This window comes from Equus quagga, chromosome 2 (assembly GCF_021613505.1).
Source record: "Equus quagga isolate Etosha38 chromosome 2, UCLA_HA_Equagga_1.0, whole genome shotgun sequence".
NCBI classification, from domain to species: domain Eukaryota; kingdom Metazoa; phylum Chordata; class Mammalia; order Perissodactyla; family Equidae; genus Equus; species Equus quagga.
This window is the reverse complement of record NC_060268.1, coordinates 138747262-138819350: the sequence shown is the minus strand read 5'-3', so window position 1 is coordinate 138819350 and position 72089 is coordinate 138747262. Positions and strand designations below refer to the sequence as shown.

Sequence of the window (72089 nt, the reverse complement as noted above, 5' to 3'; positions counted from 1 at the left end):
ATTGAGAGTCTTCCATTCTTGGATAATGACTTAATCAGCAGTAGTGAATTTTCTATATAAGTGAAAGTAAAATCTTTGTATATTACTTATAAAAATTTAAAATTTTCAATGTAAAGTACATTATAATAGATCCTTGATGTTCTTGGGGAATAAACTTAATACTGTTTCACAGACTGAAAATTGTCAAATGGACCATTTGCGGAAAAGGAGTGCCAAGGAGTCTAAGGATTTATTTATTTTAAATAAATCCCTAAAGATACAACACGCTTAAAAGAAATTCAGTGTAAGATAATCTGATAGGTATGTGTCATATTTAAATTATGATGATCTAAAACAGTATTTTCAGTCTTCCACAGGAGCCAAAAGTAAGTCTAAAAAATACTTGGTAATGTGTCAACTAACAATTACCATATATTTATTAAGTATAGTGATTAAAGATTCATAACATAGTGGTTAATACAATGGCTTTTAGAGTAAATGGACATAGGTTCAAATTCTGATTTCAGTACTCCCTGGCTTATAACACAATATGTTAATTAACTTCTCTAACTCTCAGTTTCCTTATGTAAAAATGGGAATATAATTGTACTTCCAAAATAAGGTAGATTGGAAAGTGTTTAGAAGAGTGTTTGTGCATTATCAACACCCTCAACACTCCAATATCTGCTTACAAAATTTTCTCTGTGTACCAAATTATGATAATTTCAGAGGGAATTATTAAATAGTAGTAGGGAATGATTCTAACCTTGAAAATCTTGCAGTCTGATCAAGGAGATAAAATTATATATGACACAATTTACTAAATACTTAGAAAATGTATGTAAATAAATTAATAAAAACCCAGCTTCTGTCAATTTGTATGACTGCCATATTCTCCTTCTTTTTTGGACTAGTAATTTGTTATTTGCAACTTGGTAAGACCCTTAGTTCTCAGACCAAAGACATAATAAGAGGGATGTGAACGAATGAAAACGAGCAGGGATGCATTATTTCCCTACCATCTCTTCTGTAGACAGTGCTTTCATTCTAGCTGTTACTTACCATGGCAGCTAGTGATGCTAATCAGTGTTGCAAAGCGAGCCTTAATCCAAAATATCCCTGTCACATTAAACCTGATCAATAGTTGACTTTCCATTCATCCTTACTTGCCAACAACTGGAAGTACAATATCATCATGTATATGAATGATCAAAAACAAGGGATTGGTATTATTTTTAGTATTAGCCTTTGCGTCCTTTCAACAAGTTTATGATGTAGGCATTGATAACTATTGTCATTTAAATGATAAAATAACTATGTCTCAGAGAGTTTGAGTCTTGTCCAACCTAACTAGTCAAATCTAAAAATGAACTCAGGATTCTAATTAAGGTCTGTTCTTTCCACACACTAAAATCTATCATTAGGATGCTGGTTGAAAGAAGAGTTTTAGTCTGGCTGTGAGAGACAAAAAGGGTTGAGAAATAAAACTGTAACATATCCATATAACCTTATAAACTCTGGATTTAACAATTTACAATTGAAAAGACTATCTGACTATATCAGAATTTATTTGTTTGTTTACTTACTGACTGAGTGGTCACTTCTCTATTTAAATTGTTTACTTCAACAGACCACTTTCCCCTCAACTCCTGAGATACCGAGTAGCCCTAATCTTCCATTAGATAAGCCACATCACCAGCTGAAACCACTGTCAACCAGTACCTAAGTATCTGAACATTTGGGGCTATGGTTATCCTTATGCCTCACTGCTATTTTGTTCCTTACAAGTAAATCAATAACGTATAAGGAAATTAAGTATTCTTGGAAGTTAGGTAGACCTGGGTCTGAATCCAGGTTGAGATAGTCAGTAATGTGTTTGACTTAGAATAAGTAATTTGTCAAGATTAGACAGTGTGAATACAAAGTATATAACATAGTTCTGCTCATTTAGTACATTTACATTATACAGTTAGCATTACTACTATATAGACTCAGTTTTTGTGTTTAACACTCTAACTCCCAGTAAGACAGAACTCCTGCTTATAACCTTACCACAATTAGTTGGAGTCCTCATGTTCTTCAAATCTTTTTTCAGACTAATTCTATGGGTAGCTGGATTCTGGGTCCCATATGCCCTGCAATCTTATGGGCTCATGCTGTATATGGACTTCACCAAGAACCATGGATGACTTTGATGGTTCTCTGCTGCTTGAACAATTTTCTACCATAATGTTAAATAGAAGCTTATCAGCTATGGAAAGTTATTTGACATATGAAAGTCTTATTTTCCTCATCTCTACATTGACAACAATACTATTAATTCAATAGGCTGTTTTAAACTAAAGATTTGTCACTCAAAGATTTATCACAATATCTGACACATTTGGTTATTTAAAATTGGTAGTTATAGTATAAATTTCTGTCATTCTAAACCACCCAGTTTGTGGCATTTTGTTACTGCAGCCATAAGAAAATAATACACCTTCCTTCCTTCACTTCTTTATATTATTGTTCAACACTTTTGACAATATGTCTATTCCTTTATAAAGAGAATCAAGGATGAGTTACAGAATAATATCACTTTCTAAGTATAAGGTTATATTCTGATTTACACATATTAACTCATTTAATTCTTACAACAATCCTATGAAGTAACCACTATGACTTTGCCTGTTACAGACGAGGATGCAGAAGCACACAAAGGTTAAACGATGTGCCCAAAGAAACACAAAACTTTCTTAGGTAAGTTACCTTTGTTTGTCTGTCTTTCACATTGACGTTGATTTCACTTGGCCTTATATGTTATAAACCACCTAAGAATAAATGTGATTTACTTGGGAGCTGGGTTGTTTAAACAAAGTAGTTAGAACTTCTCAGACATGGATACGTAAACACGCTGAGTTCTGCCGTCTCGTTATAGTTCACATTGCTCACTTACTCAGAAAAAGGGACTACTGGAGAGAACTGAAGAAGAAAAGAAACAGTCTCTTCTCCATCCAAGAGGCTGTTTCTTCCCGCCCCTTCCTATGTTTTGACATGTACTGGACAGATTGGTAAAGCAAGCAGAAAAAACTTCCTCAGGATTTTCTTAGTGGTTAAGTGCATTTCTTTCTATACATTGATGTTAAATTTTACTATACAGTCAGGATAGTGTGCCAAAATGTTCCATTCATCCCATTTACTCATTTTCAAGAAACGCTAGAATAATATGTCATATTACATCAATGTGACTTAAAACATCCTTTTTACATAGCTGTCACACATTAATAATGATGTAAAGCCTATAGAAATTTATCCCAATTAATAATTTCATTAAACCTAAGCTCACAAATTATTTCCAATGATTGTCAAAAGTGTAGAGAGACAGAGATTCTGTCCTGCTTTGAAACAAGAATTTAGTCTGCGACAGTGTCGTGAATGTTGGCAGCAGACATAAGACTCCTTGGTCAGAGACAAAGGACTTTAATACTCCTAGAAATAGATGTAGTCAGAGTAATGTTTTCTTGTGCTGGTTCTCTAGGCTCGAATTCCCATAGGGCAACATGGTAAGAACCAGATGACAGGTACATACAGAGTGGGTTTCACTGCCATAGTGGAACACTGAAGTTAGAAAATCTGTATGTTTTATAATTGGCAGTAAAATGCTTACCCTTTGCTCTGGACACTATCTCTATCTCCCAAGACTACAAGAAAATATATCCTCTGCTCTAAAACACAATATCATCTCTGTCTTTCAAACATAAGTCTCTATGCAAACATCCTTAAAAAGATAAGAAATAAGTTAGTTCTTCTGCTCACAAGACATACAGAAACACAACGAACCCATGGAGAATTGTCCCCCAACAAAGTATGGGATTCATGCATTCTGAATGATCATTAGAAATAAGCTATGTAGGGGTTGCCCCATGGCTGAGTGGTTAAGTTTCCATGCTCCACTTTTGCAGCCTGGGGCTCGCCAGTTTGGATCCTGGGCGTGGACTTACACACCACTCACATCGCACACAGCATCCCACATAGAAGAACTAGAATGACCTACAATTAGGATACACAACTATGTACTGGGGCCTTAGGGAGGGAAAAAAAAAAAAAAGAGGAAGTTTGGCAACAGATGTTAGCTCAGGGCCAATCTTCCCCACCAAAGAAAAAAAAGAGGGCATACCTAAAAAAAACCCACCAAGTGCCCTACAAAAAAATATACTAAAAAAAAAAGAAGTAAACTATTTAGCTGATTTATGGAGATTTAGTAATATATTCAATCAATTCTATTAATAATTGTATAATCAATATTAATGATGCCAATGAATAAACCTACATAACAGGAGTAAGAATGAGAAAGCAAAAAGACTATATAATAGACAACAGATGATGAAAGGAGAGGAAATTAAATGAACATCAGATTGATACCATTGGGTCTTTCACTTATGGCCAAGGTAGAGAAACAGGGATAGGAATTTCCCTTTCACCTGAAACAAATTAAAAAACTAGACAAATATATGAAACAATTGTTATTAGACATTGTGCATCAGACAATGTAAGGCAGAGATCCCTGAGGAGGGAAAAAATAATGAAGTGAGCCTTATGAATGCCTTAACCTACTGTCTTGAGATAGTTTCTAGGCTGGGGCTCAGGGACAAGGAACACTCAGCCCAAGAATCCTCCTGAAATGAGGGGATGGAACTAGAAGTCCAGGGAGGCTAAGGTACACAGTGTAGAACCCAGGAGAGGAGAGAACTGTACAGGGAGAGATACCAGCTCTAGAGATGGGAAAAATAGTTCCTCTCATGTCTTTGGACGAGTACCGAACAATATGTGTGAAGAGACTACTGGACTCCAAAGAACCACCAGAAAAGAGTAGAGGGAATATCAACAGAGTCACACAGGGCTAAAATTAGTTCCTTTTCCACCAGTCAGATTAGAGAGAATATTTGTGACTTTGGGTTATGCGAAGATTTCTTATTTACAGCTCCAAATGCATGGGGCACAAAAAGAAACAACAGGGCAATTAGAATGCATCAAGGTCATGAATTTCTGCTCTTCAAAAGACACTTAAAAGAATTAAACAAAACAAGCAACAGAATGGAATAAATTATTTTCAGATCGTATATTTAATAAAGAACTTCTGTCCACAATATATAAAGACTCACAAAATGAAGGAGACAAACAACTAATTGTTTTTAGTGGGCAAATGATTTGAGCTGGCACTTTACCAAGTAAGATATATGAATGGCAAGATGCACATGAAAAGATATACAACATTATTAGCGGCAAATTAACTAAATACTAATTAAAACTACAATGACATACCATAAAACCCCTATAAGAATGTCTAAAATTCACAAGACTACCAAGTGTTAAGGAACAACTGGAATTCTCTTACACTCTTGTGGGACAAAAAATGGTAGAAGCATTTTGCAAAGCAATTTGTCAATTTCTTCAACAGTCCCCAGTACTTCCATAGGATCCAATATGTACACTTACGGAGATTTACCCTTGAGAAATGAAAGCACGTGTACACACAAGAATTTTACAAGAAAGGTCACAGCCTCTTTGTTCATAATAGCTAAAAACTAGAAACAACCCAGTGTCCACTAACAAGTGACAATAAAAAAAGTATGGTATGTCTACACAATGAATTAAAAATAAAATAATGAAATGAACAAAGACGACACACAACAATATGGTATATCTCAAACTGACTAACTTAAGTGAAAGAAGCCAAACAAAAACTATATATTATAAGATTCCAAATATATAAAATCCTAGAAAATGCAAACAAACCTATGGTGACAGAAATCACATCAGTAGTTGCCTGGGAATAGGGGAGAGAGAGAGATTACAAAGGAACATGAAATATTTTATACTAATGAATGTTCATCATCTTGATACTGACGATGGTTTCATGGGTATATACATATGTGAAAACTAATCCAATTATAGACTTTAAATATGTGTAGTTTGGGGCCGGCCCGGTGGCGCAGCTGTTAAGTTTGCACGTTCTGCTTTGGCAGCCCAGGGTTCACCAGTTCGGATCCCAGGTGTGGACATGGTACCGCTGGGCAAGCAATGCTGTGGCAGGCATCCCACGTATAAAGTGGAGGAAGATGGGCATGGATGTTAGCTCAGGGCCAGTCTTCCTCAGCAAAAAGAGGAGGATTGGCAGCAAATGTTCATTCATGGCTAATCTCCCTCAAAAAAAAAAGTGTGTAGTTAATTGTATTTCAACAAAGTTGTGAAAAATCTTAACAAAAGATTCATATAAATGATACTGATAAATTAGGAAACAGCAAATGTGAACAGTAGAAAGTATTTATTTTGTAAGGTTTAAAAATAAAATTTCCCCATTATACTTCCACTTTTAAATCATCTCAGTTTAGATGATACATATTTTTTTAAATCAAGTCCAGAGGGAAAAAAACAATGCTTGTTTTTCTGCCAAAAGTCTTTTAATGAGATTGCAATGGTGATTTTAGGAAAAAGATGTAATAATGTACATAGATATAATTGTGGAATTTTTCAGGCAAAGTACTTTGAAAATTTAAAGCAGGTAGTAAGAATGTACAATTTTTGTCCTATGTGAGGGTACATCAAAAAATTTTGTTTACCTGTATAGTAAATGAGTAAGTTAGAATTCTTCATAGTATACTGGGTCTGGAGCCAGAGAAAACATTGCCTCTATGATTCACCTGTTGAATTTTTGTTGTTGTTATATACCCTTAATAATATATAGTAGTTTTGCTGTGTTCTGTTTTAACAAATGACACCTGACATATCTAAGGATACAGATCATCGAGATCCAGGTCACTGGAGCCACCTGGAAAACTGGGTTATCTTGGAGCGGGGCAGGTGAGATGGCCTCAGGCTCAGCTGCATGTGGTGGTAAGAAGTCTAAGTCCAGCAAAATAATAAATGCTGATGGCTTCAGTTACCAAGAACAGGTAATAGAACTTACCCAAAGATGGGCAGAGCATGATGAAAAGGCATCTGCCAGTAAACAGGCCAAAATACACTTAATATATCATCATAACTGTGTGACTGAAAAGAGAAAAGCTCTGGTCTAGCCCGGTGAAAGAGGTGAGCCTATAAGAATTTTATAGTGGCTCAATTTCTGAAGTTTTTGAGGCAAGGAGACAGTGCCAAAGTTCACTTAGCAGAAGGCACACATCATGGCTGACTCAGTACTGTCTTGATGCCAATTCCTTTAAGTCAGAGCTTTTCACTTCCCTTAGGTTAGGTGAGAATACCTCCTAGAAGCAAGATAGGATGGAAGCTGAAAGAGGGACCAGACTACCCATTGTTGGGGTAGTTAAGGGGGGAGAGTTAGTGTAATCACTCTCAAATTTCAAGTACAGAATAATTACTTGGAGGACTTTGTAAAAATTTAGACTCCAGGCCCAAATTCATACTCACCCTCTGGAGTCTGATTCATTAGATCTGGACCAGGGCCCAGGAATCTGTATTTAAAGAAGATGCATGTCATGTGGTTTGACACTTTGGCAAAAGTGGTTAGTGGCTAGGAGGTGGACTTTGAAACCAGGCATACTTTGTGACTGAGTCCTAACTATGGCATACCTTACCTGTGAGAGCAAAAGCAGAGCATATTACTTATACTTTATGTTTCGGTAAAAATGGGTAATTAATCTATCTGAAAAACTTTTCCTGAAGATCAGATCAGATGTAAATTGTTAAGAATAGAGCATGGCACAGAGTAAACACCCAGAAATTCCTTATAATAAATGAGCTTTCTTTTTTGCATTACAGAGCTGAGGACCAGGCAAAACCTAACAATACTTGATAGCAAAATAATTACAAAATGTTCCACCCTCATTCTTATTGATAGGACAAATATCATCATTTTGTTTAAAAACCTTGACATACGTTAAAGAGCATATTATAAATAATGGATCAAGGCAGGTTAGGACTCTGGGGTAGAGGTGGAGCCAACAGAGAGCTCTTGAACATACAGCTTCCATTTTCCTGGAAATGGCACATTAAGACATTGGGCTAATAACCAAAGTTGTAACCAAAATTATTCTAGTAAAAAGTAATTGTACGGGAAAGTGAATTGGGAAGAAAGAGATCTGGATAGATTTAAAAATTTACCTCATGAAGGAAATAGGTAAGTCCTAGATATTTTATATAATCTGAATTAGTATTTTATAATTATGGCCTTCCTATTCATTTCTTAAAGAAAAGGATGAAGATCAAGCTTAAGCTAGCATGCATCTATTTATGCTAATATTAATAGCTAAAGGCAAAAGAAATAATTGTATGACTAAATAAGAGAAAATGATATTTCTAAAAGCAAAATGGAATTGCTTATACTAATTATATTTCTAAAAACTTTAATATCTCAAATAACTTTAACTGTTTTTTAATCAGAATCCATGATGAAAGTTTTTTATTATTTCAATCACGTGTCATGGTCATTGGTGAAGTCAAATGTACACAATTTTTTTTACAGAAGTAGCTTATACAGCCAGCAATTTCTTATTTTTATTCACAGTAAAAGGATAGTGGGTTTTTAGGGACATTCAAAAAATATCATTAAAGACAAGAGGTCCTTTATTCCCTCTATCCTTTGTAACATAATTGCCACTTTAATATTTACCCCAAATCATCTGCGTTAAAATATTGGAGATGCTAATGTGGTATGGATTGTCTTACTCCTTCATGTTCCTAAATTCTACAAAGTAGTAAGCAATGTCAGGAAACACAGAAAATTTTGCCAAATAATAACAATAGTAAAAAACAAGCATTATTGGTCATTATGTATAAAGGACAAAAGATTTGAAACATCACATAAAACATTGACCAGCTTAAACTAGTTTTGCATCCTTAAAACAGGTTGTTGATTAATCAAGACTTGCTCAATAACAGAGACAACGCTACACATGTGCCAGGTGGAGCCATAGCCCCAGGGGGACCCTGGCCTTAAGGAAAATCTGGTTTCCAGTAGCCCAAGTAGCATGATTACCATATATGGCCTGATTTGAGACTAGCCAATTAGCTTACATGGGCCCAGCTGCAGCTTAGCAGCCACTAACTCCTTAAATTTCACCCTGAACCTTGGTTAGGGGGGAGAGATTTGGGAGTTTTGCCTCCTGCCCCCTTGCATGTTGACCTCGCAATAAAGCTCTTTGTTTTCTCAAAAGCCAGTGCCATAGTATTACCTTCTATCTACATCAGGTGGCGAGCCCTTGCTCAGTAACAGATTCACTTCGTCAAATATATGACTTATGATTTTTGAGAGAAAAAATGTAATGAATATAAATCATGTTAATGGAATTAGGCAGACTGTATTTTTTTAAGTATATTTTATTTTTTAGAGTAGTTTTAACCTCACAGTAAAATTGAGTGAAAGGTACAGAGGTGGTATTTTTCTTTCCAAATAACAGAAGAAACCAACATATTTATAGCAAAGGTAAATATCTCAACTGTGAATTAATTAAAAAGAAAAACATTCAAGCTGCATTAGTGGAGGTCAAAGTTCGTAAATTGTGTGAACACATAATTTCAGTTCAAATAGTCTTTTATTTTTTGGAGATTCCAACATGGGAAACTGCTTACTTCAGAAGTATATTCTGATGTCTGAAATCCAAGACTGACCCATTTTAAAAGTTGCCATTTGGTGTGGACCTGATAAAGATTACATGTTTCAGCAGGTGTATCCATTTAGAAGAATCACAATTATTTAATGAGTACATCCTGTATATTTAATTTTGTTAAATGATTACCTCTTTTTGCTTTTTATAACTACTTCCAGAACTTCCCTCTTCCCTCTTTCCTAAATCCCCCCATTCTCCATGTTCTCAGGTTATCATTAAAATTATCCCTGCTTTTTGCAGTCATTTACATACCTTCAGTGCCTTTCCTTTCCCCTATTGTTTGATAATTTCATCTCCTGGCTCAATGTCACTTTCTCCATCACTTACTCCCTCATAATTCTTATTGTTTTAAATCTTCATAGATTATACTTCTACATCTTGGTCTTTCTGATGATGTCCTTCATCAGACCTTAGCCATTTATTCCCCTAATCATACCTTTTATCATGCAGGATACACTAGATTATGCTATGATAACAAGGTCACCAAAATCTCAGTGGTTTAACACAACAGGGTATTTCCTGTTCTCATAAATCCTCCATCAATCTAACTTCTCCAGGGAAGCTTTCTCCATGTAGTAGATCAATATTCTAGGCCACTTCATCTTGTAGAAAGTCCGTTTCAACATGACACTTCAGGTTTTGTGGCATCAAGGAAAAAGAGTATGGAGAACCATGTGAATTACTTTTCTAAGTGCTTCAGCCCAGAAGTCAGCATATGGCTCTCAATTCTTTGGCTACAGCAAATCATTTGGCCATGGCTACCCCTGAGGGCCCATTTTTAATCATATTCTTTTCTTGGTCAAAACCATAATTCTGGTTAAATTCAATTCTTACCCTACTATGGGCCTACACCAGTACAGCAGAACATAGCCAACAGGAGTAATATTAAATTCACTATCATGAACCTCAGTCAGGCCCTGAGCCCCGACTGGCATTCCTACTAGATCTCCATAACTCGATGATTCTTAACTCTCCTAGACAACATCTTCAGACCTTTCCCTCTCTTTCAAACCTCTAGTACATCTTTTCAATTCTCAGTCTCATTTGATAAAATGTCTATCCCCCTGCATAATATTTTATTTTTTGTAAAATAAAACATACATAAATGGTAAAAAGTTGATGAGACTGTTTTCACTGGACAAATAAAAGCCTTCAGAAGAGATGGTCCATTAGCACCCACCACAACATCTCCCCTACTATCTCCTTTATTAACCACAACATCACATTCTCGTCATTGAGTTTTTCTCATCTCGCCTATCTTTAAATGTTGGAGTCCTCTTAGGCTTTCTGCTTTTATTTCTATGATCACTCCTTTTCTATCATATCTGCTCTAATGGGCCACAAATAAGATCCACATCCAGAAGCATTCAAAATTTATATTTCCAGTCTAGACCTCATCCCTGATCTCTAGACTTATGAATGCCACTGCCTACTTATCCACTCCACCTGAATTTCTATTGACATCTCAAACCTAATACTTCCAAAATTGAACTCTTGATATAAGGCCCAGATCTCCAGTCCGCACCATTCTTCTACATCTCAGTATGAGGTAACTCTAATTTTACAGGACAACAAAAATTTTGGAGCCCCTATTTAAGTATTCAGCTGATCCACACCCCCTCCCATGCTAACCCCCTTCCTACACTTGCATTCCCTTTTCCCCTTCCCTGCTATATTTTTATTCACAGCACTTTTGCAGCTATATTTTATTTATTAGTTGTTTTCAAAATTTGCACTAGAATGTAAGAAGCAGAATACTTGAAGAGAAGGAGGTAAGAAATTCTGCACACAGAACTACCACTTAGGGAGTTTAGTTTAATGAAATTCTAGAATTAGGAAGTGATATGAAAAAGGATAGAAGGCTGAAGAACATGAAAAAGAAAAAAAATCACATTTCTGTAATAGTATTTTGGCTCAATATTTGTTGACTGGAGTTCATTTTTCAAAGTTATAAAACATAGAAAATATGTGAAAATAAAGGGGAGCCTAAAGACCAATACCACAGTATGCTAATACTTAGAGTTGATTTTATACAGTTACCTCCATTTTGCAGCATTTACTTAGGCACAGGAATTTTTAGGGAAAGCTTTCTGGCATTGTAAAAAGAATGTGAGTGTTGGGAAAAGAAAAGCCGACTTCTTCTGTATCTGACTTCATTAACAATTCTGAAAGTAGTCTCTCATCTGAATTATTTTTATAAATTGCTACTGGGAACAAGTATTTGCTATTGTGTGTGTGATTGGCAAGTAAGCATTTCCCTAGATACTATACAAATGGGCAGAGTTGAATATAAAACAGAGATGATGTGTATCCAACGTGCCAACAGTCATGCTCAGCTGAGGGGGCTCCCATTTGTGCAGCACAAGCTGGGCTATCATTTGGCGGGGAGAACACATACTCCTCCACACCTGGCTTTGCTTATGATAATAAGCCAGATTCTCCTCAGCAGGACAGCAGCTTGTCGAGCAGCTAGAAATGAAATTGTATAGTGGGTACATTTATCTTCAGGTTTCTCAAAGTACCTCAGTGTGCTTTATACATCTTCATCACTACTTGGCATCCAGCTCCTAGACTGTCAATATTTATGAGGTAGAAAAGGGCAAATTTTGCAAAAGTTCGTATTTTTCTTCTTAAAAGCTTTGAGGAAAAAACCTTTAATTTTGATAGTAAAATCTTAAGCATCAATGTAAAAATTGTAGATCACATGGAGTCAGAGGGAAAATAGTATCTGTTGTCCTTAAATATTGCACCTCATCGATTCTCAGGAATTTGGGGGCGATTCTACCAATGTAATGTATTTAGCACAGTGTTTGGTTCATCGAAGTAGGTGTCTAAGAAATAGCTATTAGCATGAATTAATGTTAGTAATGACATTCATGAGTAATTTTTACTGTTATTGCTTAAGACAAAACTAGTGACTATTGCATATTTGCATATTACTTTGCATATTACTTTAATAGATTATTATTTACAGAATAAATAAGACATAATTAAATGAAAAGGAATATGATAGTAAGTAGCCTAGGTGATCACCCAGTAAGCACACATTTTTGGGTACTTATTTGTATACTCCAGCCATGGTCTCAGTTGCTGATGTCCTCTAGCTTTTCTTTCTGTCAAGTCCAATTTCAGGTCTCTTTTTTAATGCTGGCTATTCATCTCTTTCATAAGAATGTGATTTTTGCAATTAATTTACCTAACCCTACCCTACAATTTCAAATACAAATCATATGTAAACACATAAAAGCAAGACAAAATACCATTATTGGTGGCTGCAAATATGAGTTAAAGAAACAAATACAAAAAATCATAAATGAAAGCCCCATTTGGGTTGTATGTGACGTTACATCATGAAGGTACACAATGGTTCTGACAAATCAGAGTGAACACGAATCATCAAAAGATACACAAGTCATGTTTTTCTACACAACATATTTGAAAAAAAAATCTTCTAGGAAATTTGTATTGGTAGATAGGAATCCTGGCCTAGAGGGTAAAGAGTTCTCATTCAGAGTTTGGACAAATCACACTGATGTAATTATTTATCTCATTTCTCACAGTTGACAGGCAAAAAATTGGGCTAGCAGAATTTCCTACGCAATGATCCCTAAATGCTTACGTTCCACTCTACTAGTAAATTTGAATTACACAACACAGTAATACTAACTAGAGTCATCATGTTATACATTAGGTCATCAGGCTTTATTCATCTTATAACTGAGTTTGTACCCTTTTACCAACCTCTCCCTAGTCCCCTCACTCTCCCAGCTATGGCAACCACCATTCTAATCTCTGTTTCTATGAGTTTGACCTTTTTTTAGATTCCACCTACACGTAATACCATGCAGTATTGGTCTTTCTCTGTCCGGCGTATTTCACTTAGCAAAATGCCCTCCAGGTTCATCTACATTGCTGCAAATGGCAGAAGTTCCTTCTTTTATAAGGCTGAATAATATTCCATTATATATATTTATATATACACACACACACGTATATATATGCATATACACACACACATATATATATCACATTTTCATTATTCATTCATCCTTTGACAGACAATTAGGTGTTTGCACACCTTGGCTATTGTGAATAATGCTGCAATGAACATGTGGTTACAGATAAGTCCTTCAGATAAAGATTTCATTTCCTTTGGAACTATATCTTGAAATGGGTTGCTTTATCAAATGGTTGTTCTATTTTTAATTTCTTGAGGAACCTCTACACTGTTTTTCATACTAGCTGTTTTAGATTACATTCCCACCAACAGTGTACAACGATTCCTTTTTCTCCACATCCTCATCAGCATTTATCTCTTGACTTTATGATAACAGACATCCTAAGAGGTGTGAGGTGATATTGCATTGTGGTTTTGATTTGCATTTATCTGATGATTAGTGGTGCTGAGCATCTTTTCATGTACCTGTTGGCCATCTCTAGGTCTTTTTTGGGAAAATGTCCATTTGTGTCCTTTACTCATTTTTTATTGGGTTATGTGTTTTTTTGCTATTGAGTTGTATGAATTCATTTTATATTTAAATATTGACTCATTATCAGATATGTGGTTTGTAAATATTTTCTTCCTTTCCACAGGTTGCTTTTTCATTTTGTTGATGGTTTTCTTTGCTGTGCAGAAGCTTTTTAGCTTGGTGTAGCGTTATTGTTTGCTTTTAGTTTTGTTGCCTGTGTTTTTTGGAGTCAAATCGGAAAGATTACTGCCAAGATCAATGTTAAGCAGCTTTTTCTTTATGTTTTCTTCTAGGAGTTTTATGGTTTTAGGTCTTATGTTCAAGTCTTTAATTCATTTTTAGTTGATTTCTGTGTGTGGTATAAAATAGGGGTCCAGTTTCATTCTTTTGCATGTGGCTGGCCAGTTTTCCCAACATCATTGATTGAAGAGACTATCCTTTCCCCATTGTATACTCTTGACTTCTTTCTTGAAACCTTATTGACTATATATGCATGGGTTTATTTCTGGGCTCTCTATTGTATTCCATTGATCTATGTGTTGTTTTTATGCCAGTACCATACTATTTTGATTATTTGTAATACAGTTTGAAATCAGGAAATGTGATGCCTCTAACTTTGTTCTTCTTTTTCAAGATTGCTTTGACGGTTTGTGGTCTTTCATGGTTTCATAAAAATTTTAGGATCATTTTTTCCATTTTGTGAAAATGCTATTGGAATTTTGATAGGGATTCCATTGAATCTATAGATTGATTGAGTAATATGAACATTTTACAATATTAATTCTTCCAATGCATGAACACAGAATATCTTTCCATCTATTAGTGTCTTCTTCAGTTTCTTTCATCAATGATTTACAGTTTTCAGTGTACAGATCTTTCTACTTTTTGGTCAAATTTACTTCTAAGTATTGTATTGCTTTTGATGCTATTGTAAATGACTTTTTTTAAGTTTCCCTTTCTAATAGTTCATTGTTGGTGTATAAAAATGCAACTAGATTGGTATATTTATTTTGTGTCCTACAAGTTTACTGAATTTGTTTATTCTAACAGATTTTTGGTGGAGTCTTTAGGGTTTTCTATGTATAATAATATGTTGTCTGCAAACAGAGAAAATTTTGCTTCTTCCTTTCAAATTTGGATGCCTTTTATTTCTTTTTCTTGCTTAATTACTCTGGAAAGAACTCTCAGTACCATATTGAATAAAAGTGGTAAGAGTGGGGATTCTTGTTTTGTTTCTGATCTTAGAGTAAAAGATTTCAGCTTTTCACAGTTGAGTAAGATTTTAGTTGAGGGTTTGTCATATATGGCCTATATTACATTGAGTTATATTCTTTCTATGTCCAATTTTTGATAGTTTTTAATCATGAAAGAATGTTAAATTTTGTCAAATGACTTTTCTGCATCTATTTTGATGACCATATAGGTTTTATCCTTCATTTTGTTAATGTATATTACATGGATTGATTTGCAGACGTTGAACCAACCTTGCATCCAAGGAATAAATCCCACTTGATCATGGTATATGATCCCTTTAAAGTAGTGTTGAATTCAGTTTGCAAATATTTTGTTGAGGATTTTTGCATCTGTATTCATTAAAGATATTGACCTGTAGTTTTATTTTCTAGTAGTATCTTTGTCTGCCTTTGGTATGAGGGTAATACTGCCTTGTAGAAGAGGATTGTTCTCTCCTCTTCCGTTTTTTGGAAGAGTTTGAGAAGGACTGGTGTTAATTGTTCTTTAAATGTTTGCAGATTCACCTGTGAAGTCATCTGTTTCTGGGGTTTCCTTTGTTTGGAGGTTTTGATTACACTCTAATCACCTTATTCTTTATCAATCTGTTCAAGTTTTTTATTTCTTCCTTGATTCAGCTTTGGTAGGTTGTATGTTTCTAGGTATTTACCCATTTCTTTTAGGTTATCTAACTTGTTGACATATACTTGTTCATAGTAGTTTTTATGATCCTTATTATTTCTGTAGCATTGGTTGTAATATCTTCTCTTTCATTCTGAATTTATTTGAGTATTCTCTCTTTTCTTGTTAATCTAGAAAAAGATTTGTCAATTTTATTAATCATTTTAAAAGCAAGCTTTTAGTTTCATTGATCTATTCTATTATCTTTCTAGTCTCTATTTTATTTATTTCCACTCTGATCTTTGTTATTTCCTTCTTTTTACTAACACTAGGGTTAGTTTGTCCTTCTTTTTCTATTTTCGTGAGATGTAAAGTTAGGTTGTTTATTTGAGATCTTTCCTTTTTCTTAATGTAGGTGTTTATTGCTATAGACTCTCTTAGAAATGCTTTTGCTGCATCCCATAAGTTTGGATATTTTGTGTTTCCATTTTCCTTTGTCTCAAGAGATTTTTTGATTTCCCTTTTGATTTCTTCTCTGAACCATTGGTTGTTCAGTAAGGTTGTTTAACCCCCAGATATTTGTGAAATTTCCAGTTTTTCTCTTGTAATTGATTTCTAGTTTCAAACAATTGTAGTTAGAAAAGATACTTAATATAATTTCAATCTTCTTAAAGTTATTAAGAGTTGTTTTTTGGCCTAATATATTATCTATCCTGAAGAATGTTCCAGGTGTGCTTGAGGAGAATGTTTATTCTGCTGCTCTTGGAAGGAATGTTCTGTATATGTCTGTTGGGTGCATTTGATCTAACGTGTAGTTTAAGTCCAATGTTTCCTTATTGATTTTCTGTCTTTATGATCTATCCATTTTTGAATGTGGGTATTGAAATCCTCTACTATTATCATATTGCTATTTATTTTTCTCTTCAGATCTGTTAATACTTACTTCATATATTTAGTTGCTCCTATGTCACTCCTCTAGTTTCTGGACCTCTCTCAGAGGGAATTGCTCCATGTTCAGCTACATATTTGGTACACCCATGTGAGGACAGAAATTCAGGCAACTCCTATGTTGCCATCTTGGACTGGACTCCATGATGACTTATTTTAAACTATTCTTATAATTCCTCTAAAATTGTCAGTAAGGCATAAAATAAAATAAGACAAAGGGAAAAATCTGGGACTACATTTTCAGACATGTGTCCAAAATAGATGGATGGAATTGTTCTTATCAAAGCTAGGAGTAACAAAACCAGATGAATAATTGCATGTCCTGATGTTAAAGATGGAATTCAGTCCCAACGGCTCTCCGTTTACAACCCCTGCTCGATTAAATCTTTATAAATTGAGATTGACTCTTAAAGGAAAGGCTACCCACGCCACTGAAGGTGTAAACTGGTTCTAGTTCTGCCTCTATTCAACTGTGTGGTGATAGAGGATTATCTTTGACATTTGCATCTTAATTTTCTTCTCTATCAAATAAAATAACCTCTAAGATATTCTCCAGCACTTAAATTCCAAGATTCTCTGATCCCAAAAATTGGAACAGTTCATTATCACTGGGATATATCCCTTGAGGCATGTGATAATGATGATGAGCACAGATGTGGGAAGCTGATCTCTATCTGGAAGTTCAGCAGAGTTTTCTCCCCAACAGAGCCTTATCTACCTGTCTAAATGTTGCACTTCTCACTAACCTCTCTTATCAAGCCTTGCAATATCAAGATCAGGCAAAGATACACTTGATCATAGATCCATCAAATTCCACTGCCAGCCACCAAGACAGGGGAATTGCTAACAAATGATGGGAGGTAGGCTTGACAGCTACAGTCTGAGGTTGCCCTGGGGTAGAGCAACTGCATCTGCCTCTCTCGTCACAAGATTCTCAATTTTGAGAAAGACTTTATTCTGTTTTTTTCTGTCAGCTCTTTTATCTCATCACATTTATTACTTTGGATATGCCACCTGGTGTCATAAGAAGTGTTGAAGGAATATCAAGAATCTAGCTAGTTAAAGTCTATCAAATAAAGCAGCAACATAGCAGGCTCTCAGTTCACTATAGAACATTAATATGGCTATATACGGGACAGGAATCGAGGACAAGCAAATCCTGTCAGCTATAATCTCAAAATACAACAAAATGTGACATTTCATCACCAGCTTCAATGGTACTACCCAATCCAAGCATCATCATCTCTTACCCTCCTACATTTTATTCTCCATGTAGTAGCCACATGCTCTTTTACGGTATGAGTCACACCATACTACTCATTTACTCAAAATTCTAACCAGCTTCCTAACTTACTCAAAATAAAAAATAGTAACTCATTCCATAGACTACAAAGCTCCCTCTGATCTGGCCCTGAGCTCCTCTTCAGACGTTCTATACTTTCTCTGCCCTACTTTTTCTGCTCTAATCATCACAGTCTGGTAACTATTCCACAAAGACATGAAACACTCTCTAGTCTTAGAGTTTTTGTTTTACTATTTTCTCCTTCCAGAACACTAATTCCCTCAGTCAATGACTTGCATTTCTGCCAAATTTTGTTCTTGTCTCTGCTCAAATGTCACCTTATTAGCATTGATCAATTATCTAATGTAAAAGTCTTTCATCATATCCCTTTAACTTTAGCTTCATTTTTTTCCTTCATTGTATGATATGACATTATAATATGCATTTTCTGATTATATCCTCAGTATCCTCCATGAAATTATAAGTCACTGAAGTAAGGAACTTTGTTTCCTTTCATAACTGTTTCCCAAGTGGTGAGAACAGAACATCACATCTATTAAGCACTGAATTTGCCATAAGAATGAATACCTTTATTGTTGGTATTAAGATATATTTAAGCAGATCAAAACAAAAGGAACTTAGTGAAATGAATCATGGCCTAAACTATAAAGACATATATTTCTCCAGCACAGCTGGAGTCAACTGAAACACAACCAGTGTGGAAATGTGAAATAAAGATACAAGAAATCCAGGTAGAAAGAGCTCAATGGCTGGTTGTTAAACTGCAGAGTTCATTGCACATGTGTAGATGTCTCTCCAACATTTCTTATCATCACCTAAGCATTCTTCTGAAATGATGGAGATGATAGTGATGACGATAATGATAATGATGATGATGATGATGATAGATGATAATGATGTTGATTTATAAAGAGAAAATTCCTGGAGAAGTTTTGCTCCCAAAATTATAAACCATGTACAGTAAGACTGTTTGACTAAGAATATTTTGCATACTTTTAATTCTCTCAGACAGCTTATTGTAAATACACATGTCCTTTTACATCCACTTACATTTGATATTTTCTGAGGTATTTCCCAATAGGGACATCTGTGACTCCAGCAGATAAATGGACAAAATTCTGAGTTGTAGAGACTGAATCTTTTCTACCAGATCAATTTCCTTGTATTACCAGTCACCAGCTGAGACTAAATGTGTGAAATTCAGATTTCCCATTTATGAAACTGGACAGAACAAACATATAATATAACATAACATAACATAACATAAACAAAATAACAACAGTTATTTTTCTTTAGTTATTTATAGGATTTGGGATTATCAAAGAAGAGACTGATAATTAATTGCAGGATTTAATATCACATAACGAAAACAGTCTGACCTGGCTGCCATCTGGGCCATTAGGTTGAGACAAATTTTGGTGAAAATCTACACTCAGTTACTTGCTCTCAGTGATCCTAGGATTATTGCTTTCTTTTTTTTTTTTTTAATTAATGTTATGATAGATTACAACCTTGTGAGATTTCAGTTGTACATTTTTGTTAGTCATGTTGTGGGTACACCACTTCCCCCTCCGTACCCTCCCCCCACCCCCCCTTTTCCCTGGTAACCACCCATCAGATCTCCTTCTCAATATACTAATTTCCATCTATGAGTGGAGTCATATAGAGTTCGTCTTTCTCTGACTGACTTATTTCACTTAACATAATGCCCTCGAGGTCCATCCACGTTGCTGTGAATGGGCCAATTTCGTCTTTTTTCATGGCTGAGTAGTATTCCATTGTGTATATATACCACATCTTCTTTATCCAATCATCAGTTTCTGGGCATGTAGGCTGGTTCCACGTCTTGGCTATTGTAAATAATGCTGCGATGAACATAGGGGTGCAACGGACTCTTGAGATATCTGATATCAGGTTCTTAGGATAGATACCCAGTAATGGGATGGCTGGGTCATAGGGTATTTCTATTTTTAACTTTTTGAGAAATCTCCATACTGTTTTCCATAGTGGCTGTACCAGTTTGCATTCCCACCAACAGTGTATGAGGGTTCCTCTTTCTCCACAACCTCTCCAACATTTGTCGTTCTTGGTTTTGGATGTTTTTGCCAATCTAACGGGGGTAAGGTGATAGCTTAGTGTAGTTTTGATTTGCATTTCCCTGATGATTAGCGATGATGAACATCTTTTCATGTGTCTATTGGCCATATTCATATCTTCTTTTGAGAAATGTCTGTTCATGTCCTCTGCCCATTTTTTGATCGGGTTGTTTGTTTTTTTGTTGTTAAGCAGTGTGAGTTATTTGTATATTATGGAGATTAACCCTTTGTCAGATAAGTGGCTTGTAAATATTTTTTCTCAATTAGTGAGCTGTTTATTTGTTTCAATCCTGTTTTCCCTTGCCATGAAGAAGCTCTTTAGTCTGATGAAGTCCCATTTGTTTATTCTTTCTATTGTTTCCCTCAACTGAGGAGTTATAGCGTCCAAAAAGATTCTTTTGAAACTGATGTCAAAGAGTGTACTGCCTATATTCTCTTCTAGAAGACTTATTGTTTCAGGCCTAATCTTTAGGTCTTTGATCCATTTTGAGTTTATTTTGGTGTGTGGTGAAAAAGAATGGTCAATTTTCAATCTTTTGCATGTGGCTGTCCAGTTTTCCCAGCACCATTTGTTGAAGAGACTTTCTTTTCTCCATTGTAGGCCCTCTGCTCCTTTGTCGAAGATTAGCTGTCCATAGATGTGTGGTTTTATCTCTGGGCTTTCAATTCTGTTCCATTGATCTGTGGACCTGTTTTTGTACCAGTACCATGCTGTTTTGATCACTGTAGCTTTGTAGTATGTTTTGAAATGGGGGATTGTGATTCCGCCGGCTTTGCTTTTCTTGCTCAGGATTGCTTTAGCAATTCGCGGACTTTTCTTGCCCCATATGAATTTTAGGATTCTTTGTTCAATTTCTGTGAAGAATGTTCTTGGGATTCTGATTGGGATAGCATTGAATCTGTAGATTGCTTTAGGTAGTATGGACATTTTAACTATGTTTATTCTTCCAATCCATGTGCATGGAATGTCTTTCCATCTCTTTATGTCGTCATCAATTTCTTTCAAGAAAGTCTTGTAGTTTTCATTGTATAGATCCTTCACTTCCTTGGTTAAGTTTATCCCAAGGTATTTTATTCTTTTCGTTGCGATTGTGAATGGGATTGAGTTCTTGAGTTCTTTTTCTGTTAGTTCATTGTTAGTGTATAGAAATGCTACTGATTTATGTATGTTGGTTTTATACCCTGCTATTTTGCTGTAGTTGTTGATTATTTCTAATAGTTTTTCTGTGGATTCTTTGGGGTTTTCTATATATAAGATCATGTCGTCTGCAAACAGCGAGAGTTTTACTTCTTTGTTACCTATTTGGATTCCTTTTATTTCTTTTTCCTGCCGAATTGCTCTGGCCAGAACCTCCAGTACTATGTTGAATAGGAGTGGTGAAAGTGGGCACCCTTGTCTTGTTCCTGTCCTCAGAGGGATGGCTTTCAGCTTTTGTCCATTGAGTATGATGTTGGCTGTGGGTCTGTCATATATGGCCTTTATTATGTTGAGGTACTTTCCTTCTATACCCATTTTATTGAGGGTTTTTATCATAAATGGGTGTTGAATCTTGTCGAATGCTTTCTCTGCATCTATTGAGATGATCATGTGGTTTTTGTTTTTCATTTTGTTGATGTAGTGTATCACGTTGATTGACTTGCGGATGTGGAACCATCCCTGTGTCCCTAGTATAAATCCCACTTGATCATGGTGTATAATCTTTTTGATGTATTGCTGTATTCGGTTTGCCAAAATTTTGTTGAGGATTTTTGCATCTATGTTCATCAGTGATATCGGCCTGGAGTTCTCCTTCTTTGTGTTGTCCTTGTCAGGTTTGGGGATCAGAGTGATGTTGGCTTCATACAATGTGTTAGGGAGTACTCCATCTTTCTCAATTTTCTGGAACAGTTTGAGAAGAATAGGTATAAGTCTTCTTTGAATGATTGGTAGAATTCTCCAGAGAAGCCGTCTGGTCCTGGTCTCTTATTTTTGGGGTGGTTTTTGATTACCGTTTCTATTTCCTTACTTGTGATTGGCCTATTCAGATTCTCCATTTCTTCCTGATTCAGTTTGGGAAGGTTGTAGGAGTCTAGGAAGTTGTCCATTTCTTCCAGGTTGTTCAATTTGTTGGCATATAGTTTTTCATAGTATTCTCTTATGATCCCTTGTATTTCATTGGTATCTGTTGTGATTTCTCCTCTCTCAGTCCTAATTTTATTTATTTGTGATTTCTCTCTTCTTTTCTTGGTGAGTCTGGCTAAAGGTTTGTCGATTTTGTTAATTTTTTTGAAGAACCAATTCTTCCTTTCATTGATTCTTTCTATTGTCTTTTTTGTTTCAATATCGTTTATTTCTGCTCTTATTTTTATTATTTCCCTCCTTCTACTGACTCTGGGCTTTGTTTGTTCTTCTTTTTCTAGTTCTGTTAGGTGTCATTTGAGGTTGCTTGTGTGAGCTTTTTCTTGTTTAGTGAGGTGAGCCTGTATTGCGATGATTTTCCCTCTTAGGACTGCTTTTGCTGCATCCCAAATGATTTGGTGTGTCGTGTTCTCATTTTCATTTGTCTCCAGATAATATTTGATTTCTTCTTTAATTTCTTCAATGATCCATTGTTTGTTCAGCAGCGTGTTGTTTAGTCTCCACATTTTTGCACGATTCTCTGCTTTTTTCTTGTAGTTGGTTTCTAGTTTCATAGCATTATGATCAGAAAAGATGCTTGATATTATTTCAACTCTCTTTTATTTATTCATGTTTGCTTTGTTTCCCAAAATATGGTCAATCCTTGAGAATGTTCCATGTGCACTTGAGAAGAATGTGTAACCTGCTGTTTTTGGATGAAGTGTTCTATATATATCTATTAAGTCCATCTGGTCAAATTTTTCATTTAATTCTATTATTTCCTTGTTGATTTTCTGTCTGGATGTTCTGTCCATTGGTGTTAATGGTGTGTTGAGGTCTTGTTCTTTGATCCATCCTGCCACTCTGTGTCTTTTGATTGGGGAGTTCAATCCATTTACATTTAGAGTGATTATTGAGATGTGGGGGCCTACCACTACCATTTTATGTCTTGTTTTCCGGTTTTCTTCAATTTCCTTTGTTTCTCGTCCCATGGTTTAATCTGTTCTGATGAAGAGCTGCTACTCTCTGTTGTTGTCCTTCTACTTATCTCCTCTGCTCTTGGTTTTGTAGCCCCTTTGCTTTTTTTGATTTTTCAGGAATGAGGGTTTTCCTGTGGAGGAGATTTTGTGGCAATGAACTCCCTTAATTTTTGTTTATCTGGGAAAGTTTTTATTTCTCCATCGTATTTGAAGGATATTTTGGCTGGGTAGAGAATTCTCGGCTGTAGGTTTTTGTCCTTCAGTTTTTGAATATATCATTCCACTCTCTTCTAGCCTGTAAAGTTTCTGCTGAGAAATCTGGTGATAGCCTGATGGGGGTTCCTTTGTAGGTTAGTTTCTTTTGCCTGGCTGTCCTTAGTATTTTCTCCTTGTCGTTGACTTTTGCTAGCTTCACTACTATATGCCGTGGGGTTGGTCTTCTTCCATTGATAAAGTTTGGAGATCTATTGGCTTCTGTCACGTGAAGATCCATCTCTCTCACCAGATTTGGGAAGTTCTCAGCCATTATTTCTTTGAATAGGCTTTCTGCCCCTTTCTCCTTCTCTTCTCCCTCTGGTATACCTATAATCCTTACGTTGCATCTCCTAATTGTGTCTGATAATTCTCGGAGAGTTTCTTCATTTCTTTTTAGTCTTACTTCTTTCTCCCCCTCTGCCTGCAGCGTTTCTATATTTCCATCTTCCAAATTGCTAATTCTTTCCTCCATATTATTGGCCCTACTGTTCAGTGCCTCTAGATTTTTCTTAATCTCCTCTATTGTGTTCTTCATTTCCAATATTTCTGTATGTTTCTTCTTTATCGTACCAAACTCTTTTGTGACATAGCTCCTGAATTCGTTGAGTTGTCTATCTGAATTCTCTCTTAACTCATTGAGTATTTTAATGATGGCTGTTTTGAAGTCATCGTCATTTAGGTTATATATCTCATTTTCTTTGGGATTGTTTTCTGTGTATTTGTTATTTTCCTTCTGTTCTGGAGATTTAATGTATTTTTTCATATTGCTTGATGTTGTTGATTTGTGCCTCCGCATGGAGATAGAGTTTAGTTGCTCCTTCCACTTGTTTCTGCTGGTGTGGTGGGGGAGCTGCTGATTATACTGCACCAACCAGGAACCCTATCCGCCATTGTTAACTGGGCCTGGGCCCCTCCTCGTAGTCAAAGTGGTCCTTTGGATTCCCTCTTCTGCCGTGGGGGCCGTCACAGGGGGGCTTCATGCTGCTGGTGCCTAGTGTTGCAGCCCACCTAGACGTGCTCCCTCCTTGGGGTCTGCAATGGTGTTATGGGCTTTTCCAGCGGCCAGGGGTAGGATCACTTATATTTGTCACTCTGTCACTGTCAGCACCCACAAAATCTCACTTGTCCACTATGGGTCACAGCAGAGATGTTGGCATCTTCTACAGTCTGTGGTTAGCTCACCTAGCTATGCTGCTTTTGCCCTGGGGTCTTCAAGCCTTGTGGCTGCCGGATGGGTGCTCTCTACTAGTGCTGTGCAGAGGCTTTCCCTGAGGCTGCTGTGAGCCTGTAGGGTTTCCTCCTAGGCTACAGAGCTGGGTCACTGGAACTCCACCCAGCCCCAGTCCTGTTCCCCAGGAACTCGGGGAGCCCTTTGCCCTGTCTGGGGGATAGCCGGAGATCCTGCTTTCAGTGGTAGCTGGTCAGCTGCTGCCCTGCCTGATATTCTCCTCTCTGGGACCTTCCCGGTGTTGTGGATGCTGGGCGTGGCCCCTCCGCTAATAGCAGACAGAGAGTTTTGTCTGCTGCCCGGGCAAAACTCTGGAGCTTCCCCTCCGGGCCGCAGGGCCGGCCTCTGGAGCTCCCACCAGCCCCAGTCCTTCCGAGATGTCCGGCAATCCCTTACCCCACAGGGCAGGCAACGGCAGCTGGGGGTCACCTCGCCCTTGGGATTCTCTCCGGGACTTTCCCGGAGTTGCGAATGCTGGGAAGCCCCTCCGCTAATGGCAGACAGAGAGTTCTGTCTGCTGCCGCCCAAGCGGAACTCCGGAGCTTCCCCTCCGGGGCGCAGAGCTGGCCTCTGGAGCTTCACCCAGCCCCAGTCCTCTCCGAGATCTCCGGCAATCCCTTTCCCCACCGTGCAGACAGTGGCAGCCGGGGGGCCTCCGTACCCTCTGTGATTCTCTCTGGGACCCTCCAGGTGCCGTCAAAACTAGGCGGGTTCTCCCCGCCAATGGCGGGGAGACACTCTCCCCGCGGGCTCAGGTGTGTAAATCTAGAGTTTCCCGCTGTGTTTAAGAGTAATTGCGGGGGGTTTAGGTAGGGTTCTGGTCACCTGTTTCCACCGTTGCTCCTCTGTTGTGTGCTCGCTCCTGCCCTAGGTGTGTGTTGATCTTCTGGGGGCATCCGTTGGAAGAAAGCCGCTTGCAGGTACTAGGCTGTTCAGTCGGGGTCGGAGAGTTTTCACCTATCTCCACATCCTCCCGGAGGGAAGTCCGTCCGCCTTCCGATGTATAGTCGCGTGGGTCTCTCAGACGTCCTGAGATGCTGTCTGGATATCCTTTGTTAAGCGATGAGTGTCCAAATAATTGTAGACTCGAAGGGGGAGAGACAAAGAGGACTACTCACGGTGCCATCTTGGATCCTCCTCTCTAACTCAGTTTCTTTTTCTATTGACATTGAAGTTCTTCTTCACTATTTTTTTCCTTCATATATTCTTATATTTCAGCAATAGTGAGCTTTCTGTCAGATTCTTACACCCCATTTTATTAAAGAACTTGAACCATATTCGCCTAGGACTGAATCAAAGGATATCTGAGGTGTATCATACAGTATTATTCTCCAAAGATCCTCCCTGCTGGCAATAAACACTCCCTCCAGGAAAATGTCCAGAGATGTGATCTATGTTACTCTGAGGGGAAAGGTCACAGACAACCTATAACATTTTCTGAAAGGCTAAGGTAGACACATGTTTGCTTAAAAGTCTTAGGCTACAATAATTTATCCCTGTGCCCTCTTCATTATTTCTATAGGGGATTCCTGGTGACCTAATCCAAAACACTTCAGGTAGGTATGTTTCTGAGGCAAGTATACATAAAAGGATTCTTGTTCTCACTTACACTATGGTACCCAGATTCAAAATTTAAATTACTATCTGCTTTACAGAATCGCAGAGGGTTAGATATATAAAGCATCTAAAGATCACTCAATCTAACATTCTCATTTTACAGATGAGCCAATTGAGTCCCCAAGATACTAATGTTGGTTATCACCAGGCTTGGAACATAAATGCATATTTTTCGAAAGCCACATCACAACTCCTTGTACTAAAACATGCTGCCTTTAGTGTAAAATACAGGATTTATTCACAGGAAGAAAAGTGATGTACATATTGATCATTGATCTTAGTGGTACAATCATACACAGTGGTGCAAATGAGAGAGAGATCACTTGGCTGGAAAACAAGAAAACTAAGTTCTTATTGCAAGAACTATTTTGTACTACTGTCAATAATTTATAGAAAGTTCTCAAGGAATTTGCATGGAAATTTCCTTTGCACCCCTAGGAGTCCTTGATTGTAGCAAAAATATGCAAACCTTAAATTTTGACAAAAGAAAAATGTAGGGGCCAGCCTCATGGCCAAGTGGTTAAGTCCGCATGCTCTGCTTCAGTGGCCCAGGGTTTCACTGGTTTGGATCCTGGGTGTAGATATGGCACCACTCATCAAGCAGTGTTGAGGTGGCATCCCACATAGCACAAGTGGAAGCACCTACAACCAGGATACACAACTATGTACTGGGGGGCTTTGGGTAAAAGAAGAAGAAAGAGAAAACAAAAGAAGATTGGCAACAGATATTAGCACAGGTGCTAATAAAAAAAAAAAGAAAGAAATAAGAAAAGTGTAGTGGTGAACGAAAGGCACTTACTGAGAGTATTTTTGGACTGAGTGTGTGGGCAGGGGAGGGGGAGGAATGCTCTTTGGTCATCGTTGTGTCAGTGGAAGGAAGTAGTTAGGGAGTACATAATCCCAGAATATTCTCAACGTTAACATTTAAAAATTATGTTTCAAGTTATAGACATAAAAGTGTATATGGCTTTGGAGAGGTCATGGCATGCATAATTCACAGAAGAAAATGTATAGTATGCCTTTGATCCTCATTTGATTGCACAGGAAAGCACCCTGTACTGATTAGATTTAAAGCACCTATTAAGTTATATACTAAAAATGAAAGTTTAGATCTGTTTATAATCACTGACTTTCTTTGAAAGATAAGAAAATTTTTTTAAAAAATAGCTTACTTATAAAAGCAGACTAGAATTTGAATATATAACTCCCCAATGAATCTGTATCTGTTAATAAATCTTTTCTGTGATGGACAGCATTCTTCTGTGATACAGCTAAGAAAAGTACTGGGTCTTGAGAAACACTTCCACAATTGAGTATGCTGGCTACTCAGACACTGTGGAAGAATGTGATCAGAGGATACTGTGGAAAAAGAAGTCAAATGGAGGAATTGACATGATGAAAATTAATTGGAGAATAGAGAGGTAGCAGTTGTGTCAGCAACATAAATGTAAAAATAATGCAATAAAGAGTGATGGCAGTATGACAGTGAGCTAAGAAGCTCCAGGCGCTAATTCTCTCACTTAAACATTAAAACACACATACACTACTAAGACTGAATAATGAAGAAATAGAAAATCTGAATAACTTAGAATTACTAGCCTGACTGAATCAGTAATCAAGCACTCCCAACAAAGAAAAGCCCAGGATCAGACGGTGTCACTAATGAATTCTACCAAACATTTAAAGAAGAATTAAGCCAATCTTCCTCAAATTCTTCCAAAAACTCGAAGAGGAAGGAACACTTTTGCTATAGATTGAATGTTTGTGTCTCCCCAAAATTCATATGTTGAAATCCTAACCCCCAAGGTGATGGTATTAGGAGGTGCGGCCTTTGGGGGGTGATTAGGTCATGATGGTGGAGCCCTCATGAATGGTATTAGTGCCCCTACAAAACAGGCCCAGACATCCTTTGCCCCTTTCACCATGTGAGGACACAGCAAGAAGGTGCTGGCTATGAACTAGGAAGAAGGTCCTTACTAGACACCAAATCTTCTGGTAACTTGATCTTGAATTTCCCAATCTCCAGAACTGTGAGAAATAAATTTCTGTTGTTTACAAGCAACCCAGTTTGCAGTATTTAGCCTGAACAGACTAAGACAACTTTCCAATTCATTCTACAAGGTTAGCATTACTCTGATACCAAAGACACTATAAGGAAAAAAACCAAACAACTACAGACCAATATTCCTTATGAATATTGATGTAAGAATCCTCAACAAAATACTATCAAATCAAATTCAAGAGCATATTAAGAAGATTATGCACAATGACCAACTAGGATTTATTCCTGGAATGCAAGGATGGTTCAACACATGAAAATCAAACAAGGAAATACATCACGTTAACAGAATGAAAGCAAAAATCCCAAGTGATCATTTCAATTGATGCACAAAAAGCTTTTGACAGAACTCAACATCCTTTCATCATAAAACAGTCAACAAACTAGGAATAGAAGAAAACTTTCTCAATATAATAAAAGCCATTTATGAAAAACACATGGTGACCATCATATTCAAAGGCAAAACCTGAAAGTTTTTCTTCTAAGATCAGGAACAAGGCAAGGATCCCCACTCTTGCCATTTTTATTCTACACAGTACTAGAAGTCCTAGTCAGAGCAATTACACAAGAAAAAGAAATAAAAGGTACCCAAATAGGGAGGAAGAAGTAAAATTATCTCATTCACATATGACATGATCTTACATGTAGAAAACCCTAGGGATCCCACAGAAAACAGCTAGAACTAATAAAGAAATTCAGTAAAGTTACAAAAATAAATGCTCGCCTGTATGCATGGTCAAGTGACTTTTGGCCACAGTGCTAAGATCATTTAAAGGGGAAAGGACTCTTTTCAGCAAATGGTACTGCAAAACTCGATATCCACATGCAAAAGAACGAAGTCAGACTCTTACTTCACATCATCCAGAAAATAATGCAAAATGGATAAAAGACTTGAATGTAAGCATTCAAACTATGAAACTTTTAGAAGAATACATAGGGAAAAAGCTTCAGTACATTTGATTTGGCAATGATTTCTTGGATATGAAACCAAAAGCAAGACACAAAAGAAAAAAAATAGTTAAGTTGGATTTTATCAAAATTAAAAATATTTGTGCATCAATGGACATAATCAATTCAGTGAAAAGGTAATCCATGGGAGTTCTCCAATGGAAGAAAGTAATTGCATATCATATATCTGATAAGAGATTAACATCAAGAATATAGAGAGAGTTCCTATAATTCAACAACAAAAACAAACATGTGACTTAAAAAAAGGCAAAAACTGAATAGACATTTCTCCAAAGAAATGGTCAATTAATGTATGAAAAGATACTAAGCTTCACTAATTGATAAGAAGATACAAATTAAAACAATGAAATACCACTTCACATCCATTATGGTGCCTATATTGAAAAAAATAGAAAAGTTTTGGTGAGGATATGGAGTAACTGGAACACTTGTGCACAGCTGGTGGGAAGATTAAATGGCACAGCCATTGTGGAAAATAGTATGGTAGTTTCTCCAAAAAGTAGGCATAGAACTAGCATATGATTCAGCAATACACCTCTGAGCAGATACTCAAAAAACTGAAAGCAGGGACTCATATGGATATTTGTATACCCATTTCAGAGACATTATTCAGAATAGCCAAAAATTGAAGCAACCTAAGTGTGTATCAATAGATGAATGAACAAAATATGGTACATACATACGAAGGAAAATTATTCAGCCTTAATAAAGAAAGAAATTCTGTCATATGCTACGACATGGATGAACATTGAAAACATTATGCTAATATAAGCAAGACAATCACAAAGGAACAAGTATTATATGACTCCACTCACATGAGGTATCTAGAGAATAGGCATACTTCATTTTATTGCACTTTCCTTTATTGTGCTTCTCAGATATTGCACTTTTTGCAAAGTGAAGGTATGTGACCACCTGTGTCAAGCGTCTATTGGTGCCATTTTTCCAACAGCATTTGCTCACTTTGTATCTCTATGTCACAGTTTGGTAATTCTTGCAATATTTCAAACTTTTCCATTATTATTATATTTGTTATGGTGACCAGTGATCAGTAATCTGTGATGTTACTATTGTAATTGTTTTGAGGCTCCACACACCACACCCCTATAAGACGGTGAACTTAATTGATAAATGATGTGTGTGTTCTAACTGTTCCACCAATTGGCCATTCCCTGCCTCTCTCCGTTTGCTCAGGCCTCTCTATTCCCTATGACCCAAGAATCTTGAAATTAGGCCAAAGAATAACCGTAAAATGGTATTCAAGTGAAAGGAAGTGTTGCACATCTCTCCCTTTAAATCAAAAGCTAGAAATGATTAAGCTTAGTGAGGAAGGCATGTCAAAAACTGAGACAGGCTGAAAGATAGGTGTCTTGTGCCAAACAGTTAGCCAGATAGTGAATGCAAAGGAAAAGTTCTTGAAGGAAATTAAAAGTGCTGCTCAATTGAACACATGAATGACAAGAAAGTGAAACAGGCTTATTGCTGATATGGAGAGAGTTTCAGTGGTCTAGATAAACGATCCAATCAGCCACAACATTCCCTTAAGCCAAAGCCTAATCCAGAGCAAGGCCCTAACTCTCTTCAATTCTATGAAGGCTGAGAGAGGTGAGGAAGCTGCAGAAGAAAAGTCTGAAGCTAGCAGAGGTTGGTTCATGAGGTTTAAGGAAAGAAGCCACTTCTATAACATAAAAGTGCAAGGTCAAGCAGCCAGTGCTGATCTAGAAGCTGCAGCAAGTTATCCAGAAGATCTAGCTAAGATAATCAATGAAGGTGGATACAATAACAACAGATTTTCAATGTGGTTGAAACAGCCATCCATTGGAAGAAGAGGCCATCTAAGACTTTCATATCTAGAGAGGAGAAATCAATGCCTGGCTTTAAAGCTTCAAACGACAGGCTGACTCTCTTGTTAGGGGCTAATATAGCTGCAGACTTTAAGTTGAAGCCAATGCTCATTTACCATTCTGAAATCCTAGGGCCCTTAAGAATTTTGCTAAATTTCCTCTGCCTGTACTCTATAAATGGAATAACAAAGCCTGGATGACAGCACATCTGCTTACAACATGGTTTACTGAATATTTTAAGCCTACCGTTGAGAGCTACTGCTCAGAAAAAAAGATTATTTTCAAAATATTACTGCAGTCTGACAATGCACCTGCTCACCCAAGAGCTCTGATGGAGATGTACAACGAGATTAATGTTGTTTTCATGCCTGCTAACGCAACAACCATTCTGCAGCCCATGGAGCAAGAATTTCACCTCTCAAGCCTTATTATTTAAAAAGTACATTTCTTCAGGCTATAGCTGCCAAAATAGTGATTCCTCTGATGGATCTAGGCAAAATAAATTGAAAATCTCTTGAAAGGATTAACCATTCTAGATGCCGTTAAGAACATTTGTGATTCACAGAAAGAGGTCAAAATGTCAACATTAGGAGTTTGGAAGAAGTTGATTCTAACCCTAATGGATGACTCTGAGGGGTTCAAGACTTCACTGGAGGAACTAACTGCAGACGTGGTGGAAACAGCAAGAGAACTAGAATTAGAAGTGGAGTCTGAAAACGTGGAGACTGAATTGCTGACATTTCACAATAAACTTTAAGAAATGAGGAGTTGCTTTTTATGAGTGAGTAAAGAAAGTGGTTTCTTGAGATAGAATCTACTCCTGGTGAAGATGCAGTGAAGATTGTTGAAATGACAAACAAGGACTTAGAATATTACATAAACTTAGTTGATAAATCAGTAGCAGGATTTGAGAAGACTGACTCCAGTTTGAAAGAAGTTCTACTGTGGGTAAAATGCTATCAAACATCATTGCATGCTACAGAGAAATCATTTGTGAAAAGATGAGTGAATCAATGCAGCAAACTTCATTGTTGCCATTTTAAGAAATTGCCACAGCCACCCCAAGCTTTAGCAACCCCCACCCTGACCAGTCAGCAGCCATCAACACGGAGGCAAGGGCCTCCACCAGCAACAAGATTACAACTTGCTGAAGGCTCAGATGATGGTTAGCATTTCTTAGCAATAAAGTATTGTGTGTGTGTGTCTGTGTCTGTGTGTCTGTGTGTGAGGAAGACTGGTCCTGAGCTAAAATCTGTTGCCAATCTTCCTCGTTTTTGCTTGAGGAAGATGGTCCCTGAGCCAACATCCATGCCAATCTTCCTCTACTTTATATATGAGATGACACCACAGCATGGCTTGAGATCTGAACCTGAAAACTTTAGGTCGCCAAAGCAGAGCATGAAAACTTAACCACTATGCCACTGTGCCGGCCTCTACAATAAAGTATTTTTTAATTAAAGTCTGTACATTGGTTTTTCAGACATGTTATTGCATATCTAATGGACTACAGTATAATCTATTAAACGTAACATTTTATGCACTGGGAAACCAAAATATTCATGTGACTCACGTTATTGCAATATCTGCTTTATTGCAGTGGTCTGGAACAGAACCCACAATTTCTTAGGTATGTCTACGTCATTTGTGTCCACATGTTCTTGGCTATACTCCAGTCACTTGGCCTCACCTAACTCCCAAGGAGGGTAGGAAATGTAACTTAGCTGTGTGTTTGGTGAACAATGAGTAATTTGGGCAATTTATCTCTTCATAGAAAAGAATTTTTATTTCTTGAGTGTATTTTCCATGAGAACAAAACAAGATTTGTATACTTATCTTATCCAGTTTTGTCTGCTTTCCCGGCTTCTGTGTGTGTGCATGTGTGTGGTGTAGGTACATGTACGAGTTTAAATTATTACTTTATCAAACCCTCTAAAGCAGAAGTTTGCTTTCACTCTCTTACTACTCTTTCAGCACTATCTTACTGCCTCAGGCTGCACCTCTTCACTGACTTCAGACTTCTGCAAGAACACAGTGTTCCCATCATTATTTCACACCCAACTCTTCCTACTATACCAGTACTGTAAATTCCTTTCTGGATCTCCAATCCTTTTCAAAATGGATATGTCTGTTGTTCCATAGTCTTAAGGACTACCTCACAAATTGATAATATAATATATGCTAAAGTCTTAATGGGAAATAGTGTAGTGCTTCTCACAAAATGGTCCCTAAATTCACTGCATCATAATCATTTGAGATGTTTGTTAAATTTGCAAATCTAAGCCAGGAATTGGGAATTACAATCTCCCAGGGAGATGACTGAAATTGACATTTTGAAAAACACTTCCATGTGACCATATTGCACATTAAATTTTAAGAACTACAAGAATCAGCAGGACCATCTTCCCAGATAAGATGTTTGGATTATTAGAGTGCCTTTAAAAAAAAGTAATCTTTTTTGCATGTGGCAACTATGACATGTGGAAAGAAACTTTGAGCATAACAGCACCAAATTTTAATATCATAGCTATTGCTGGCATTTTTTTTTTAGGCAAAGCACCTGATCCTCAGTTATTTAGTCTATAAATGGTAACAATACTATTTAATTAATGCCTAAAAGCATAGTGATGTTCAATACCTATGAATTGATTACTAATCTCAGTTTAAAAACTTTGAACAGACAAAAGTCTGCTATTTTCCCTGAAAAAACAATCAGGTAGGTGACAAAATAAATACAGGCAAACCTCCAAGAGAGTGCAGGTATGGTTTCTGAATACCACAATAAAGCAAATATCACAATAAAGTCAGTCACACAAATTTTTTCGTTTCCCAGAACATATATAAGTTATGTTTACACTATACTGTAGTATATTAAATATGTAGTAGCATTGTGTCTTAAAAAAAGAACATACGGGGGCTGGCCCCGTGGCCGAGTGGTTAAGTCTGTGCGCTCCGCTGCAGGCGGCCCAGTGTTTCGTTGGTTCGAATCCTGGGCACGGACATGGCACTGCTCATCAAACCACGCTGAGGCAGCGTCCCACATGCTACAACTAGAAGGACCCACAACGAAGAATATACAACTATGTACTGGGGGGCTTTGGGGAGAAAAAGGAAAAAATAAAATCTTTAAAAAAAAAAAAAAAGAACATACGTATCTTAATTAAAAGATATTTTATTGCTGGGACCAGCCCAGTGGCACAGCGGTTAAGTTCACATGTTCCGCTTCAAAGGCCCAGGGTTCGCCAGTTCAGATCCTGGGCGTGGACCTAACACCGCTTATCAAACTATGTGGCAGGCATCAGACATATAAAGTAGAGGAAGATGGGCACAGATGCTAACTCAGGGCCGATCTTCCTCAGCCAAAAAGTGGAGGATTGGCGGCAGATGTTAACTCAGGGCTAATCTTCCTCAAAAAGAAAAAACCTTTATTGCTAAAAATGCTAACCATCATCTGAGCCTTTAGTGAGTTGTAATATTTTTGTTGGTGGAGGGTCTTATAAAAACTGCAACATCTGTGAAGCACAATAAAACAAAGTGCAATAAATCGAGGTATGCCTGTATTAAGACAAATGAATACAAGTTCAACTGAAGTTTCAACATCTATTTGATTTTGTCTCTACCCTTCAAACCTCTTAGGACATAATTTAGCACAATTTGTCCAACTGTCTCTGCAGTCTAATCACAATTCTCTCCCAGTCACATATCCACATACAGTACATCCTTCCTTCAGCCACATTACTGCTTTGCTGTTCCTTGATAGATTGTTATATTATCCTATATCTGTATTTTTTCTCAATTTTGCCTAAAATATACTTTACTCTAAAATTCCTTGACAAAACATACCTTTTACAAAAGCCTGTTTCACATCCCATTATTTCCATAACACTTCCTGGATCTATTCCACCTCATGTAGAGTTAGCTTCCTACTTCACATATCTCTGTAGCATATTTATGCCATGTTCATTTAAACATATTGTGGTTGGTAGAGCAAAAATACCTTATCTTATATGCCAAACATCTATCAATCAGTAGTGGCTGAATGGGGTAATGTGGGAGGAGGGGTGGGGAGAAGTGGTCCATCACATTTATGGCCATTAGCAAAGAGCCAGGATTAACTACCAATGTCGGTTATGTGAGTGGGAGCTGAGAATGGTCATTAGTGATAACTCTTATACAGAACCATTTACACCTGTAGGGATCAAAGCCAATTAGAATTTGATACCCCATAATATTGCATCAATCTTTCATTTAAACTCAAATTAGAAAACCCATTGCCATAGATATTCAAAGATGCTTGTGATCAAAGGATACTTGAATTATTTGTTATGATTGTACCATAAGTGGTGAAATTGCTTCTCTCAGGCCTTCATTCGCTTAATCTATGAATTTCAAGTGGATTTTTGAAAGACCATTTCTTGAAGGGAAATGCAATGTTCACAGAGTGTCTGATTGCCTTCACAAGGCTATTCTCATGCCAGATATACTTAGGATAACATAGGTGAAAAAACTAAAGAGAATTAGTAAGTTCAGTTTTCTCTTTGTTTTGTTAGATATGGGCTGATCAGTAAAAACCATCATTAAAGAAGCAAGCAACCATTGCTTAACAAAGTAAGAGCAATACTAGGAGTATGATTTCTTATTCAATGGCACAAGAAGAGTAAATTCATCGAGAGAGTTGGTCAATGAAAGAAAGATATTATATGTTAATAGAAAATGCCTCAGGGGGTTAGAAGAGTTGTAAATCAAGGGCCAAGGACTAAAATATGAAACTTTATGGAAATCTGTGGAGGATTTGTTACAAGGATGGAAATTCTTTATGCAAATTTCTGCCAAGCAGACATACTTCTGTGAGGACAGTGATGTCTAGAGGAAGACACTAGATTTTCAATTTCTCTATATTTTATATTATACATAATTTTATATACTCAACCATAAAGGAAATATTTGATAGACTTCAACTGAGATTAAACAAAACAAATACACTGTTCATAACAAAACTTTAATATTGTCAAAATAAGACAAACATCCAAGAAGAAAATATCTCTTGAATTCTAAGTTAGCACTACATGTGAACTCTACTCCTCGTACAAAATTCAAAAATGAACCAGGCTGTCATTTAGCTTCTTCACAAATAAACAGGACACTCAGGTAAAAAACTGCAAACCTTTGATAGCAATCAGTACTACAACAAAGTGAGATGAGTTTCCCGTAGTTTCCAGGTGTCTTCATGATTGAAATAAATGATTCCTTAAAAAATAACACAAAATAAATTAAATTATAATGAGAGAATGATGCCTGACTTCACAGTTTAGAATATATGTAAATGCACGTTTTAAAAAATATTTGACACTAGAGATACTTAGCTAGAAAAACCAAAATATATCAAACAGCTGTATAATCTAAGTTTCCAAACTAAAATTAAATATTATAACATCTAATAGAAAATACTACTCTATGGAAAAGTCATTTAACAAAGATATTTCCTTTAAATTACATCCTAATTATTGGGAAGCAAGTTTCTGGAGATTTATAAAGTGTAATGCAAAGGCCAAAATAATTCCAACAATTATTACAAGAGTGATGTCAGCATCAGTTGTGTGGGTTGCAGCAGGAGACTTGTTTCTCTCCAGCAACACCTGGATTTCTGAGGAAGGACTTCCATGACTTGGGGGAGGGAGAGGAAAGGAAAGGAGGCAGATCAAAATATTAAAGTGAACTGAAGGAACATGTTTCTTCCTGCCTGCTTCAGGACTTCAATAGGAGACTTGCCCACAGACCTCTGGGTGTACCCTGCTCGAGGATCTCCCCACTGGACCCATGAGCATCCCCATACCCGAGATGCTAAGCCCACACCTCCCTCTACTCTGCTGCCAACTCTTGTGCCACTCTTGAGGGAGTCCTCAAAATCCAGCTCCTGTAGGAGAAACCACAAAGTTCAGCTCTAGTGCCACCAACCGGAATAAAAAAGACATTTCTAATAGCTAGTCTCTTGAATTGTAAGATCCAAAGTAAACATAAAACCTTAGTTAAAGAAGGGGACTGCTACTTCAAATGTGAAAGTAGAATTGCATATCCTCAAACACTACAAAAAATGAAGGAAATATGACATAAAAAAAGAAAATGATAATTCCAGCAACTGAACCCAAAGGCATGGAATACTGAGGTCTAACTGACAATTCAAAATAGCTGTTATGAAGAAATTCAGTGATCTACAAGAAGACTTAGAAAGGCAATTCAATGAACTGAGGAATTAAAATTAAGGAACAGGAGTTCTTTACCAAAGAGACTGAAATTATAAAAGAGAACTGAATAATTCAATGAATGAGATGAAGAATGCAATAGAAAACATCTGTAACAGAACAGACCAGAGAGAAGAAAAAATAACTGACTTGGAAAATAGGAATATAGATATAATTCAGTTAGAACAGGTGAGAGAACTAAGATTTTAAAATAGTGAAGAAACCCTACAAGACCTATTGGTTTCAACTAGAAAGGCATATATAAGAATAATTGGTGTACCAGAGGGAGAAGAAGGCAAAGAGTTTATTTAAAGAAATTATAGCTGAGCACTGCCCAAATCTGGGGAAGGAATTGGACATGCAAGTCTACAAGGCTCTTAGAACATCCTATTATCTCAACGCAAAAGACCTTTTCCAAGACACATTATAATGAAACTGTCAAAAAGCAGTGATAAAGAAAGAATCTTAAATGCAGCCAGGGAAAAAAAGAAAGTAACCTACAAAGGAACCCCCATTAGGCTATCAGCCGATTTCTCTGCAAAAACTCTAGAGGGCAGGAGAGAGTGGAATGACATATTCGAAGTGTTGAAGGATTAAAAACTGCCAGCCAAGAATATTTTATCTGGCAAAGCTATCCTTCACATATAAATGAAAAATAAAGGCTTTCCCAGGCAAACAAAAGCTAAGAGAGTTTACCACCATTAGACCTGCTTTGCAAGAAATACTGAAAGAACGTCTTCAAGCTGAAATGAAAAGATGCTAATAAGTGACACAAAAACATATAAAAGTACAGAACCCTCTGGTACAGGGAAAATAGTCAGAATTAGAAAACTGTGACTCTATATTAGAATGGTATTTTAACCATTTAACTATATTATAAAGGTTAAAGGAAAAGAGTATTAAAAATAACTATAGCTACTGTAATTTGTTAACAAATTCACAGCATAAAAAGAGGTAAACTGTGACATTAAAAACATAAAAATGTAGGGGCCAGCCCAGTGGCACAGCAGTTAAGTTCACACACTCTGCTTCAGCGGCCCAGGGTTTGCCAGTTTGGATCCTGGGTGTGGACCTACACACTGCTTGTCAAGCTATGCTGTGGCAGACGTGCCACATATAAAGTAGAGGAAGACAGGCATGGATGTTAGCTCAGGGCCAGTCTTCCTCAGCAAAAAGAGGAGGATTGGTGCCAGATATTAGCTCAGGACTAATCTTCCTCAAAAAAAAAAAAGAAACAAAACATAAAAACACAAAATATAGTTAACAATACTGTATTGCACATTTTACAGTTGCTGAGAGTAGATCTTAAAAGCCCTCATCACAAGAGAAAAAAAAATTTGTAACTATGTATGGTGATTGAGACTAGATGAGCCAACTAGACTTATTGCGGTGATCGTTTTGCAATATACACAAATGTTGAATCATGTCATACACCTGAAACTAATATGTTATATGTCAATTATACCTCAAAAAAAAAAAAACATAAAAGAGGAGGAGTGAAACGGTAAAGCCTTTATAGGGGAACAAAGATAAGTTGCTTTCAGCATAAAATTAACTATTTTATCTACAAGATGTTTTATGTAAGCCTTATGGTAACCACAAAGCAAAAATCTAGAATAGATTCACAAAATATTAAAGAAAGGGAACATTGAGCATACTGCCAACGAAAACCACCAATTTACAAAGGTAGCCAGAAACAGAGGGAAAAAATAACAATAGAGACACAAAACAACCAGAAAATAAACAGTAAGATGGCAGTAGTAAGTCCTTACATCTCAATAATCACTCTAAATGTTAATGGATTGAATTCTTCAATCAAAGGCATAAAGTGGTTGGATGGATAAAAAAAACAAGATCCAACTATATGCTGCCTATAGGAGAATCATTTCTGCTCTAAAGACACACATAAGACCAAAGTGAAGGGATGGAAGAAAATACTCCATGCCCGTGTAAATCAAAAGAAAGCCAGGATCCTTATATCAGACAAAATAGACTTCAAGCCAAAAATGTTAACAAGAGTCAAAGAAGATCATTACATAATAATAAAGGGGTCAATAAATCAAGAAGATATAATAGTCATAAATACATATGCACTCCACATTGGAGCACCTAAACATATTAAGCAAATGCCAACAGACCTGAAGGGAGAAATAGACAATAGTACAAAAATAGTAGGGTGCTTCAATACCCCACTGTCAGCAATGGTTAGATCATCCAGACATAAAATGGATAAAGAAACATAGGCACCGAACCATACTTTAGACCAAAGGACTTAACAACATATGTGGAACATTTCATCCAACAGCAGCAGAATACATATTCATTTCAAGCACACATGGAACAGTCTATAGGATAGATCATATGATAGAACTCAAAACAAGCCTTGACAAATTTAAGAAGACTGAAATCGTATCAACTATCTTTTCTGACCACAATGGTATGAAACTAGAAATCAACAAGAGGAAAGCAGGAGAATCTACAAATATGTGGAAAGTAAACAAGATGCTTTTGAACAACCATTGAGTCAAATAAGAAATCAAAAGGGAAATCAAAAACTATCTTGAAACAAAGGAAAATGGAAATATACCATATCAATTCCCGCAAAAGCACATCTGAGTGGAAAGTTCACAGCAATAAATGCATATATTAAGAAATTAGAAAGATCTCAAATAAACAACCTAACTTTACACCTAAAGGAACTAGAGAAAAACAAATTCAGCCGAAACTTAGCAGAAGGAAGGAAATAATAATGATCATAGCAGCAATAAATGCAATAAAGACTAGAAAAACAATGGGGAAAAAAAATCAATGAAACAAAGCTGTTTTCTCAAAAAGTTAAACCAAATTGACAAAACTTTAGCTAGACTAGGAAAAAAAGAAGACTCAAATAAATAAAATTAGAAATAAAAGAGGAGACATTACAACTGATATTACAGGAATACATAGGATCCTAAGAGACTACTATGAACAATTACATGCCAACAACAAAAGATTAAAAATCACATGATCATTGCAATAGATGCAGAAAATACAACACCTTTTCATGATAAAAACCCTCAAGAGACTCGGTGTAAAAGAAACATACCTCAACATAATAAAGGCCATATGTAACAAATGCATAGCTAACATTATACTCAACAGAGAAAAACTGAAAGCTTTTCCTCTAAGATCAGGAACAAAATAAGGATGCCCACTCTTACTACCCTTATTCAGTATGGTATTGGAAGTCCTAGCTAGAGCAATAGGTAAGACAAAAAAATAAAAGGCATCCAAATTGGAAAGAAAGAAGTAAAAATAAATAAAACCAAAAGGCAAGAAAGGAATAAACTAAAAAACAAGGGAGAGGGAATAAAAAATACAAAATCTTAAAGATTATGAAACTGCATTTCCAAAAACAGCCCTTTAAATGTGGTATGCAAGTGATAAACAAGGATAAACAAAGGTCGAAACTCAAAAGACTGTAGGAAAGACAAATCAGGCAAAGGAGAAACAAAAGATAGTTGGCAAAGTTACATTAAAACTATCAGACTTCAAGACTGAAAAACACTAGCACAAAAATGAAGAAACCCACTACATAATAGTAAAAGTTCAGTTTAGAGGAAAGATATAGTAAGTGTAAACTCGTAAGGAAGTTAATAAAATAGCCACAGAGCATGTAAAGCAAAATTCAACAGAATTATTAAGAGAAATAAATCCACTATCATATTTGGAGACTGGAACGCACCTCTCTCAGATGATATTCAGAAAACAAAAAATTAAGTATATAGAAGATAGAAACTGAAAAAAATAACATCATAATCTAACAGACATATAGAAAACATTACACAGAACAGTTCCAAAGCAGACATTCTTTTCAAATCCACATGAAACATTAAAAAAAATCCCTTACCAAATTTCAAAGCTTTTATTGTATAGATGACATTTCTGACCAAATTGGAATAAACTTAGATTATCCTCCCAGAAACATACAGTAGAAAATTTCAAAATTATTTTTCTAAAGAACTCATGAATCAAAGAAATAATTATAACGGAAAACAGAAAATTCTATGAATTGAATGATTGTGAAAATACTTAGAGGAAGCCAGAAGAAATTTATAGCTTTAAAAGTTTATTTGAGAAAACAAAGATCCAAATACACAAGTTTAACGTGATAAAAATAAAGAGTGTACAAAAGAAGTACATCTTCTCCATCTAAAAACAGAAGGTAGGAAATGATCAAGATAAGACTACAAATCAATGAACCAGAACAAACATACAATAGCGGATCACAAAAGCCAATCTTTGAATATTTGAAAATGAATGAACATCTGAAAAGATGGATCAAGGAAAAATATTATATAAGGCACAAAGAAAATTTCAGGAATATGACATTAGGCAATCCTAAAACAGGATAAAGGATAAAAAACATATGATTTTAAAGGATAAAAAAAGATATGACAACTTCATATCAATAAACTTAAAAAATCAGAAATCAAAAATTCCTAGAAAAATGACAATACCTAGAAAATGTGAAATATTTTGTGAAATATTATTCTTACAGAGAATAGAGAAAGCAAGTTTTCCTATTAGCTTAATGGAGCAAGCATAATCTTCATTTTATCAAGAAGACCCTTTCTGGTCAAGGTAGAGTAACACTCTCTTGATTGTGCTAACAATCAAGTGAAGTCCCCATCCCTCCCCACTGGTTTCTGTGTCTGTCCCTCCTTTGGATCGAAAAGAGGAAGAGAAAATCTTTGGCAGAAGCCGGGCCTTTTCAGAAGTCACTGTGGACTCCTAAGTCTCCACATCTCTGTGCAAGAGACCACATTTTCCCAGAGGGAGGTTCCCTCCCTGCACACATCTACCTCCTGCAACTATCAGTGAACAAGATAGTCTGTAGGGGTGCCTAAGAGGGGGCTGAGAATAGCTGAAAGCTGATCTGAAAACAAGTCCCAATTCTTGAGCTTGTCAGTCAAGAAACTTCTGGATAACTCGAGGCTCCAGCCATACTGGGCAATTTTGGGGATTTGAATATGACAGATACAGAAGTCTCCCCTTCCATTTGACCTCAGGGTGGACTGACTCATTCCACACTCCTTGAAAGAAATCTGCTTCCCAGCAGTTTTGCAGACCTCTAAGTTTGATTACTGTACATTTGCCCAATCTCCTCCCTCTGCCCTGCCGCTTGGACTTATGTCAGGATGTTATCTTTATCTCCAGCCTGTTGGGCTCCATGTGAGTGTCTTCCCTTCCCTGCTGACTTTCTGTCAGCCACCATGTCTGCAAAGACAGGGAAACTCCACACCATTCCAACCCATTCCCCAGTGTCCCTTAATAGACACACTCCTTGCCCAGGATGGATATATATATTCTATTTTTTGTTTTCCTCCCCAAAGCACCAGTACATAGTTGCATATTCTAGTTGTAGGTCCTTCTAGTTCTCCTATGTAAGACGCCACCTCAGCATGGCTTGATGAGTGGTGCCAGGCCTGTACCCAGATCCCCACTGGTGAACCCCGGGCTGCCGAAGCGGAGCGCAGGAACTTAACCACTACATCACCAGGATGGCCCCTGGATATATACATTCTTACTCTCTCCTTTGTGTTGCAAAAATTTTAGAGTATCTGAGACTAGAAAAGAAATCAGGGGTAGGGAAGCTCACCCAGCAGGAAGAGAGGGAAGGATAAGCCTGGATAGCTGGGTTGCTAGAAGGCCACAGCAGAGACCACGGGGGACACGGTGGGATGGGTAGACTGAGGAAGCCTTTCTGGGTATTTGTGTGCCCTCTAGTGAAGTATCCTCAATCCTCACTGAAGCCCTCTTTCAGTCATGATGCAGGCCCTCAAAGACCTCTGATATCTGTCCTATTTCAAAACTAAAAAGTGGGCCCAACACACTTTGAACAATGTGAGAGAAAACTACGGACACCTCAGAAAAGTAGAGCAAACATAGCATGCACAGGGATCTCAATCTCAACCTGAGAGAGGGCATCCCATTCTGAGACGGAACAGGGACTAACGTTCCTTGAAACACTCTCTCACCAAAAACAAAGGGCCTCAGTGTCTCTCAAATGGATGTTTAGATCTTTCTCAAACATGAAGGTCGTCTTCTCATATGGAAAATGGGTTCTCCACTCTGAGAGTTGTCACTGATCTCTCTCTCCTCTCTTAGACAGCAGTTTCCACACTCCCAATCAGGGATGCAATCCCCCTCTCACACACAGTAGTGCCCCTCACTGCCCACACCCCCAAGAACAGACACACAGAAGAACCGAGATGGAAAGCAACAAACAGAGAAACATACAGACACACACAGAAATGCTACCTCACATAGACACAGGTCAATACAGACAGACAGGGGTCTCTATATTCTCTTGCTGTTGCTCTTTATCATATTACTCTTTTAGTTTGCTACCCTGTTGTACTATACTCTGAAAGCATCTTATTGACTTGTTTATGCTCATTATGTTCCATGTTCCACATGGCCAGGGACTGATCAGACAAGCCCACTGCTGTAGCTCCAGTACATAGCAAGGGGCCTGGTACGAAGCAGGGATTCAATAAACATTTGGATGAGTGATTAAAATCATCTTCCCAAATCTAACCACCTGCATAAAGCATTCTCCTCTTCCTTGAATTAAGCTCAGTATGTCTGCATCATAACGATTTGGGCAAGCAACCCCTGAGGCCCCAAGCCAGGGTCCCCTCCCCATCTGCACCCTCTTTGTTCATACCAGTCCTAGCACCTGTCATGTTCTTGGCCTTTGAGAATGGTATGGCTCTTCCTACCAATACATGGAGATGAACAGACAAAGAAGCAACTGAGACAGCCCCATCACGTTTAATCAACAGAATCCAGAGCCTGCCCCAACCTGGGTTGTGGTCAAAATCAGGCTGTATTCAGGAATTCACACTTCATCCTACAATGAGGGTAGGGCCAGGGAGGGTGGGGAAGAGGAAGAGAGGGGTTACCCAGGACACGCTTGGCATGGGCATGAGGTGCTAAGCTTCAATCATAAGATAAACTCCTTACTCCTTCCCACCACCCACCCTCTCCATGAGCAGCAGAGCTCAGATACAGAGACAGGTAGACCAGAGGCCCTCCCTCCTTCCATACCTGCAGTCCAGGGACGTCAGGGCCTGAGTTGGAGTCTGACCTGATCTAGGATCCTTCCCCATGCTGCTGTCTCTCAGAAAGCTGTGGCAAGCTTGCATCTGCAATAGGTGGTGGGCCACTGGCCTTGGGGAGACATGGTATGGGCAGTGAGTAAGGTCTATCTCTTGGCTTTTCTCTCCACCTCCCTGCCCATCTGTCCCATCTCTCATTCACCTTGGACAACACATCCCCGACTCTCTCCATGGTGTCCCCAGTGTTGAGCTCCCGGGACTGGGTCACCTGCTGGGACTTAGGTTCAAGAAGATCCTGCTCTTGTGGTAGCTCTGCCTCTGCCTCAGGGAGTAGCAGCTTACCCTGCAGGGTGTAGAGCAGCTGGAGGAAGGTCTGGTGCCTGGAAGGAGGAAGTGGGTGTGAAGGGAGGGAATCTCGGCTGGACCATCCCAGGTCTGCAGCCTATGCTCCCAGCCTCACCTCTGCAGCTTTTCTCGCTCCTGCCCTGCCTCCTGCTTCAGGGTTCCAAGTTCCTGATACAGCCGCTCGAGCTCCTGTTTCATTCCTGTCTGACGCTCTCTCACCTCTGCAGAAACCTCTGCCAGATGCTGCAGATGCTTCTCCTACCAGGAGTGAGAATGTAGACATGGTACCTGAGATGCTGAGGTCTTAGATGATGATAACAAAGATGATGATAACATTTAGTTTACTATCTGCCAGGCATTATTTTAAGCCCTTGTACTAATTACGTAATCATCTTAACAACTTGATAGAGTAGATGCTAATATTTTCCCTATTTCACAGATGAAGAAATAGAAGCACAGACAAGTGAGCACCCAAGGTCATGCAGTGGTAAGTGCTGGTGCTGAAATTCAAGCCAAAGTTAGTTCCTATACTATAATGCCTCACAGGAAGAAACGAGATAAAGATTTTCCAGGCAGAGGACTTAGCCCATGCAATGGCATGGTGGTGGGAATAGAAGTTTTCCGAGGATGGACCTACCTGTTGCAGCTGCCACTGCTTCTGCGCTACTCTGAGTTTCTCCGCGGCCACTTGCTTCTGCAGGTAAAGAAAGGGGGACAAGGAGAGGAGCGGATTTTTCTAGTTGGATTCTGGGAGGCAGCCAGTGGGTCTAAGCCAGCATGCTCATACTTTCCCTCCTCCCCTCTGCCTGCCATTCCCTTCCCACACCCTGGGTTCACCTTGGCCTGGAGTTGTTCAAGGGCCTCCTGGAGCTGTGCCCGCTTCCTTTGGGCCTCCTCCACCTTGGGCAGGACCTGAGTCAGGGCACTTGTGATGGCTTCCACATGCTCTTGGTAGGTGGCCTTCAGCTCCTTCCATTGCTCTTTGGCTGCAATTGCCTTCTGCCCTGAGACGAGCCACCAAGAATGAAGGCATCAGTGAAGTCAGCCCACCTGCCTGCAGCACTGAGTCTTGCCATCAGCCAAAGAGCTGACCTGACTGACATCCCAGTTCCTTCCTCCTCAGGGCAGCCCCTATTCCACCCCTCCTACTCACGGCTCGTGTCTTCAGAAGCCAAGGGGTCCAGGCCCTGGGCAGTGTCCTCCTGAGCCAAGAAGTTCTGCAGGAAGTCTACCACCTGAAGCTGGCTACAGAGCAGCTTGTCTTTCTTTCGGGAGTCCTGTTTAGAGGGAGGGTAGAGGCAGGGAACATTCTTACCTCCTTGTACTATAGGCCAACAAGGCTACCTTCCAGTCTGCTCACCATCAATGCTGCCCAGTATCTCAGTAGAAGGACCCAGGCGCAGTCCCTGGCTTCTGACAGACTGGCTCCCATCTTGCACATACCGTCACAAACTCGGCCAGGATCTGGGCAGGCACTTCTGCCTCCTCCTGCAGGCCTCTTGGCTCCAGGATATCTGCCACCTCTGCCAGGGTCCTTAAGTGGCAAAAGGAAAGGAGGGAAACGGCAGACTCCTGGGGGGCTAGTTCTGGAGAACTTGTGTGCATATGCACCCATGTGGGTGTGTGTATTAATGCCGAGAGTCTTGCCCTGACCAGTATCCACACACTGAAGGGCCACCTGGGACCAGCAATGGTCTGTGTATGGAGGATATATGGAGCTAATGAGTGGCATGAGAAAGAATAAGCACAGCAAGGGGAATAAGGAGTGCGCGCGGAAGGGAGTGCATTTTAAATAGGGAGCGTCTTTGCAGAGAAACCATTTGAGTCAAGATCTGAAGGCAGTGAGGGAAATATACAGGGAAAAGGAAGAATAAGGGCAGAACTCTGATGAGCAGTGGGAAGCGCTCCAAGCAGAGAACACTAGCCGTGGACCAGGGTCTCAGAATGTTGAGAAGGCGCTCAGGACAGCGCGCTGGAAGCCTCGGTCTAAGCTGAGTTCTTTAGGGGCTGAAGCGGTCCACCAGGAGGCCGGGATGAGGATCAAATAACACACCGGGAGAGTGTGTGTTGGAACTGGGGAGACAGAAATGAAATGGCCCCTCCAGGACGTCTCCTGGGGTGCAAAGTCTCCTGTTAGGATAGGGCGGTCCGCAAAAAGATGTGCAGGGGCGACAGATTGAACCGTCGCCTTTCAGGCCACACCCCTGGGGCGTGTGTGTAGGTAAGAGCCACGGACAGTCCCTCACCGGCCGTCCTCCGGGGGAGAAGCAACCGTCACCTCAGGAACCTAAGCCTGAGGGACTGGGGTCAGGATCACTTCACGGCCCAGTCGAATTCCAACAGCTGTACGGGGTCTAGAGGGTCGTCGATTGTACGTGGGGGCCCGCAGGGTCCGCCCCAGCCCGCCCCCGGCTGTCCGGCTGTCCCCTGGTGACAGACACTTACTCTAACGCAGCAGCCTCCGCCTTGGTCTCCGCCACCTCCATCCTCCCCTGCGCCGCGCTTCAGCGTTCCCCTACCGCAAACCCTCCGTCCTCTTTGGATCCATCACGGATTGCGCGCCGGGGCAGATGATTGGCTGCTCGGTCAGTGGGCGGGAATCAAGGCAGATCATGCGCTCTCATTGGTAAGTGCATATTCGCGCATTGGCGCGCCCCGCTGTTTGGCGCAGGCGCAGTTATGGCTGGGCCAAGAGGGCGCGCAGGAGTTCTGCTCCTGCGCGCTAGCGTGTGGGCGGTGCTGGAAACTGGAGGTGCGGCTTGACCTCGCTGGGGGTTAGCTTGGCAGCTGGGTTCTCTGTCTACGCGGAAGTGGGAAAAGTATTGCGGTGAGTTTTGGGTTTTAGGGGAAACTCTCAGTATTAACTGTATTTAAGAAAATTCTGCTAAGGTAGAAGGACAACACTGGGTCTGTCTTCCAAAACACTGTGCTTCACTAACGAAGAACAGTGATCCTGGAGACACGGAACAAATGATATCAGTTCAAAAAGCTTACTGCCTTTGAAGACTTTCCAGGAGGCGGTGCTGGGAGAGAGAACCCAAGCAGAGCGCAGCGCATTTCCTGAATTGACGGGCTCGAGCTGAAGTTCTGGGGAGACAAAGGCAGCTAATGTTCTCTGCAGAATGTAGGAGAAAGGAGATAGTTGCTCAGAGAGAAACTCGGAGTTCTGCGGAGCTTTGTCAAGTATTCAGCTGACCACTGAGCATCGTGTGTTTGAGGAAACGACCCTGAAAAGATGTTTAAAGATTCCTAGAGATCAGTTTCGGTCAGAAATAGTGACTGTTTCCACCAGTCAGGCTGCAAAACCGTAATCCGTGGGACACTGGGTAGAGTACGCTGACAGTTTGTGCCTTAGTACTAGGGAATAATTAGCTCCAGCCTGATCACTGCACTCATACCACCTAACAAATCTTAAAAGCTAGACCCAAGTGGACCACTGTTAACAAGTCACTTAAATATATGACAAACCAAAGTTCAATAATATTTATAGAAATACAAAAATTTCCAGAAACCAATAAGGTACAGTTTACTATGTCTGGCATCCAAATAAAAATTACCAAGCTTGCAAAAAAAGGAGGGAAACAAAACTCATAATGAGGAGAAAAATCAATAACTGAATCAGAAGAGAAATAGTTGTTAGAATGGACAGACAAGGACATTAAACCGGTTTTTCTAACTATATTCCATATGTTCAGAAAGATAAGCAGAGCTGTAATAAAAAAGATAATAAAAGGTAAAGATGTGAAGAAAGTAGAATGCTCGTATTGCTGGTGGGAATGTAAAATGATGCATCTGCTTTAGAGAAGAGTTTAACAGTTTCTCAAAATGTTAACTATAGAGTTAGTATATGAACCACAATTCCACTCAGGGATATATATCCAAGAGAAATGAAAACGTGCACACAAAACCTTGTATACAAATGTCCATAGCAGCATTATTTACAAGGTCAAAAAGTAGAAATAACACAAATGCCCATGAGCTGGTGAATGGAAAAGCAAAATCTACATCCGTTCAATGGAGTATTTTTCAGCAATAAAAGAAAACAAGGTACTAATACATATGCTAAAACGTGGATGAACCTTGAAAACATGCTATGTGAAAGAAATCACTCACAAAACAGCACATATTGTATGATTCCATTTATATGAAATGTCTGGAATAAGCATATCTAAACAAACAGAAAGTAGATTAGTGATTGTCCTGGGCTAGGGGCTGGCAGGGGGTTGGGGGAGGTTGCTAGCATATGGGAAGGGACTGCAAATAGACATGGGATTTCTTTTGGAGGGTAAATGAAAATGTTCTAAAATTAGATTACGGTGAAGGTTGCACAATTCTATACAAAAAGCCATTCAATTTACACTTTAAATGGATCGCAATAAAAGACTTTAAAAAGTTAGAGATATGAAACATAATAAAGACCTAAATCTTGTAGAGGTGAAAACTACAATGTATAGATGTAATTAGATGAGATCAGTTGCAAATTAAGCATGGCATAATAAAAAAGACATAGCCTTAGAAACTAACATGAATGGGGCCGACCCAGTAGCACAGCAGTTAAGTTCTCACATTCTCCTTTGGCACCCCAGGCTTCACCAGTTCGGATCCCGGGTGTGGACCTATGCACTGCTTGTCAAGCCATGCTGTGGCAGGCATCCCACATATAAAGGAGAGGAAGATAGGCATGGATGTTAGCTCCAGACTAGTCTTCCTCAGCGAAAAAGACGAGGATTGGCAGCAGATGTTAGCTCAGGGCCAATCTCCCCCACCCAAAAAATAAAGAAAAGAAACTAACATGAATCACAGAAAATAAAATATAAAATCAAAAGAAAGCAACAGTGAGCTGTGGGACAATGTCAAACAGCCAAATATACTTGTAAATGAAGGCCCTGAACAAGAGGCAAGGGGAGAGGACAAAAACAAATTAAATGATAATGACCAAAGATATTGGAATTTGATGAAAACTATAAATTCACATATCGAAGAAGCTCAACAAACCCCAAGCACAAGAAACATGAAGAAAACCATACCAAGGCATACGTGTCATAATTACATAGCTTAAAACCATTGATAAGGAAAAACCTAACAGCAGCTGATGCAGGGCAGGGACATGTTACGTACAGAAAAACAAAAATAAGGTAAAGATTACAGTAAATTTCTTGTCTGAAACAATGCAAGGGACAGGACAGGGGAGCAACATCTTTAAAGTACTATTAAAATAAAAACAAAAAGTCACCTTTGATTTTTATACACAGGAAACATATCTTCCAAAAATGAAAGTTGACTAAAGATACATTTAGTTATACAAAAGCTGAAGGAATTTATCATTAGCACATCTGCACTACAAGAAATGTGAAAGAAGTTTATCAGGCAGAAGAACAATGACATTAGGTTGAAATCTGAATGTATTCAAAGGAATGAAAGTCACCAGAAATGGTAAATGCATGAGTAGATATATATATTTCACTTAATATTTAAATCTTTTTTAAAAAACTAATGAATGAACTGTATCAATAAAAATGTGATGTGAGATTTATAACATATGCAACAGTAAAATGTAACACAAAGTGTGAGAGAGAAGAAATGGAAGTAAATTATATATCTTTATAGTTGATGTAAAGTATATCAGGTGAAAGTAGACTATGATATTAAAGCTGTGTACTATAATCTCTTAAACAATGATGTCAACTCACCCTTTTTGGCCACCAGTGAGTCGCTCCCTTGTAAAATCTTTTCCTTTTGAGTGCAGGTGGAACCTATGTCTTGTTTCTAAATGATGAAATACAGTAATGGTGATGAGATGTCATTCTGTTGGTTAGGCTACTTATTAGGCATAGGTGATGGCATGTTACTCCTATGACACCATTTCATTATATGATACTCCATAGCAAACTGGAGAGAGAGAGATTCTCCTGGCCTTGAGGAAGCAAACGGGCATGTTGTGAACTACCCGTGGTGAGGATCACGTGGCAGAGAACTGTGGGTGACTCCTAGGACCTGAGAATAGACTCTAGCTGATTGCTAGTAAGAAGATGAAGCCCTCAGTTAAACCAGCCACAAGGGGTTGAGTTCTGCTAGCAATTTGAATAAGCTTGGAAGCAGATTCTTCCCTAATTGAGCCTCCCGAAAAGAAAAGAATACCCCCTGGTTAATATCTTGATTGCAACCTTGTAACACCCTGAGAGGAGTGTAAAATCCTGTCCCATGGAAACTGCCTGAAATCCTGACCTATGGAAACTGGGAGAACAAACGTGTGCTATTTTAAGATGCTAAATTATGGTAATTTGTAGTGTAACAATAGGAAACGAATACAAACAACTTCTAAAATAAGAAAGTAAAGAATTATAGCTAATAAGCCAATAAAAGAGATAAAACAGACTCTAAATAGTATGCAACTAATTCAAAAGAAGGCAAAGAAAAGGGAAGAAGGGAAACAGAGGAGACGAAAGAAATAAAAAATAGAAAAATGATAGTTATATGAATAATTACATTAAGTGTAAGTACTTTAAATAGACAAAAGGCAAATATTATGAGATTGGATACAGAAGCAAAACACTTATAATAAGAAATGTACTAAATATAAAGACAAAAGTAAAAGGATGGAAAAAATAACCATGCTAATGCTAATTTAAAGCAAATGGGAGTGGTTATTTGAGTATATAGGCATACCTCGTTTTGTTGCATTTTGCTTTATTGTGCTTCAAAGATATTTCATGAAGGACAAGACCCTCCACCAGCGAAAAGATTACAACTTACTGAAGCCTCAGATGATGGTTGGCATTTTTTAGTAACAAAGTATTTTTTAATTGTTATAGACATTGTCTTTTTACACATAATGCTATTGCACACTTAATAGAATACAGTATAATGTAAACATAACTTTTATATGCACTGGGAAACGAAAAATTTATGTGCCTCGCTTTATTGCGATATTGGCTTTATTGCAGTGGTCTGGAACCAAACCCACAATATCTCTGAGGTATGCTTGTATATTCAGAGGAAAAAATATTACCAGAAATAAAAAAGGTGATTTCATAATGATAAAGAGGTCAATTCATCAGGTGAACTTAATCATCATAAGTGTTTATGCACACCTAATAAGAGGCCATCAAAATACATGAATCAAAAACTGGCTGACTTGCAAGGAGAAATAAATCTATAGTCATAGTGGAGATTTCAGTAAGCCCTTTACAATATTTGTTAGAACACTGCACCTAACAGCAGAATATTCATTCTTTTCCAGTGCACACTAAACAAATAAGCCCATGTTATGATTCATAAAATGAATCTTAATAAATCTAAATTAATAGAAACGTACAAAGTATGTTTTCTGTCTGTAAAGAATCAAAATAATCTCCTCTATATACTTTGAACTTTGATGATGTACTCTAGTGGAGAAGTCCTTTAAATTTTTTTTCATTTAGTTAACTCAATCCTTCTTTAGATTTCTGCTCAAAATTTTCAGACATTGATCAAGCATTCTTTCACCTATTTGCCTAGATCAACCCCATTATCATAGGTTCACAAAGCTCTAGGGACTTTATAATACTGGTCACAGTTGCATTTTACATTTGATTGTAGAATTGTTTGGTTGATAGCTTTCTCCCTTTCTAATCAGCAAGCTTATTGAGGGCAAGAGTTGGGTATATTTTTGCTTATAACTAATAGTAAGCAATTAATAATAATTTGTTATATGCATATTATATAAGGGGCAGTTTTTGGAAGGTCTTAATAGGCCACTTTTTTTTTCTGCTTTATCTTCCCAAATTCCCCTGGTACATAGTTGTATATCTTAGTTTCAGGTCCTTCTAGTTTGGCATATGAGACACTGCCACAATGTGGCCTGACGAGCAGTGCCATGTCTGCACCCAGGATCCGAACCAGTGAAACCCTGGGCCACTGCAATGGAGTGTGGGAACTTAACCACTCGGCCATGGGCCCGGCCCCATTAATAGGCCATTTCAAGGATGCTGGTTTTATCGTAAGAGTAACAGAAAACTATTGAAGTTTTCTCAGTAATTAGATAGCAAATAAGATTTCAGTATAGTAAAATTAAACCTGAATTCTGAGTGAAAAAAAGGACTGGGAAATGATATTATGCTAGTAGTCTTAGTGAAAGATGAGACCATTTTTGGTTTGTATGATTCTGTTTGGTGAAGTGGCAATGGAGATTTATTATAACTTGATGTATTTAGGCAGAATAATCCATTGATTTTATGATTGAGCAGATCTGGATATGTTGGAGTTGCAAACTGTGTCTTAAAGAAGATACTTAGTTTTCTGACTGTGCAACTGGATGAATTGTGTTGCAATTTATTCAGTGATTGTTGGAATAGAATCCTGTTTGAGGAATAACAGAGAAAGATCCTTAACTTGTTTCTGTTGACCTACTAGTTAGAGATGTTTTAGCTATCGAAGTGAACATTTTAAAAAGACACATGGACAAGTAGATTTGGAGCTTGAAAGAAGATCAGAACTGGAAATATACATTTGATGCTTATAGATATATAGACGATTGAAACCATGGAGATGGATGCCACTTCCTAGAATAGGAAAGTGTTAATTCCTAGAGTGAAAAAGAAAACACTGGTGGAACCAATATAGTTGAGTATGTCTGACATGTTATGGATTTATGGAGAAAGGATGGATTTTTAATAAGGGAAAAGTCTACAGTGGTAAGGGAAATAACAATCAAGTGATAAGCTATAGACAAAGGACAAGAAGATTTCCAAAAAGAGGGAGATCATCATGACAAATCATGCTGAGAGGTCAAGTAAGATAGGATGGAAATTATTGATTGGATTTAGCAACATGGTGATTATTAGTATTTGTTGTAAAAGATGTTAGATAAAGTGGTTAGAACTTTAGAAGCCAGAATATATAGAGCAAATATAAAGCAGATTATATAGAAGCATTAAAGCAAAGAAATGGAGATATATAATACAGAAAATTCTTAGGAAAATTTTGGCAGAATACACTAGAGTACATTCACGCTAACTCTCAAATCAGTAGTTTTCACTAATTAAAGTTTTAATAAGCTCTGTTGCAATTTTCTATTATGCCCGTACTTCTCATCTAATGAGAAACGTTTCCCCTAAATGATCTTCTTGCTTGACTATTAAGAGTCCTTTCTGCTTGATGGATCTATTTTTTAACACCTTCTAAATATTCTACACATCTGATACAGTGGGGAAAATAAATGACATTTTCTAAAAGGCACATTTGATTAGAGTGATGAGGAGTGACTATCAATGTGTTTATGTTTGAGGATTTAGGTAACTTTGATCTATTGATCAAAAATTCCCATGGAACTATTGCTTTTGAATAAAAGCTAGTCCAAATATATTAAATGACCTAACTTTACTTCTAAATTTAAATATAGTTAGGGTAAACTGAAGATCAGATCATTAAAGGATCAAACAATAAATAGCAAATCAAAATGACATGCTACAAGTTAACTTGAATGCTATGATTTTAGACAGCACACTGCATGAAGTTGCAAACTTTATTTAACCCTCCACTTGGCTCTGATTTGAAGAGATCTGACCTAAAATTCCAATGAAAATTACTATAGATCAATAAAAATGTATGATTCTAAGTTTTCTCTCTTTCTATGTTGTCCAATACAGGAGCCACAAGCCACTTGTAACTATTTAAATTTAAATTTAAATTAATTACATTTAAATAAAATTAAAAGTTTAGTTTCTAAGTCTTATTTGCTGCATTTCAATGCTGAATAGCAATGTATGCCTAATGGCTACCATATGGGACAGTGCAAATTTTAGAACATTTCCATCGAAAGAAAGTTCAATTGGACAGTGATGATTCAAATAAACTTTTAGGTATATTAAACATCTATATCCTGTACTTTATGTAAACAAAGTTGACATTTACATTAATTTCAACATAACCAACAGGGTAAAAAAAAGTCCAGAGTTTAAAAAATGTCACATTTGCAGGAAAGAAGTTGCAAATGTGTAATATGTATGTGTTTATGAATTTAAAGAGTGCTTATTTTCAGCTCATCAAACTCTAATGCCCTCCATAAATTACATATAGAAATTTTGTGTTGTTCAACCCATTTTCTTCTGTTGCAAAGAATAATAACACAGCCAGCAAGGAAGTAAAACCAATTCGCTTAAGCATGTAATTGATATGGGCAGTATATTTTCATTATTAAGATGGAAACATCTATTCAGTCATTGAACAAGTGGAAAGTAAAAAAAGTAAAGCATGTGTTCCTGGAAATAGAAAATGTCCTCACTCATTTTGAAGCATTTATATTGTAGCACATGTGAAATGGTTCTGAAAATAGTACTTACATTAGCACTCAAATGGAGCATCAACTGTTTTACTGGGATGCATGAGGTGATTATGGGGGCAGATTCATCTGAGATTCATAGAGCATTAAGTAAATATAAGTGATGAGATAAGACATATCTTTGCAATTGTCTGTAGAAAAAGCACTTCCAGTGCTTTATAAAACATTAAAAACAACATATCATTCTTTTGGGACTGATTTCCAGTTGCATAGAAACTTCCGTTTGGCTTGTCCAGCTCTCCCAGCGTTATTTTCAGGTTTGATGTTGTATTTCCAGATCTTCTCTACCCCGTGGCAAGGTCATCTAAATGAGTTGTGGGAAATTCAATGAATAAAACATTATATATAAATAGGTATGTATATTCATATATATATTTACATCTTTTTTTCTGTCTATATCAATCCATCTTGACGTATGTCTTCATATGTGTCTTTGTATGTCTTACACCATAAATATTAACTAAAAAGTAATATTTTAAAATCTATTTAATTTTCTCCTAGAATTTTAACACCAGCTGTTTTTCTCTATAGAGTTCACTGATTTTTTTACTTCCCATGTCACAGTCACTGACAGATTACTAAAATGTAATTCCATTGTGATATTTATTAATTCAGAGGCTAAAGCAATAATGGTTCAGGTAAATAAAGCACATGTGCCAGGACATCATCAAAGGATGCTTAAGCATGTATTAAATTTTGTTCATTATTGTGATATAACCTTCAAAAATATCTCCTCTTTTCTACCTTCCTAAACATAGAACTATTTCTATGTTTATATCACTTTAGACCATTAACTAATGGATATTCTTTTCTATGTTTCAAATATTCTTGAGGCAAGACCTTAGAATTTACATAATTTAACCTGATAAATTAAAAAAAATTACATTTGGTAATGGTAACTTTTTAGGATGTTTTTCATTAGTTAGCATCACAAAATATATGATGAAAATTTTATTTAAAACAATAAATAATTATTCCTGTTGTGTAGGTGTTTTAATGCGTGAAAGCAAATTGTATATTTGATTGGAACATCTATGCAGTAAATTAATCATATGGCAGACAATACAAATAGTTGATCAAAAAGTGTTCATAGGGACTCAAACTCTTGATGAAAAAAATATTTTTGCTTTTATCAACAAATGAATTTATCCTCTGGTTTTACTCTGTGTGTGTGTGTGTGGTGTGTGTGTTTTCAGTCTTGCTCTGGGAATAACAAATTCCCACTGGTTTGCTTACTTTTTAAAACAGCTTTATTGAAGTATGAATTTCATGTGAATTATAATTATCAATTTTAAATGTAAATGCAATGATTTTGTTATAAAGTTGTACAATCAATTTTAAGACATTTTCTTCACCCCTAAGAGATCCATTTTGTTGTTTGCTGTAAATCCCTGTTCCTACCCCAGGTCCAGACCAAGGGGATATATTTTTTCTGTCTCTGTAGTCTAGCCTTTTTTGGACACTCGAGAAACATACTGTATGTAGTTCTTTTGCATCTGGCTTCTTTGTCTTAGCACGATGTTTTGAGGATCATCCATGCTGTAGCACATATCAGTAATTTGTTCTTTTTTATTGAGGAATATATTCCAATGTGTAGATATACCACATACAGTTTACCTTTTCCCCAGTTGATGGAAATTAGATTGTTTCTAGTTATTGACTTGTACGATTATGTTGCTGTGAGATTCCCTTAAAAGTTTTTCTTTGAACATATGTTTACATTTCTCGAGTAGATACCTAGTAATGAATTGCTGAGTCACATGGTAAGTTTATGTTTTGGTATTTTCTAAAGTGGTGCTACCATTTTACATTCTCACTTACAGTATAAGAGAGTTTCAATTTCTCCATGTCTTCACATGGTATGCTCAGTAGTTTTGATTAGAACCATTCCAGTGGGTGTAAAGTGGTATCTCATTGTAGTTTTAACACGTATTTTCCCCTGATGACTAATTATGATAGCTATGTTTTCATATCTTTATTATCCATTTGTGTATCTTCTTGGATGAAATATCTATTCAAATATTCTGCTCATTTAAAACAAAAATTTGGGTTTTTTTTTTTTTGAGAAAGATTAGCTCTGAGCTAACTGCTGCCAATCCTCCTCTTTTTGCTGAGGAAGACTAGCCCTGAGCTAACATCCAGGCCCATCTTTCTCTACTTTATATGTGGGACGCCTACCACAGCATGGCTTGCCAAGTGTTGGCGTCTCCGCACTCCGGATTCCAACCTGCGAACCCTGAGCCGCTGAAGTGAAACGTTCAAACTTAACCTCTGCACCACCAGACCAGCCCCAATAGTTATTTCCTTAATAGTGAGTTGTAAGAGTTATTTCTATTCTACATAGAAGTCTGTTTATCAGATATATGTTTTGGAAATATTTTTTCCCAACCTGTGGCTTGTCTTTCATTTTCTTAACAGTGTCTTTTAAACTGTTTAAGAACACTTTGCCTAACTGAAGCTATGAAATGTTTTTTCTATGTTGTCTTCTCAAAGATTTTAGTTTTAATTCTTCCATTTACATTTATGATTAATTTTTAGTTAATTTTTGTGTACAGCGTGAGGTAAGAGTTTAAATTCATCTTTCTGTGTGTGGACACCCAATTATTACAACACGTGTCAAAAAACTGTTCTTTCCTGGGGCCAGCCCAGTGGCACAGCATTTAGGTTCACATGTTCCACTTCGGTGGCCTAGGGTTCACTGGTTTGGATACCGGGTGTGGACATGACACTGCTTGGTGGGCCATGCTGTGGTGGGTGTCCCACATATAAAATAGAGTGAGATGGGCACGGATGTTAGCTCAGGGCCAGTATTCCTCAGCAAAAGGAGGAGGATTGGCAGCAGATGTTAGCTCAGGGCTAATCTTCCTCAAAAAAACCAAAACACCACAAAAAAACTGTTCTTTCCTCATTTAATTGTCTTAGCACCTTTTGTTAAAAATCAGTTGACCATAAATGCATTGTATTTCCTGGACTTTCCATTCTGTTTCATTGATCAACATTTTTATTCACATTGTTTTGATCATTGCACCTTTATAGTACATTAGAAATTGTGAAGTGTGAGTCTTCTAACTTTATCTGTCTAGTCTTTCTTACAAAAATGACTAGGCTATTTTGGGTCTTTTGCATTTCCATATACGTTTTAGGAATGACTTGTCTTTTTCTGCCAAAAGACCTTTCTGGGATATTTTTTATGGATTGCATTGAATTAGGTTGGAAAGTATGGATTATGGTTTTTGTCTCTGTTTTTTAAAATTTATTTTTATTTTTACCACTATATATTTCAAAGGTTGGCTGCCAATAATTTTCAGAGAAGACTTAGTACCCTTACTCCATGAGACACTGAACCAGACATCACCAAGTTTCCTCGGGAATTCTCTAGAACTATTGAGACCGAACTCTAGGCCCATAAACTCTTCTTTCTCCAGATAAATATGTTAAACACAAACATAGAGGTGGGCCAGTTAGACTTCCAGAACAAATTTTATATTCAAATCAAAGAATTTGACACAATAACCGTACTTTTTTTCAAAGAAAGTAGACACAAAGATGAAATACTTCATTAATAGGACACAGTAATATATTGACAAAGCTAGATAATTTGCTCTGACACACTTAGTTATTTTTTTCCTTCATAAAAATGTAAGAAAACCTACCCTCTCTGAAAGTTTCAGGAGCTAATCTTAGCATTTTGAAAGAAGCAACAACAAATTCTAGACTGAGGTGCATATTTTGAAATTTAGAAAATGAAATGATCAATTCATCCTTAAATGTGGCATCTGTGGAAATTTTGTACTGGATGGATGAAATTCATATTTACTAATCCAAAGACACTATATTAAATTTTTAAAAGAATAAATATTCTATCATTTAGTTGCCACACAAAAACTCTCTGCACTTTTTGTTATTGATATATAGTTGACATAAAATATTATGTTAGTTTCAGGTGTACAACATAATGATTTGACCTTTATATACATTACAAAATGATCACTATAAGTCTGGTAACCATCCATCACCGTACAAAGTTGTAACACTACTATTGACTATATTCCCTATGCTGTATATTATATCCCCGCTACTTATTTATTTTATAGCTGAAAGTTTGAACTAACTTTTATTATTTCAAATTAATAGAAAGAAAACAGATGCTCAGAAAAGCTTAACCAAAGTAACTTAACGAAGCCCACGGAGCTAGTAAATTGCAGAGCTAAACCTAAAACAAATCTATCTAATACCGAAGTCAGCTCTTTCTATTGCATGCACTAATTGGAATTAGACCTGAGAGGTTTTGGGCAATAAAATTCAGCCTTTGGGGAAGGTCTGTTTTTCCTCATGCCATCAGCATCTTACTCTCTAGCTTTTTCTCGGTAAATGTTTTTAAAATTGATTTGAAGTTGTTTTCTTTTGTCCTGTTCTGCCTATATGCTGCAGTGTATATATACCTTATATTTATGCTTTCTGAAACTTTTAAAACTTTATTAAAAATTTCAGACCCTAAAACAGTTGGGAGAGGGCATATCTTAGTACAAATAGATTTATGAACATCCTTCGATTACAGAACTCCAATGACCAGCATTTTCAACATTTTATATCTTCAACTATATTTTCTCTAAATGTTTTGTAGAAAAAGTGAGTAGAATAGGGAATGTACTTCAGAGCCTGACCTTAGCTGAGAAAGGCATATTGCATCAGACAAAATTAGTTGTCCCCTGAAGATGCTGAAAATCAGGTTTCTTATTGCATAATTCATGGCAAAATACAAAGAACATGGTGTTTGTAATAAGAGATTCAAGTTCAATCTCAGTTCAACTGCCCAGTACATATGTGACCTTGGGACAATTAAGTAAAATCAAGAATTCAATTTTCTCATTTATTAAATTGGGATAATGATGAGCAGGTTTCTTGTGAAAAACCAAATAAAATAATTTTTGGAAAATATCTTGACCTGTGTTTGGCACATAGTGGATATTATTAACATTTTAGTTTCCATTCCCACCAGCCCCTTTTGGGAGTCATATTTAAATAAAGCCAGAATATGAATAACTTCAGAAATTATTTTGAAGAGTCTGTCATGTAATTACTCAATAAATACGTAAATGTATACAACATGGATTAGTCTTGTTTTCCAATAAACTATATCTCTTCCAGTTGCATTAAAGTTTAACATGATTTACAGTCTTTAACTTTCACAGTTTCCTATCATTCATTTTTCAATGTCAACTTGATCAGTAAACTTAAAACTCTAATTTTGTGTTTCACTAAAACAAGAATTAAGAAACATTTTTTCAGAGACTTAGCATTTAGCTCATAAAGCTATTACTACTTTTCTACAAATTATGATTCCAAAAGTCACTGATAGTCTGTTGTTAGCTACAGCTGTGCTTTGCTGGAATTTTCAGCTCAACATACTATATCTTGTTTTAGGAAGAATCTTCATGTTTAGCATTTAAATTGCAGATCATACAGCAATTCTTGCCTTGATTTGCTAGTTCCAGATGGATAGATTCTGACTTACACCATGTTCAATTCCCTATTTCAGTCTGTCATTCCTGTAACAATGCTCAGCATCCATGCAATTTGGACACGGACCATCAGAACTAAATTGCAAGACCCTCGTGAGAAAGGATATCTCACTAGGAGTAAATGCCCATGAAAGCCTTTTAAATCTTTTCTAATCATGATCCAACGCTCCAGCTTCTTACTTTTTGTTTTCTGACAGTAATGAACCAAAACACCATGATGAAAGCTTGAAAGCTAAAGAGATTGTTTTTAATTCTCAAACTCAGTTTTATGTATCTGTTGCACTTATAATCATGTTTAGATTGTTCCCATTGCTTTCCTCTAATTTTCATGGGAGATAATTTCACCTTATCTATATAAATCTTTCCCTTTCAGTTCAAGATGAGTTATCTGTTTCCCTTCATTGATTAAGCTAAGCGCTAAATTGATTTGGTTTTTACTACTCAGCAGCCATCAAGATTCACCCAGGGACAGCTAGTGTCTCATAGGTGCAGGAAGTGGGCAGCTTGGAAAAGCAAGAGAAAGAACAAAGACATAGTTTGGTGTTCCTCCCCATTTTATTCATATCCATTTACTCCTCAATATTACAGTATTGTTACAGAAATTACTAATCTTTTTGAAAAATTTGCATGAAAAAACATGATTATGAGAAAAAAGTCATAAATCTTCAAGTAACTTTATATTTCCATTAAATAAAATGTATTAAAAAATAAAACTCAGGCTAGTCCCAGTGGTCTAGTGGTTAATTAAGTTAGGCATGCTCTCCTTCTGGGGCCTGGGTTCATTTCCCAGGCATGGACCTACACTGCTCTGTTAGTGGCCATGCTGTGCTGGTGGCCCACATATTAAAAAATAGAGGAAGATTGGCATGGATGTTAACTCAGCAAATCTTCCTCAGCAAAAAATAAAATAAAGTTAAAACTCAAGTCACTCCTGGCAGTCTCCCCTTTACGTGTCTCTTTGTATCACATAGATACACCATGTCCAAAAAACAATAGAATTTGGACAGTTATTTTAGTTTCCAAGTAAGTAAAAATTTTGAAAAATCATGGTGATTACAATATAGGTTTCCATTATTTCAGTGTCACAATGCACTGTGTCATTTTACAAGTACTGATTTACTGGAATTTTTGTCAGTTATTTTGGCAGTTTTAGATATCCAGATATCAATATTTCTTATTAAGGCGTACAAAGATACTTATTTCTTGTATTAAATTGTTTTGTTTTGGTGAGGAAGAATCACCCTGAGCTAACATCCATTGCCAATCCTTCTCTTTTTTTATTTTTTTTTGCTTGAGGAAGACTAGCCCTGAGCTAACAGTCCTGTCAATCCTCCTCTACTTTGTACATGGAATGCCTCCACAGCATGGCTGATGAGTAGAGCAGGTCCGCATCTGGGATTCAAACCAATGAACCCAGGCCACCGAAGCAGAGCATGCAGAACTTTAACCACTTGGCCACGGAGCCGGCCCCCTCTGTTAATATTTTTTTTGTTAGTTAGGTTGAATCCGTTCTGTTGATCTGTGTTCAAGTTCAGTCATTTTATACTTGTCATTGACACTGTCTTAAGTATGTCCAATGAGATTTTTGGTTTTAACTTCAGTTATTGTAGTTTTCAATTCTATAATTTCCTTTTAGTTCTTTTATAGAACTTCTATTTCTTTGCTGAGATTTTCTCTTCATGTGTTTCAGGAGAATTTGTAATTGATTTCTAAAGCATTTTTAAGACAATTGCTTTTAGAATTCTTGTCAGATAATTCCACTATCAGATCCATCTCCATATTGGCATTTGTTGATTGTCTTTTCTCATTAAATTGTGCTTCTCCTCTTTCTTGTTATCATGAGTGATATTTTATCTTATCATGGACATTTTGTTTATTTTGTTAGGAGACTCTTGTCCCTATCTAAGTATTCTATCTTAGCAGGCAGTTGCCCTGTATTAGTGTGTAAGTTATAGTATGTTTCTCTAAGCTTTAACTCCCATGAAAGTTTAGTTTCTGAACCCTTGCAATGTTATTCTTGTCTGCTTTGTTTTCTGGTACTGCTGGGACTCCTGCTCAAGCCCTACTGGTGCCATCTCTGGGGTCACTGGGCAGTCTTCTGGGGTGAGGCAAGAAGCCAGTGAACCTAGTACCCTTATTCCACTGGGTGGAAGACAGGGAGTCACAGGGTTTGCTATTGTAGTAGCCAAGAGAAAGGACCACTCTCTGGGCCCTGGTTCTGAACTGGGGTATAGGATAGGTAGAACTTTGCTTCTGCAGCTGCTGGGGAAATGACACCACTCACTTGGCCTGAGTTGTGGAGCAGGGACTGGGATGGCTGAGGTTTTGCTGCTGCCACTGCTATTGGTGAATTGGATCATCAGCAGAGGTCCCATTTGTGGAGAAGTACTTAAGGTTCCCCACTAGGTCTATGTTGGGCTTCTACTTTCCCAGTCCTTTGGTCACAAAGAGCAGGTTTTCTCTTTTTTCCCCTTCTTTTCTTCTATGCCTGTTGGTTATTCTTTGTTGTAGGCTTCTCCATTGCCCAGTCCAGGGTATATGAGAGATGAAAAGAAAATCCAGGGAACTCACCATGTTTGCATTCCCCAAATCCTGCACTCTCTAGACTGTACACATTCTTCTTTTCAGCTTTCAGATTCCTCTTACTGTTCTCTGTTAAGTAATTTCCAAGGTACAATTATATTTAGAGAGAAGGAACCAGGAAAAGTGAATCTATACCATCTTGTTCTAAAACCTTAGCTATCATTTTTAAAGCTGTGGTTATAACTTATATTTCTATATACTTAGAAATTAGAAGTGATCCTGGAACATGCTAATACTTGGAAAAAAATTCTAAATAAATGAATTAACAAGTGAGTTGTTGCTTACATAAAATGAAAGAAGGAAAGACAGGATAAAGGAAGAAAAAGAAAAGGAAAAGAAAGAATGCTGTTGCCACTGGACTATTCTAATAACGATCTTGTATATTGGAAAGAATACCAGCCTCACATGTGTTACTAACCAATGTAGAATTACTATGTATCAATTTAAATTCTATAACCTTATGTTTTCTCATCTACAAAATAAAAAACTGGGCCGGCACGGTGGTGCAGCGGTTAAGTTCGCACGTTTCGCTTCGGCGGACCAGGGTTCGCCAGTTCAGATCCCGGGTGTGGACACGGCACCACTTGGCACACCATGCTGTGGTAGGCGTCCCGCATATAAAGTACAGGAAGATGGGCACTGATGTTAGCTCAGGGCCAGTCTTCCTCAGCCAAAAAGAGGAGGATTGGCGGCAGATGTTAGCTCAGGGCTAATCTTCCTCAAAAAAATAAATAAATAAAAAATAAAAAACTTTGTTTAAAATTTGTCATCTCTTCCAGTCATATATGCTGTGGCTCTCAAACAGTTTTTCTGAAAGTCACAATTGATGCTGTACTTAAAAGTGATCTTCTATTGAGCTTACAGTTGTAACCCCTGAGGCAGCATGCAAACCCTTTGACACAGCCATGCAGTAGTGGGAAACAGCAGCAAGTCGATTGGACTGGTGTAAAACAATAAGGGATTCTGTACATCTTCCCAATCAATGGCATATGTAAGGCATGAGTCAAAGAGGTTGAGCTGCCAAAAATGAAAGGCTCCATAGAGCTTTCACCTGTGAGCAGCTGGTCATACACTTTTGGTTTTTCCAAATATGTTCACATGTGGAGAGACTATCATAATCCACTGGCTATTATCTTTGAATATCAAGGACAAACATGTCACAGCTAATGCCCATCCAACTGTTAATGCAGTCTGTGCCTTTGTTGGAACTTCTGTTCCCAGTCTAATGGATATTTCGTTTAACTGATAACTCTCCCTTGTTGATGTACCATCAGGCCCTAAACTTTTTATGTAAGAAGTCACTAAGAATGTGCTGAGGGTGCATATCTTTACTCTCTTGGCCCCAACTCACTAATTACCTTATATAATGTAAAGTGTGTTATAGAAATCTTGCAAGGAATTGATAATAAAGTTGTCAACAGAGGAGAAATATACAAATACATCATGAAAATACTGTTATGCTAATATCATAATCATATTTTATACACACACATGCATGCACACATTTAGCTGTAGTTAGAGATATGTACATTAGCCTTACCAGGTGTATAGTATGCCTTGTGTTATACATGGCATTATGGTCACTCTTTTCAGATGCAAGTGCAAAGACTGTTCAAAGTTAACATTATGATAGCCTTTTACAATCCCTTTTCCTAAATGTAGGTAGAACTTTCTAAATTGCAAATCTGATAATGTATTTACATTATTTTGTTGTCTTTAAATGCGTATTTATTGAATATCTAATACACACTGTATATGACATGGAGAATATTGTTCAAGGTGTGACTAAAACAAATATGAAAGTTACAGTCTATTAGGTGAAAGCTTGGGAGACCATACTCTTTAAATATTTTACTAGTCCCTGCATGGTATGGACTCTGATTACAACTTCTTGCAAAGTTTTTCTCTTTATTCTCTCCTTCTTGATTCCCCATTCCCCCATCCTATACCTTTCCACTCCAGAGTAAAACCTGCTTTCTGTTGCCATTTCTGTTGCCCTCACATGCTCTTTCTTTTGTCTGAAATACTATCTCATTTTCTAAACCTGCATGCTTATGTGGAAAGTACCACTAGTATTTCATTCCTAGCTTTGATATCAGTTCTTCTGGAAGGCCTTTCCTGATGATCCTGACAGCCATTGGACGTTAGCTACATGCTCCTCTATTCTCCTGGATCACGCTGTAGTGTCCTATAATAGCTCTAATCACATTGTTTCTAACAATATCATATAGTCTTATTTAATTGTCCAAAGCCCAGATGGATTTTGAGTATCTTGTTTTTAATTCCCTTTTTTTTTTATTGTGGTAAAACACATGTAACATGAAATCTACCTTTAAATACCTTATATGATAGATATATCTAAAGTAGTTAGTCCCTTAGAAGCAAAAAAGTAGAATTGCGGTGTCCAGGGGCTGGTGGGGAGGGGGAAATTGGACAGTGTTGTTCAATGGATATAAAGTTTCAGTTAAGGAAGATGAACAAGTTCTAGAGATCTGCTTTAAAACAATGTGCATATAGTTAACAATACTGTACCGTACTACTTTCTTTAGGATCGGTTTCTGGAGTTTTCTTTTGTTCCTTTGACTGGGCCATGTTTCCCTATTTCTTCACGTGTCTTGTAACTTTCTGTTGGGATCCACATATTTGAAAAAAACCAGCCACCTCTCTAAGTCTGATGGACTGGTTTCATACAGAGAAAGACCTTTCCCAATCATCCCAGCTAGAGATTTTGGGAACCTTTCAAATCTTTTTTGAGAATCCATCTTCTCTAGGTTTGTGCATGTAATTTCCCAATTAGAGAGGTTTGATGGGGTTTTTTGGCTCTGTCTCAAGCCACTTAGCTCTCTGCATCCCACAGGTATCCAAGATAAACCTGTCAGTGCTTTACATCAGATGAGACACAGGCCAGTCCCTCAAGCAGCACTTGCAAAGCAAGAACATTGGACTCATGCTCTACTCTCTTCTTTCTCTCCCCAGGGGCAAGACTCGAGCTGGGTGCTTACTTCTGATCGTCGCAGACTGTGGTGGTTTCTATCATAGTATTACAGGTTCAACCACAGTCTGCTGAGTTCTCTTTTGTTCTCTGCAGCCCCCAGGCACCCAAAGTATGCCAGTTCCTTGTCAGTGCCCCGAATCAGGTGAGAGACAAAGCAGTCCCTTAGCATCCCCTCTCCCCCAAAATCTAGAACATTAAGTGTACATTCTGCTCTTCATTTTCCTTCCCAAAGGAGAAGCCACAATTTGGGCTTTTCTTCCCAATCACAAGCTGTGCCAGCTTAGGGGAGCAGCGGACATGGTTAAAATGAAACAGCTTTTCATACCTGTTTCACTGTGGCTGTTCTTGGATTTGAGCTTGCCTGGGGTGCTGTATCTTCCTACCTGATTTCTCAAGAGCTCATAAAGACTTTTTGGACTCTATTTTGTTGTTAAGTTGATGTTTCTGTAGTGAACCGAGGTCTGGAGTTTCCTAAACCATCATTTTGCTGACATTACTCTTCCGGATTTTGAGTATCTTGAACAACATTGTTTTCTTAGTAGCCAGTACACTGCCCAGCACACAGTTGGTATTCAACAAATATCTGTAGAATCTGAATGAAGTAGTCCCAGTTCAGGTTTAGACTACCCAACTTGTTTCTAGATGAGATGAATGTATTTGGTTTTATGAAGACATCGATGCTTTGGCAGGTTTGTTCATTTCTCTTCAAAATAGGGGTCTTCAGGGCACAGTCTCAGTGCAAATTCAACTTAAAAACAGCAAAACCTAGAGCAGTGCTTTCCAACAGAATTTCTGCAATGATGAAAATGTTTATTTCTGCTCTCTGAGAAGGTTGCCAGAACCCATTCATGGCTTTTGAGCCATGAAATGTGGCTAATGTGAGGATAAAATTTAAAATTTTATATAAATTTAATTATTTTAAATAGCCACGTGTGCCTAATGGTTACCATACTGCACCGTGCAGCTCCAGGGGACTTGAAAGCTGGCATGGGTCTCTAAAACTGCAATTTGAAAATATTTATGCTACATTTGTTCTTTTTCCCTTCTCAAAACGATCCTTCAGAGATGCAGTGCCATTGTCTCGATCTTGACCATAAGTTTCTACCTGCTACTACATCCAGTTGTTTTTGTTTTGCTTTGTTTTGTTTCCTTCCTTCTCCTTTATCTCTTTTGTTTTCTTGGCTATGTATAAGCATCAGAAAAACAGGCAAAGCTTTCACCTTTCTATGGTTATTATTCCATAGCATTTAAAAATTTATATCAAAGCAAAACTGTATATTTATTAAAATCAAATAATACCACAAAGTTTAAAAAATAAATGAGATATTTTCCTAGCCACAACTTTGCCCCACCTCTGAGTTTTGCTCCTTTGAAGCAACTACTTTGAATTCTTACAACTATTTCTTCTATTTCCTTTCATATATACATAAAATATGCTTAAACTTGATTTTTCAGTTTTACATATTATCTTATACCCGTTTATGACAGATGTGGTTCCAACTCTCTTTTTGTGTGACCTGACCTGAATACACACACAAACACACATGCACATATGCACACACATGCACATGTGCCATTTCCCTTTCCTCATCATATATTATAATTACATCATAATTTTGGTTAAATCTAATTTCAGTGTTGTACAAATAAATCTCTGTAAATGATGATCACTCTTGAGGCAGGATTTTGAACAGAAATGCCTGTCATCTACACTTGATGCTCCCTTTCACGTGAGCACTGCTGGTTTCTTTCTGCCTCCTCACATATTTGATTCTAGGGGAGGTAGCTATAGTGATCTGCTTGGTGAGTTTGGAAGGAAAAGCGGAGAATATTTGGCCCCGCCCCTTCCTCTCACTTCTTCTCCATTAAGAATAAACTTGCTCATAGAGTGACCTCCATGGCCTCTGGTGTATGGCTCCAGGCTCTGCCCTGGCAAAATACAGGAGGTCTGTAGTTTTGGGAGATAAAAGTCACCTTTGGGGAAGCAGAACACATGTAGTGCTTGGGGAGTCCATTTGTCCAGGGTCTGTGGCTTGGATCTTGGATTTTAGTTGGTGGACAGGGCACTGTGAATGCTTTTAGAGGACTATGTCACAATATGTGTATTTGACTTTTAACTGCTGAGTCTGGGCAGGAGAATTTAAACTGCAATACTTTGACTTATGATGGCTTTGACAACAAGAAAGTGGCTGATCCTATAGAAACTGAGCTGTACTATTGGGTCTTGATCAAGTAAATAGAGATCAAGGGCTTCAGCAAAGTTTTAGGGTCTGGGAAAGCTCTAACAAGTACACAGACCATAGGTAAGTGGAAGTGGTCCTTTTGATAAGAGATTTAACTTCTCTAAGCTTTACTTTTTCTTTTTTTTTTTTTAAAGATTTTATTTTTTCCTTTTTATCCCCAAAGCCCCCCGGTACATAGTTGTGTATTCTTCGTTGTGGGTTCTTCTAGTTGTGGCATGTGGGACGCTGCCTCAGCGTGGTCTGATGAGCAGTGTCATGTCCGCGCCCAGGATACGAACTAATGAAACACTGGGCCGCCTGCAGCGGAGCGCGCAAACTTAACCACTCGGCCACGGGGCCAGCCCCAGTTTTACTTTTTCTTATATAAATTACTGAAAATAATTCTACTTCATGGAATTCAGACTTGTTATGAGATAATATAAATAAATTAGCAAAGTGACTGACACACAGTGACTTATTAATATTAGATATTAATGTTATTATCTGCATATCAATTATACTATAAGATGAATAGTTCACATTCCTTCACATTATATGCTCATATACCCAGAATGCCATGACAATTCTGAGCAGAGGCAGATTCATTAAAATAGGTAGGAGGTTGGATAGTAAAATAACATATATATGGATAGTCCAGAGTATTGGCTCCAAATGCAAAATGTAATCCCTGCAATTGATGCATGGTATACAATACTTTATAATGATTTCTAAGTCCATACTGTTATGGACTGAATTGTGTCCCCTCAAAATTTATATGTTGGAGCCCTACCCCGCCAGTAGGACTGTTTCTGAAGATAGGGCATTTAAGAAGGTAATTAAGGTTAAACGAGGTCATAAGGGTAGGCCCTAATCCAATAGGACTGCTGTCCTTTTTGAGGAAGTGACACCAGGAGTGTCATATATACAAAGAAAAGGCTAAATGAGGATGCAGCAATAAGGTGGCTGTCTGCAAGCCAAGAAGAGAAGCCTCACAAAACACCAACCCTGCTGGAACTTTGATCTTGGATTTCCAGGCTCCAGAAATTTGTTGTTTAAGTCTTTGAAGTCTGTGGTATTTTATTATGGCAGACCAAGTTGACCAATAAGCATACCTTATCAACTTGAAACAGAATGTGATTCCATAGCTTTGAACCATCCATGACTATCTAATCATAGCCCTGAAGGTCTGGTAGGTTTAACTGTTTAATATTTGGTCAGATCAGTTTTATTCTTCCTACAACCTTTTAGTATTATGCCTCATTTGTTCTTGGGAATGAAATTGTATTTCCTATTATAGCCAATTAGAATGCTTTATCTCATTGCCTTGTCCAGAAAAGTGGATCATGGAAGGACACTAAATGTAAACAATAATATAGACAAAAAATAATTTATGTTTTAAGACTAAAGGTTTTAACTTGAATTAACAACTTCCTTCTAATTAATCACTACTTCTTTTTATTAAACAAACACACACACATTCAATTACTCAATAGAGAAGAAAGAAGGGCAATTGGATGTGTTTCTGCACGTGGGGAATTTACTTAAATAGAAAAAAAATAAAAGAAAGCAGAATGAGTTTTAATTTTAAATTTAAAAGTGTATGCAATGGCACATTTAATACTTATGAAACTTCACTGTTTCTCCTGAAAAATATATCTAGGTTTGCAAAATGAATGTAATTATCCCAAAATGAATGAAAAAGTAGAATGAGGAATGCGTGTGGATATTTCTCTCACTGAAAATATTTCAAACTGAAGTTCCATGTGTAATTATTCACTTTCCACTAACGAAATTATATTCCTGCCGTATCTATCTTGTATTTTTTGAGAGCGGGTCACATTCTAACCTGTCATAATTATAGGTTCCTAGGTTAATGGAAACAAAATGAACATATAAGCAGAGTGAAGGAAAAACAAGGGCAAAATATTCTGAAGTTCGAACAGAGGAGGAGAGAGTCATCTGCTTCTGGACAAATCAGACTTTGCTTGTGAGAAATAAGAAGTGGGAGTGCAGTGCTCCTACTGATGTCTTTGATGATCTTCTTAGTGCTTTATTAAACTAAATAAATGTTTCCTTAACAAGTGGACCATGCTATAGAAAAAGAACTGGATCCCTAACTAAGAGACTGGTGCCCAGTCTTGGATCCAGCTTCACCCAGGGCATGATTTTGAATGAGCTGTACCTCTACAGGCTGAAATGTCTTCAAGTGTAAAAGGAAGGAAGCAGGCTCAATGACCTTTAAAGAATCTTAGACTATAACAACTGATGATGTTATTACTCTTCATTTATTCTATTGTGATGGTGTGTTCTCTTTAAAATTTCAGAGTGGCCCCTAGTGAGTACAATGACAAACAGTCTGAAACTCTAGGGGAGTTGCTCTAGAACTTGAACCAGACAGTGCAAAATTGTCTGCTGAAAAGTTTGTCCTCTAGCAAAACAACATCCAACAAATTTCTTAGTGCCTGTAATTTTCACCTTTGTACAAAAGCAATTTTATTATTTATGCCCAAAAGAAATCATTCCCATTATTTCAATGCAAAGCTCAGAGAAAAACCAGTGATTGGCTCTTCAATTAACACTGTAATCATCAATCATCTGTACAAAATAAAACCATCAGCACAAGAGAACGTGGATAATGAGTTAACCATGCTGGAGCGTCATAAGTAAACTTTGGACATTTCCAAAACTATGAGCACTGATACAGGATATCATTTTGTTATTTTTTGTTTTGCTTTCCCATCCTGTTGTCTCCTACTCTTCCTTAAAGGAAGAAGAGAGGCAGAAAGAAAAAAGGCCTTTGAGTCCTAACTTCACCTCTAATTTTTTTTCAAGCTTTTACCCTACATGCGATTTATGCCAATAGTTACCTCCCTCACAGATATATAATAAAGATTAATGAGGTGCGTTTTTAAAGTCATCTTTAATTATTGTTTTCCCACATGTTGAGTGGTAGGACTTGTCTCTAGAGATGCTATAACTATAAGCTTTGTCAAATAGAAAAATATTGTATGTGGGGAAAAGAAGGATTTGTACATTCAGGAAATTTCCTGCTAATTAATAGCTGACTATATTTCTTAGATATGGTGAAAATTTGCCACCTTTATTCCCTTCCAAACATAACTATTCCCCAAAGCTCCCAAATAGGGATGACGCATCTGAATATACAATGAAGTAGAAAAACTAACTCACTGAATAAATGATAAAGTGAAGAAACCCCAGGTATTCTAGATCCCAAGTGGTGATTTGTTAGCTGTATTCCCATATCTCTGATATCTCTGGCTCTTACCTCTAAAATGGGGATCATAATCCTTTATCAGACTAAAGGCAGGGGAGTATACTAAATGTTCTTTTGAAGCCTCAGGATTCTCATGCTAGGGTGAGTCAAGGTATCAAGATGAATTGCCTATCGGGTTTTTTACAGATTTGTATCACACTGAGCTGCACTGACTTTCAGCAGTGAT

At 37.5% G+C, this 72089-nt stretch overlaps 1 protein-coding gene and 1 long non-coding RNA gene across 2 annotated transcripts; one reads left to right on the top strand and one right to left on the bottom strand.

Annotated features, from left to right (window-relative positions):
• Positions 1 to 36288: 36288 nt before the first annotated feature.
• ZWINT (ZW10 interacting kinetochore protein) lies at positions 36289 to 47547 on the bottom strand. Its single transcript, XM_046654135.1, has 9 exons — positions 47434 to 47547; positions 46432 to 46522; positions 46142 to 46265; positions 45826 to 45992; positions 45626 to 45682; positions 45104 to 45246; positions 44846 to 45023; positions 44633 to 44755; positions 36289 to 36545 (listed from the first exon to the last, which is right to left on the bottom strand). The coding sequence occupies exons 1-8, from the start codon at positions 47472 to 47474 to the stop codon at positions 44678 to 44680; spliced, it is 879 nt and encodes a 292-aa protein (XP_046510091.1). The 5' UTR covers positions 47475 to 47547; the 3' UTR covers positions 36289 to 36545; positions 44633 to 44677.
• Positions 47548 to 47758: 211 nt separating this feature from the next.
• LOC124236001 (uncharacterized) lies at positions 47759 to 66597 on the top strand. The gene is made up of 3 exons (XR_006887619.1): positions 47759 to 47815; positions 55584 to 55659; positions 66388 to 66597. It is a non-coding gene; the product is annotated as an uncharacterized LOC124236001 (long non-coding RNA).
• Positions 66598 to 72089: the final 5492 nt, after the last annotated feature.

What these genes read in the sequence shown, in the direction of transcription:
- ZWINT (XM_046654135.1), bottom strand. Translation starts at nt 47,474, where the DNA reads ATGGAGGTGGCGGAGACCAAGGCGGAGGCTGCTGCGTTAGA. An exon ending in GGCTTCTGAAGACACGAGCC is followed by an intron (nt 45,993 to 46,141) that starts GTGAGTAGGAGG and finishes GGCTCGTCTCAG; the next exon opens with GGCAGAAGGCAATTGCAGCC. An exon ending in AGCAGTGGCAGCTGCAACAG is followed by an intron (nt 45,247 to 45,625) that starts GTAGGTCCATCC and finishes CACTCCTGGTAG; the next exon opens with GAGAAGCATCTGCAGCATCT.